Source organism: Lepus europaeus, chromosome 6 (assembly GCF_033115175.1).
Source record: "Lepus europaeus isolate LE1 chromosome 6, mLepTim1.pri, whole genome shotgun sequence".
NCBI lineage: Eukaryota > Metazoa > Chordata > Mammalia > Lagomorpha > Leporidae > Lepus > Lepus europaeus.
The window spans coordinates 58,190,399-58,262,487 of NC_084832.1; positions in this window are offsets into that span (position 1 = coordinate 58,190,399).

A 72,089-nucleotide genomic window follows, 5' to 3' on the forward strand; every position below is an offset into this window, starting at 1 on the left:
CAGAGAGAGATCTCCCAGCCTCTGGTTCACTTCCTAAATGGCCACAATAGCTGAGGTTGGGCCAAGCCGAAGCCAGGAGCCAGGAGCTTCTTCCAAGTCTCCCTCGTGAGTGCAGGGGCCCAAGGACTTAACCCATCTTCCATTGCTTTCCCAGGTGCATTAGCAGGGAACTGGACTGTAAGTGAAGCAGTGGGGACTTGAACTGGTGTCCATATGGAATGCAGGCACTGCAGACAGCGGTCCAAACCACTACACCACAGCATCATCCCCACTTTAAATCTGCAGAAGAAAATATTACTGAATGATTTGTAAAATTTATGAAATTCATAGAATTGCAAAATTTTATGATCATTTGAAGCAAACAAGAGCACTTAACCATATTTTTATATTATTTTTTACTTCCTGTAAACTCCAGGTTTACAGGCTACACAAGAAGCAAGGAAGTCCTGAGGGATGTAGGAGTCTTCAGAGATGTGTAACTCAGTCTGATAAAAGCACAATTTTCATTTCTGTCCAAGGAACAATTGCGAAGTCAACAGAAGAAATGTGAATTGTCAAAGTTAATCAGATGTTCATTGATTTCATCTTTTTAAGGCTACAACTTGTTCATTTTATATTCTAATGATGTGTCTTCCTTTCTAATAAAATAATTGGTGCTAGCAATTTACTTATAAAAATAGGTCTTTATTAAAAAATAAAAAATTGTTACTGGTTATTCCCTCCCCACGCCCTACCCCCAATTTAGATTGTGCTTAGGAGAGAAAAGGAAAAGAGTATCTCTCCAGTTTACAGAATAAAATGCTCTCTGATACTAGGGAAAAAAATGAAGATAGAAATGTACAGTATTAGGGGTAGCAAAGATTAGTTTGTAAGTGAGTCACGAAAATCCTGGCTTATATTTCTAGTTCCAGCACTAACCTATCTATAAAAATCCTACTCTCCCTGTCTCAATCAAAAGGGGTTATTTCCTTCCATAGTGGCATAGGCTTAAGTCCTGGAAGCACCAAGAAAATATTTCAAACAGGAACCATGGCAACCTTGAGCAATGACAAGATTAACACGTCTTGAACAAAACTGGAACTCCTCCTTTCAGCTTTTAGCTTCTAGGGGAAATATTTACATCTTGGAGCTGGATCCCATGAATGCAAATAATGTCCAGTTATTTATGGGTGTAGCCCATTGCATTTGCATCATAATTTCAACCAAAATAGCTTGGTGGATAGGAAAACAAACAATTGCACAAGCAATAGTGGGGAGGCAGTTTGCAAAAGCATGGTGTATGTCAGAAAGGGTAAGAACTGCCTGGCCCAGGCTTAGAGTTTGTCTAGGAGAGGCATGCGACATGAAGTTAGAGCAGTGAGAGCCTTCAATGTCCGCCTGATAATCGCAAAAACACTGGTCAGTTTATCTGCCATTGAGTGTGGGTCGGCAGAATGCTAGACTTTGGATGGACTGTTTTATGTATTCATCTTAACCAGGGCCGCTAATCAGTTGGTAGACATTGTTGCCATGAAAATTTTTATTCCCTCTTCACAGGGTTCAGAAAATGTAGATAACTTACTCGAGTTTCATAGGTGGCCAGTGGCAAATCTGGTATTGAAACTCGGGTCTCTGTGACCCCTTAAGCTAAGCTCTTTGACTGCCAGGAGTTTGGATTTAATCCTACAAGTTTGTTGTTGTTGTTTAATCAAAATGATTAGCGAACAGTCCTACAAATGTTACTATGATAGACAGTAGTCTTCACCTGCCCCTGGCTCTTCCATTGTTTCTCTCTTGTTGGGGTAGGCTTTGGTATTGTGTCCATCAGTCTTGGCAGTTTCATTGGAAAGTGTGAATGCCAAATTTATGGTGAATATCTATATCTATAATCTATGTCAAATAATCTAATCTATAATCAAATGCCTTTAAGTAAAGATTGCCCTCAAGGATATGGGTGAACTTCATCCTAAAGAGGAAAAACCATCGTGCTGCAAGACTTCACCAAAGACATTCTGCCTCAGTTTCCAGCCTGGCAGCCTGCCCTCTGGACTTTGTACTCAGGATTACAACGGCAGCTCTTGCCAGAGTTTCCAGCTTCTTGGTCTGCCCTACAGGTTTTGGACTTTGCAGCCAGCCCCTGCAATCACATAAGCCAAGTCCTTAAAATCAAAGTCCCTTAACATAAATACACATGTGTCTTTTTAGCTCTATTCTTCTGGATAACCCGGCTGATATATGCAACCTCAGCTGTCTTGGGCTGGCCCGATTTCTTTCAAGAGGCTCATCTGGTGTCTGGACTAAAACGGCAGCCTGGCTACCAGTGGGAATAAGAAGGCTGCAGGAGCTTTTCTCAGTCTCCTGATTTCTTCATGGTAATCTCTCGGATCTGTTCTCTGCAGAGGATAGAAGGCTTTTTTTTTTTTTTTTTTTTTAAGAAGCATGACCTTCCTATAGAAGAGGAAACAATCACCTGAATCTTTGAGTCCTTTAATTTCCAATATTAAGCTTAAAAGTTCTCTAACATATGTTCCAAATATCTTGAAAAATTGGTTTCCTAGCACAGACTGACTCCGACTTACCATGGTTCCACTCAGGGCTCTTCTGACTTTACGATGTTGTACCGGTGACATGGATTCCAAAGTCTGCACTCTGATCTCTTCCCAGGCGAGTATAGGATGTGTGGTCCAACTCTCTGTCCCGGTACAGAGCCAGCAGCAGCCACCACAGTGCCTCATCAGCCCTGCAGTTACGAGGGGCAACCACCTAGGCTCCACAGTGCACTGCACTGCTGAGCTAGCTAGAATGGCAGGGCAGGTGGAGTAAATGCCTTTCAACATGGAACTCGTTCAACTTACGAAGGACTTATTGGGTTATAACCACACACTAAGCCAAGAAGCATCTCTGTCATTGTCAGTGGTTACCAACAACCGAACCAAAGTAGCCAAAATAACTTATGTGCCCGATCCTGTGGCTCCTTTACCAACGGCAGGGCGCTGGTCCCTGATTGGTTGGTCCTAAGCCTGGATGACCCTTGGTCTATGGATGGCGTAAGACCTACCAATCTCATAGCCGGTTCCATAGTAACAGGCTTGTTTTCTCCCATCTCTAGAACTCCAGGGTTGGTCACTGCAGCCTCACCCTGAGGCCAGCAAGGACCAAGTGCTTCCTCTCTCTGATTCATCTGCTTAGCATCCCTAGTGTGCTGCCAGGGTTTCTCTCATGGCTTCCAGAGGTTCCAGCAGTTCTGAGTATCACCTGCACACATGAAGATGTCCAGCAAAGAGGCAAAGCATATCCTCTTGTGCAGCTTTTTTTTTTTTAATTCAAATTTATTTCTTTGAGAGCTAGAGAAAGACAGAGCTCCTATTTATTCATTTAATACCTAAATGCCCACAACAGCTGAGATTGGTTGGAGCTAAATATGGGAGCCAAGAACTCAACAAGAGTTTCCAAGGGGTGGTGGAAACCAATGACTTTAGGCCATTACCTCTATCTCCCAGGGTATGCATTAGCAGGAAGTTAGTCAGGGACCAGAGCTGGGAATCAAACCTAGGAATGTAGGATGCAGGTGTCCAAACAGCATCTTAGCCACTAGACCAAATGCCCACCCCCATCTTTTTTAAAAAAAAAAAAGGTTATTTGAGAGGCAGAGTTACAGAGGGAAGGAGAGAGAAAGCAAGAGAGTGGGGGGGTGCTTCTATCTGCTGGTATACTCCCCAAATGGCTGCAATGATTGGGGCTGGGTTATGCCAAAGCTGGGAGCCAGAAGCTTCATCAGGGTCTCCCATGTGGGTGCAGGGACCCAAGCCCTTGGGTCATCCTCTGCTGCCTTCCCAGGCACTTTAGCAGAGCACTGGACCAGAATTGTGGTGCAGTGGGTTAAGCCATCACCTGCAGTGCCAGCATCCCATATGAGTACTGTTTCAAGCCACCCTCATCTTTTTTTCTTTATTATTATTATTATTTTTTTAATTAATGAGGAAAACTTTTCCCAAAAGTAGTCCCAGAAAACTTAGCTTAAAATAAAGACTGGGTCAAGCTGTCAACACATAAGTCACTCACTGGCAAGCAGGGGTCTGCTGTCATTGCCTTGGACGATGCCCATCTTCCCTGGGCACACACACAGCAAACACCAGGAGGGCGGGGCTGAGACTGGCTGCTGAGTATGCAATGAACAGTGTCTGCCACAAAGAGCAAGACCGGTCACTCTTTTCTAGCTCTGCAGAACTCGGACCTTGGACCTATGAGGCTCTGACATGAGAGAGCAGCTCTCTGTAAGTGTGATAAGCACAGGAGCTGAGCAGGTCCACTTACCTCACACCTTTCATCTGACATCCTTTGAGGAAGGAATCTTTGATTTTTAAGTACTCACTTTCCAACTTTTGGGGGGTGAAGTAGAGGAAATTAGGAGCTATTTGAGAATGAAGTTGTATTGTCATCACCACCACCTCTACCTGCATTGTCATCGTGATTGAGGTCATTACCATTAGGTGGCCTTTATGGGATGCCCACCTGGAGTGACACTGTGTTCCATGATGGGCAGACTCATCTGGATCAAAGTGACCTAAAGCCAGCTGGGCTCTGGGCCTCAACCTTTGCAGTGCAGGGACACACCTGACAGAGGACATTTTCATAGAAGGCCTATTCCCATGGGTATCCAAGATGCTCTAGGAACCCCGGGCACACTTACAGGGCAGGTTGTGAGTTATGTTTGTTACCACCCCACAAATTATCACTCCTTTCCTTTCTCTCGCACAGATAAGGACACATCAATGGCTTATGACACCAGAGTTGAAAGCTATGGCTTTAAAGATTTACAATCCATACGAATTCATTATGCACAGAAAACTGCTGGCGACATGCAGAGAATGATTTTTTAAAAGGGAATAGGCCAATTAAGCTGTTATATTATTTATCTGTCACATGCAAGTGCCAGTGGGGAGAAAGAATGAGTAAACACTGAGTACCTCTTGGAATAAGAAAAATGTCACTTCCTCTCAAATAATTCCAAGCATGCCTGTTTGTAAATATGTACAAGTATATGGGCTGGCAGTATTGGGCATCAGTGACTAAGTCACTCCAAAAAACATGTTAGACGATGTGTTTATATTAAAACCAACAAAAAAGCAAGCAAGCTTAATTTTCCTATCATCAATGTTCCTTACACTCCTTTCTTCTGATTCAACTCTTATTCAATTCACCAGGGAAAGGGAGAAATCCACCTTCTTGAAGAAAATATCTGTTAGATCATCGTCCTTAGCTTATTAAAAATTTCAGGTTTATCCATTTTTAAATTGTTTGCATAAGTATAGAATAACATTTCTAGGTTTGAGGCAATGCCCTCTGTACTGTATATAATTAATAAATCTTTAATAAAATTCTAAACAATAAGATTAAGACCCAGTTCTCATTTGTAGGCAGTGTGTTTTGATCCGCTAACTCTGTTAGACATGATGACAGGTTACAAGAGTTGTTCCTACTGTGGCTTCCTCTGCAGCTACACACTCTGTACCACAAACAGAATGGGGAATGTCACTGCCCAAAAAAATGGAGTCCAAACATGAAAATATGCCTTAGGGACCATTTTCACATTCATTTCTCTAATGAGCACAATACAGAGTTATCTTTTCTTTAAACATTTCTCTCTCTCTTTTTTTTTTTTTTGTTTTTGTTTTTTTTTGTTTTTTTTTTGACAGGCAGAGTGGACAGTGAGAGAGAGAGAGACAGAGAGAAAGGTCTTCCTTTTTGCCGTTGGTTCACCCTCCAATGGCCGCCGCGGCCAGCACGCTGCAGCCAGCGCACCCCGCTAATCCGAAGCCAGGAGCCAGGTGCTTCTCCTGGTCTCCCACACGGGTGCAGGGCCCACGCACTTGGGCCATCCTCCACTGCCTTCCCGGGCCATAGCAGAGAGCTGGCCTGGAAGAGAGGCAACCGGGACAGAATCTGGTGCCCCGACCGGGACTAGAACCTGGTGTGCCGGCGCTACAAGGCAGAGGATTAGCCTATTGAGCCGCGGCGCCGGCCTAAACATTTTTCTAATAAGTATTTAAAATACCTCAAAATCAGATTACAACTTTGTATAAAGCTATTCACTTTTCAGAAAGTCTCTTTGTGTCCCAGGATTTAAAAATAAGCAAAGCCAGCCGTGACTTTTTATCTAGTCCTGGTTAGGTGGTTGTAATTCTTGTATCATCCCTAGAAGCTCTCTCCCCTGTACCTTGCCTCATTCCAAGTACTACCACCTGGGGTAACAAATTCATAAATAAAATGCCTAAGTAAAATGAATTTTATTGTTTAAATTGTTTTGTTCTGTGTTGCGGTCAAAGAAGAGACTTTGCTTCAGGCAGGGGCAGAAACCCTTCATTTGTGTTTAAAGAGTGGAAAATGGAAATTTTTTTTAACTTGTATTTTTTGGATAGGCAGAGAGACAGAGATGCCCCATCCACTGGTTCACTCTTCAAATGCCTGCAGCAGCTCAGGCTGGGCCTAGCGAAAGCCGGGAGCCAGGAACTCAGTCAGGGTCTCCTGCGTGGGTGGCCGGATCCCAGTCCTTGCGCAGTCACCTGCAGCTTCCGGGGTATGCATTACCAGGAAGTTAGAATGCAGGAAAGAGCTGGGACTGGAACCAGCAGTGCAGGATGGGAGGCAGGTATCCCATGGGGCAGCATAACTGCTGTGCCAAGCACCCACCACAAGAATGAGAATTCCTTTCGTCCTTTCAATGAGCAGACCACTCCTCCTCGTGGCTGCCTTGGCTGCTGCGTGACTTCTCAGGGTGCACCTGCTCTTCAATGCCTGGAAGGGAGTCACTGGCCCCAAGGAGGATGGTGCCACTTTTTGGTAATGTCTCTGAACTGCGAAATATTTGCCTATCCTGGGACACCCACAACAGTAACAACAGCACAGCAGTCTAGTAACAACAACAACACAGCTGACACCTACATAAGCTCTGAGTGTTTTACCGCGAAGGAATCTAAGATGCAAACCAGTAGCATAAGAATTATTTTAAGCTGAAGACTTAGGAAGAAGCAGCAGCCACAAGAAAGGAACCTTATCTAAACTTCGTATTTGCTGATTTCAGCGGGACCTTCTAAAATATATAGATGTCGTAAATCTCCTCGCCAGAAAGGAGACTCACCATTAGCAGAGGGATGAGTAACTGTTTAAACAAACCATCTGAAACTGTCATGCCTTCCTTTTTTTTTTTCCATAGAAGTCACCCTCCCCCCCCCCTTTTTTTTTAAAGATTTATTTATTTATTTGAAAAGCAGAGCTACGGAGAGGTAGAGGCAGAGAGAGTGAGAGGTCTTTTATCCACTGGTTCACTCCCCAGGTGGCTGCAACGGCCGGAGCTGCACCCAATCCAAAGCTGGGAGCCAAGAGACTCCTCCAGGTCTCCCATGCTGGCACAGGGCCCCAAGGACTTGGACCATCTTATACTGCTTTCCCAGGCCACAGCAGAGAGCTGGATTGGAAGTGGAGCAGCCAGGACTCCAACCGGCGCCCATATGGGATGCTGGCACTGCAGGCAGCGGCCTCACCTGCCGTGCCACAGCGCCGGCCCCAGAAGCCTTTTCTTCCACCCTCCTCTCTCCTGTGTGGTGGGTATATAAACTCGATTGCTGGTTGTTCAGGGAGCCGTTTCATCTAAAGACTCCTGTGCACATAAATAAACTTTTTCTTTCTCCCATCAATCTGTCTATGGCCAGTTAAATTTGCACACTCCTGACTACTGAACTCAAATTAGAAGAGGAAACTTCGGTCGCTGGTGTTGTGACACAGCTGGTGAAGCCACTGTCTATGATGCCGACATCCCATATGGGCATGGGTTCCTGCTCCGCTTTCAATCCAGGTCCCTGCTAATGCACCTTGGAAAACAGTGGAGGATGGCCCACGTGCTTAGGACTCTGCATCCACGTGGGAGACCCAGATGGAGTTTCAGGCTCCTGGCTTTGACCTAGCCCAGTCCCAGCCAATAAAGCCATTTGGGGAGTGAACCATTGGATGGAAGACCTCTCTCTCTCTCTCTCTCTCTGTTTGTCTCTCTCTCTCTCTGTAACTCTGCCTGTCAAATAAATAAACCTTTTCAAAAAGAAGAAGAAAAAGAAGTAGCAGCAACAGCTACTTCTAAACTTAACTTGCCCAAGGCCACATGGTAGCTAAATGGCAGAAATTTTGGGTGGAATTTGGTGCAGTGGTTGAGCCACAGCTCAGGACTCCCACATCCCATATCAGAATGCCTGGGTGCTACAGCTTTCTGCCAGTACATACTTCGAGATGCAGCAGATGATGGTTCAAGTACTTGGTTGCCTGCCGCACACATGGGAGACCTGGATTGCATTCTGGATCGTGGCTCCAGCCTGGCCCAGTCCTGGCTATTGTAGGCATTTGAGGAGTGAACCAGAGAAGCAAACCAGAGCACTCTCCATCTCTCTGTCTTTCGAATAAATGAAGTATTTGAATCACCAGAGAAAGAAAAAGAATAAAAGTTCTTTTTTTAAAAAAAAAAGAATGGCAGAAATGGAGTTTGAACATTTATTCTCTGAAAAAGGAAAAACCCAGCTGATGGCTGAGTCTGGGATGCTGGTGTCCAGAACAGGTGTATGACTGATTCTATCTCTGCCCTTTGCTGGGATATTTGGAGATGTGAGGACGGAGCTGCAGCCCCAGTTGGAGGCAGTATCTTGGTTCAGGACAACTCAGGGAAAGGCGGTTCTAGAGGAAGTTCATCTGAAGTTATGAGCCGACTGGACATTGCATTGTGTTAGTACCTGTGGTGGGACGCCCAGGTGAGAAGGAAGAGGGAAGAAATGACAAGCATGCACTTGAGTGAGGTCATGCAACAGCTCAGAGGGCCGTTGATCCCTCCTGGGAGATCGTTCTCAACTTTGTTGTCATGACCCCCCAAGACAAGGGAGGATCTTAGGCACAAACCTCTCCTTTCTCTCCTCCCCGGGAAACTCACTGGAAAAGACCTGAGTGGCCGGCGCCGCGGCTCAACAGGCTAATCCTCCACCTGCGGCGCCGGCACACCGGGTTCTAGTCCCGGTCGGGGCGCCAGATTCTGTCCCGGTTGCCTCTCTTCCAGGCCAGCTCTCTGCTATGGCCCGGGAAGGCAGTGGAGGATGGCCCAAGTCCTTGGGCCCTGCACCCGTGTGGGAGACCAGGAGAAGCACCTGCCTCCTGGCTTCAGATCAGCGCAGTGTGCTGGCCACAGCGTGCCGGCCACAGCGGCCATTGGAGGGTGAACCAACGGTAAAGGGGCCGGCGCCGTGGCTTAACAGGCTAATCCTCCGCCTTGAGGCGCCGGCATACCAGGTTCTAGTCCCAGTTGGGGCGCCGGATTCTATCCCAGTGCCCCTCTTCCAGACCAGCTCTCTGCTATGGCCCGGGAAGGCAGTGGAGGATGGCCCAAGTCCTTGGGCTCTGCACCCGCATGGGAGACCAGGAGAAGCACCTGGCTCCTGCCTTCGGATCAGCGAGATACGCCGGCCGCAGCGGCCATTGGAGGGTGAACCAACGGCAAAAAGGAAGACCTTTCTCTCTGTCTCTCTCTCTCACTATCCACTCTGCCTGTCAAAGAAAAAAAAAAAAAAAAGAAAGGAAGGAAGACCTTTCTCTCTGTCTCTCTCTCTCTCACTGTCCACTCTGCCCATCCAAAAAAAAAAAAGAAAAGACCTGAGTGACAAAGACATTACTTTGAGGAGACCCATTATTCTGCTCCCATCTATTTACTAATGTTAAAGGTTTCTACTAAGAAATACTCTAGGGGCCGGAGTTGTGGCATAACAGGTTAAGCCACTGCCTGCAATGCCAGCATCCCACATGGGCGCTAGTTCAAGTCCCAGCTGCCCTACTTCTGATCCAGTTCCCTACTAGTGCACCTGGGAAAGCAGCAGAAGATGGCTAAAGTCCTTGAGCGCCTACACTCATGTGGGATATCTGTATGATATAACTCCTGGCTCCTGGCTTTGGCCTGGCCCAGCCCCAGCTGTTGCGGCCATTTGGAGAGTGGGCCAGTGGATGGAAGATCTCTATGTATCTCTCCCTCTTTCCCTATAACTCTGCCTTTCAAATAAATAAAATACATCTTTTTTAAAAAAAAAAACAAATGCTCTACAACTTTATTTTTAGTAATGTATGTGTGACATCTGCCTGGACTACACCTGTCATTTGATCCGCCAGGAGTGCGCCTCTCTGATGGTAGTTCATCTGGTTTCAGAGAGAGGAACCACAGAGGGTGGCAGTCTCTGCTTCCTCTCTCAGATGCCAGATCTGACCGCTCTGGGCATCTTTTCTGGGATCTGGTCTACCTTGACATGCAAAGACAAGCACCAGCTTGGAAAGGCACTACCCTGCATACAGCTCTTACCTCCTGTACTGGCCTTGAATACAGAGGAAAATGGTAGTCAACAAGAGAAGTTATCAGGCTACTGATACGGGCCTGAGAAACAAGGATCCGGTCTCCACAATGAGGAGGGAAGCTTGGGAAAGTCTTAATTTGAGCAATGGCTTTCATGGCCCTTGGGGCTGTCTCTGCAGAGGCAGTTAATCATCTGCTTGAACAATCCAATCGATATCCACAACCTTTTTCTTCAGTTGTTCTCCCCCTGCCGTCTCTCCTCGCCTCCGAAAGGGAGATAATGGGATCTTTTCCTTAGAAAGGAAAACACAAAATGGAAAGCAAGTTTATACATGAGGTGTTATTAAAAATGAAATTCTCCATGGAAGGATAGGCATATTTTTGTTGTTATTTGTAGTTATAGCATCTTCACATGTATCAGTTTATCTGATCTATCATAGTTCCCATCCATTGTCTCATAAAAAAATGGGACTACACTACTTTTCAGAGTAGAAAAGTGTTCGTTTCTGTACCCCGGATGGATTGTTGAGATGCGAGAGAGTAAGTGAACTGATTAAATGTCCACAAGTCAGTTCACTGAGCAAACTATCTAGTATCCCCTAGACCACATTATACTCACATCTCTGTTGACATGTTCTGAAATTCAACTCAAAAATACTCAGAACCTGGGTGATTTTCCAAGGAGCTTTGATAGCCTTGCAAACCGAACAGACTCCGTAGTGTGGTTGTTTCTCAGATCATCAAGAATTCATTGTACCTGCAGGAGAGGCCCTCTTGCTCTGCTGCCCTTCTCAAGTTTCTCTTTCGAGAGACAAGAAACAATCCCTCCCTGAAGAGTGGTGAGAATGAGTTTCCCTCTCAAGTTCAAAGGAGGTGGGACGTGTGAGGTGAGGTCAGGGAGCACCAGGGCAAAGTCGGTGGCTGAACCTGAAACCCATCCAACTGGTATGTGTCAGTGCTGACTGGGAGGGAAACAGAGCGAGAGAGAGAAAGATCTTAAACCTGCTGATCCACTCCCCAAAGGCCACCATAACTGGGTCTGGGCCAGGCAGGAGCCAGGAACTCCATCTGGGTCGCCCTTGTGGGCATCAGAGACTGAAGTCCCTGGGCCATGATCTGCTGTTTCCCAGGCACACTGGACTGGAAGCAGAAGCAGGATTCCATCCCAGGCACCCAGACATGGGATGTCGGTATCCAAAGTGGCGGCTTAACCCATGGCACCACAACACCAGCATCTGAAGGTTTTTATCTATTTGAAAGGCAAAAGTCAAAGAAACAGGTAGAGAGATAAAGAGAAAGAGAGAGAGAGAGAGAGAGAGAGAGATATCTTCCATCCACTGGTTACTCTCCAAACACCTGTAACAGCTGGGGCTAGGCCAGGCTGAAACCAGGAAGCATGCCACATGAGTGGCAGAGCCCCAAGAACTTAAGCTGTCACTCTCTGCCTCCCTGGGTGCACGTGAGCAGAAAGCTAGGATCAGAAGTTGAGCAGGAATCAAACCCAACACGCACACAGGGGAGGTGGATGTCCCAAACAGCATCCTGATCACTGTGCCCAAAGCCTGCATTCTTTTTAAAGATTTATGTATTTGAAAGTCAGAGTTACAGAGGTAGAGGCTGGGAGTGTGTGTGTGTGGGGGGTCTTCCATCCGCTGGTTCACTCCCCAAGTAGCTGCATCAGCTGGGGCTGGGCTAGGTCATAGCTAGGAACCTGAAACTCCATCTGGGTCTTCCATGTGGATACAGAGTCCTAAGCACTTGGGCCATCTTCTACTGCTTTCCCAGGTGCATTAGCAGAGAGCTGGATCAGAAGTGGAGCAGCCGGGACTCGAACCAGTGCCTTTTTGGGATGCTGTCACTGCAGATGGCAGCTTTTCCTGCTGCGCCACAGTGCCAGCCTCAGAGAATCACTTTAGATAATGAGTGGGTGCTAGTGCTATGTGCTGAGATAAGGAACATAAAGATTATGAAGCTTTAAGAGATGAGGCAGGATGCCAGCGCTGAGGCGCAGCGGGTTAACGCCCTGGCCTGAAGCACCGGCCTCCCATATGGGCACCAGTTGGAGACCTGGCTACTCCACTTCCAATCCAGCTCTCTGCTATGGCCTGGGAAAGCAGTGGAAGATGGCCCAAATCCTTGGGCCCCTGCACCCGCGTGGAAGACCCAGAAGAAGATCCTGGCTCCTGGCTTTGGATCAGCAGAGCTCCAGCCATTGTGATCAATTGGGGAGTGAACCAGTGGATGGAACTCTCTCTCTTTCTCTCTCTCTCTCTCTCTGCCTGCCTCCCTCCCTCCCTCCCTCCATCTCCCTCTCCCTCTCCCTCTCCCTCTTCCTCTTCTTCTCCTTCTCCCTCTCCCTCTTCCTCTTCCTCTCCTTTTCCCTCTCCCCTCTCCCTTTTCCTTTCCTTCTCCCTCTCCCTCTCTCCCTCTCCCTCTCCCCCTCTCCTCTCTGTGTAACTCTTTCAAATAAATAAATAAATCTTAAAAAAAAAAGAGAGATGAGGCAGGGAGAAGACAATTATGGTTGAACAGGCTGAAGTTGAGGTTCTTTGGACTTCGATGGACACAGGGAGCAAGCGGTTGGCATACGAGTGGAGCTGAAAGAGAGTTAGGACTGAGGATGTGGATTTGGGCTTTGGGGTTAAACGTGGAGGTGTGCTGCTCAGATTTCCCGTAGCAGCGAGTGGCGACTAGGGATGTAGCAGACAACTTTCTGCTCCTTCAGTATACCCTCAAAGCACTGCAGTGTGCACACGGCCCATGCTCTTCCCCTGTTGTCCCCACCCAATGCCTGGGCATGGGCACTGCTCTCGGTAAGTCCCTTGCACATCCCATTTCATTTTACTGTCTGCTTCTCCAAAAGCCTGACGTGACACAGGGAGTCATCGATACGTAGGGCGGCAATATCAAATGAATGGCAATAAATCAGATATCCCTGGGAAAAGAGAAAGTGAGAAAGGGAATAAAAAAAGATTGAAATGTTAAAATTAATTAAAAGGGTTGTTAAGAAGAAATTAACATTAGACAGTGATAAGAGGAGTTTTAGGGGCTGTGCGGGCAGATTACATAGCCTCCCGGAGCCTCATTTCCCTGTGGATAAGGGAAGGAAATAATAGTGCTCATTGCAAGTTTGCAGTGAGGATTTAAATGAGATAGTATTTGTGGGTTCCTAGAAAATGACCTGTGCATACTGGGGCCTCAGTAAAAGTTGCAGGTTAGCATCAGCTGTGGTAGATGAGGAGGCCCACGAGGAGCGAGGAGTGGTGGCGGAAGGAAGACGAGGATCCAAATAGTCGTTCCACGAGGACAAGGAAGCAGGAAGTTCAAGAGGGAAAATGATCTCAAAGAATAAGGTGGAATAGCATCCCCAAATCCTGGCAGTGAAGTTGGCTTTGACGAGCACTGTCTCAGAAGCATGAGGAAGATGCAAACCAGGGGACAGGGGACAGTGGCCTGAGAGTGATCATTCATTGGCTGGGAGATGGAGGAATGAGCCATCCTCCACTCCTTCCAGAAGCTGGGGGGGGGGGGGGGGGGAGAGAGAGAAAGTCAGATGGAGGACCTCATTATATACAGAAAAGGAAATAACCGAAGACAGGAAGACACATGGCATTTGGGCTGGTGAGAGAGCCTTAGGATGGGAGGGGCTCCGGAGCATGGAAAGAGGAGACACCCTGGCCAGCAGGAAGGAGAGGTGATGTTCTGAGACCAGCGAGGGAAAGGTGAGGACAGAGAGGTCAAAAGACAGAAATGTGAAGTGGTTCCCAACTGAGGAGCCTACTTTTCTCTCTAAAGAAGTTTCCAAGGTTGCATCTGTTTAAAATGAGGAGGGCAGAGGTGGGAAAGGCAACTCGAAGAAAGTGGGAAAAAAATACATCGTATTGATATGTGTATCTCAACTTCCCCCAACATGTTTACAGAGTACCTCCCCTGTGTGGATCCTCGGACATTCCATAGCTTCTGTCCTTAATGTCTTCCACTACCCCGGGAGACGGCTATCATTATCCCCATTTCACAGATGAGGACAGCTGAGGCTCAAAGATGGAGCCACCGGTCCGGGCTACACGAGGTCTGGAGGCGTGCTCAGTAAGTGTAGGTGAGTGAATAAGGCTCTTGTTAGTCAGTTATCTCCAACTCTGGGGTAATTTTTCCTGCAGTCTTCCTTCTGTTGAGAGTAGTCTTATGTAGTTAGGTCTTGGATCAGCCATAATTCCCCAGAGTTTCACAGTGATGCAAAATACACACAGTGGCTGGACAAGGAAGTGCCTGTGCTACTTTATTTACCCCAAACAGAAAAGCTACTTAAGTAAGATTATGAGTGCTTTGGTCGGACAAAAGCCCCTGAAGTTCCAGGGCTTCCCCGAGCATCAGAACTGATGTGTAGCCGGTTTTAGTTTTGTTGTTAATAATATCTGGATGAAAAAGCCTGCCAAAACATTTCACTGAAGGATTTAGGACACACTTTCCTGGTCCGATGTCCACGTGTGCCTGTTGGCATTCCCCAGATCGTCTGGCTGAATGAAGAATAACCCATCCTGTCTTCAAGAACACTGTGTGTTCTTGATACTTTGAAGGCAAAATCCAACTTGTGTTCTTCATGGAATGATAGCAGTCAAAAAGAGGCTAGTACAAGTAATAGCATTTAAGACCATGACTGATTAGGGTGCTAGATTCCAAGTTCCTTGTGGGCAGGGATAGCTTCTTATTGGAATATGCAATATTCACTTCAGAGGATGAGCACATTGTTGGGTGCGTGATGTGTGCCAAACACGTTCGTGCTGAACGAAGCTGCACAGCATCAACGTTGCAGATCCTGGGGAGGCCAGAAATCAGTAAACCAGTTCAGCCCCCCGTCATTTTTCTTCTAGAGCAGAGCACAGAGCTCTCATACAAGGATGCTGTGTGCACGAACGCCGGGATTCATTGCTGAAGTTCCAAAAGCGTTGTTAATCCCTGAGAAGAATCCACAGCCAGGGCTTCTGTCGCTGCAGTGGCAGGAGCGGGGGTAACTCATTTGCCTAGCATGCACCCTTCTTACCCCCCTGCAAGGCTGTGTTTTACAGCTCTTTGGAGCTGTGGTTCTAATTCTTATTCTATCCTTGATTTACTGCTTGACCTCAAAATGAGTCACTAAATCTCAGTTAATAGCTTCAGTTTCCCCTCCAGTGAGAGCCAAAGGGGCTTGGCTATCGGGTTAGCAAACACCAAGCCCTAAAAAGTGGCTGTATAACTAACTCAGTGTCATCCATCATTTCTGGAAGGTTAATGGGTGTGAACCGCCAATACAAAGCTCCACTCCAGCTCCCTCCGCTCCTCCCGAGTTAGCCCCTGGGGGTTGTTCCAGCGCTGGGTAGTGCATTTAGGGGAAAAGGACAAAGAAGCCGGAAGCAGTTACCCCAAAGTCAAGAGAGAAGACATCTTGGCAACAGAAAGCAGCTAGGAGAAACTATGACTCTCTGGCCAGAGTGGTTGTGATTTGGTTCCCAAGTTTCCCCCTTGGAAAGAATAAATTGGTTCCTGCTTTTAAAAGATGAATGAAAAAGGCCACTGTGCACATCAGCCTTCAATATTTAAAGGTAAGGCAGACACAGGTTTATGCAGTAAATCAATTATGGAGCGATTATTCACATTCCCCTAGCATTTACCTCTTGCTTTCTTTGCAGAGAGAGCATTGCCAGAGCTCTGACCTAAGATGTGGGTTAAACGTTAGAGATTTGCATACTGCCCTGCAGTAGAAATCTGATCGTAAGAGGAATGCTCGGCTTGTCTCAGTGAGTGATGGGTCAGGAAGTGTGAATGCACAATAGAGGCTGGCATTTCCTTCAGGCGTCCCCCCTGCTGCCCAAACCTGCGGTTCCTGGAGAGGAAACAGAGCACAGAGGGAAAGCCCAGGTCCCCGCGAGAAAGACCTGGAGGAGAGGGAGGCATTGGGTGGGCTGGTTAAGTCCCAGCTTCCGACACTCACATCCTGTGAAGTGCCTGGTTCACGTCCTGGCTCTACTTCCGATTCTAGTTTCCTGCTTGTGTGCACCCTGGGAGACAGCAGATGATTACTGTAGGACTTGTGTCTCTACCACCCTTGTGGGAGCCCTGGATTGAGTTCCAGGCTTTGGCCTGGCCCAGCCCCTGGTGTTGTGGGCATTTGGGAGGATTCTCTCTCTCTCTCAAATAGAATGAAAATAAATACATAAAAATTTTTAAAAAGAAAAGAAAGTTCACCTTTCTCTCTGTCTCTCTCACTGTCTAACTCCGCCTGTCAAAAAAAGAAAAGAAAGTTCTAGAAGGGCAGTGGGTAGATGACTCATCTCTGCTACAACAGAGCTTACAGCACATCACCCCAAGGGTGTGACCAATTGCGGGGGTTGTGGTCACAGTTCTTGTAGGCGCACAGGCCAATTGGAAACCTGGTAGACACTGCATTGCCTCATTCTCACGATTGAGGGCATCGGACCTGGAATTTGATGGTGGTGTTGTCTTCTACTCAGTTGCAAGCCCACAGGCTGGCTTCAGTAGGCAACTAAAGAGTGCCTTTGTGTCCCTACCCACCTTGCTGCTCAGCTCACAAACACTGTCGGTGCACTTACTGGGTCCGGTAATAACGGATGGACACTTCCCATATGAGAATCTCTAATGCTCCACTTGCAAAGGCTGGAAATCTTATGTACAAATTCCTAACTGACTGGTGAGCTAGGTTCTCCATACAACAGAATGCTCCAGGAAGCTTTGTGATAATGGCAGTTTATAAATTTGTTTTCTTGGGACAGTATTTACAAGCTCTGTTGATTCATGATAGAATTCAATAGTCAATATGATAAAACACTAAAATTGGAAGCAGTAATTTGTACATTCATAGAATAGAAATGCCTATTTCTCAATGTTTAGAGGGAAAATTGGAATCACTGAATAATCTGTTTGAAAACAACAATATACTATCTCACAGAATATTCCAGTCCAATCAGTAACAAATTATTTCAGTTGAACTGTACCCAGCCTTGAGGACGTCCTCAGTGGTCCCCTGCCACTACTAAAGATCCCGTAACAGGAAATAGATTGAGATTTTATTTTCACATTTTTATTTGTTTACTTCTGTTTGGTTGAAAGACAGAGACAGACAGATGCACAGAGAGATGTCTTCCATCTGCGAGTTCACTCTCCAAATGCCTTCAGTAACCACATAGGTGACAGGGACCCAAGTACTTGAACCATCACCTGCTGCCTCCCAGAGTGGTACACAGTAGGAGGAAGCTGGAGTTGGAAGCAGAGCTGGGAGTAGAGCCCAGGTACTCTGATATTGGGATGTGTGCATCCCAAACAGCTTTTTAACTGCTGCACCAAATGACTGTCCTGGATGGAGGTTTTTACCCCAAATATTTGTCAAGGTCTATTGCAAAGGAAGTCTTGGCTTCAGGTACAGGTGCAATAGACCTGGGTGACAGGGGCCCAAGTTACTGTTGGAGAGAATGAAGGTCAGATGCAATCTAGAGATTTCGCTTTCGGTTTCCTCCTCATACTGCAATTGTTTCAGGGAAGTAATGTGAGAATGACAATTGTATTTGGTCATACCAAAGTCATGGCATAAATGAACATGGTTTTTGAAGTAGATAGCTTCTTTTATGAATTATTATGATTAAATGCTTCTATGCTACTGATTTATTCATGTTTATAGTTAAGTTTTCCATGCTCTTTATAGTGAAGAACCATTCCTTTCGTCTGGCATGCACCTGTTTCCTTTCTTTGGGTGATAGCTTGCGGACTTTCTTTTGGAGAACTGTTCTCCCACCTTGAGAATAGAGGACTATGCATGTGGGTGACCACATTGCGACACAGCCAAGAGATCTAGTCCTCAGCTTCTCCCTGGTCCCAAGACTGCTTCAAGGAGAAGTCCGAAGTTCATTTAGGAAGCACAGCCTGAGACATTTGCTGGAAGTCCTGGTCAAGGAGCCCTCTCCCTCTCCCTATCCCTCTCCCTCTCCCTCTCCCTCTCCCTCTCCCTTTCTATAGGAACCTCTTAAGCAGAGCATAAGCTGCTTAGCATCTTGACAGCAGGAGGTGGTGAGCCCAACTTAGAAGAAAGCAGAGCCACCAGAGAGAGGGAGAGGACATCGTCTGTGTCCCTTAATAAATTCCCCTTTAAGCCTCATTGAATTTGGTTTCTGCTATTTGGGATTGAAAGTGGTCTGACTAAAGATCATAATTTGGGGGATGAATATGTTTTTCTTCCCCAATTGTTTATTTTTAAAGTTTTCAGATTCAAAGAAAATAAAAAGAATGGTAAAATTAACATCTGTGTACGCCTCAATTGCTAACAATGTGATATGTTAGTATTATTTCTTTTACCTCTATCTATCTATCTATCTATCTATCTATCTATCTCTATCCCTATCTCTGTCTCTACCTATCTTCATGTTTTGTTTTGCCTCTCTACAACTCCAGCAATATAAGAGAGTGTCCCAGCTGCTCCACTTCCTATCCAGCTCTCTGCTGTGGCCTGGGAAAGCAGTAGAAGATGACCCAAGTCCTTGGGCCTCTGCACCAACATGGGAGACCTGGAAGAAGCTACTCGCTTCTGGCTTTGGATTGGCACAGCTCTGGCCATTGTGGCCATCTGGGGAGTGAACCAGCAGATGGAAGACCTCTCTCTCTGTCTCTGCCTCTCTCTGTAACTCTCTCAAATGAAAATAAAATAAATCTTAAAAGAAAAAAAAGAAGAAATTCAGTTGGAGGCCGGATTTGGGGAAAGCCACGGATGCCTACAAACAAACATGGTGGTTTCACGCTGCACTAAGGCTTGCATGCTTTTCCACGACCCCCTTCCCTGTTTGGAGCAGTCCTTCCTCCCTTCGTACAGTGCTGGGGAAATGGGGTTGGTCACCCTCCCAGCAGCATTCAGAATCATCATGGCGTTTGCACAGGGACCTGGGGGACAGAAGTCCCTTCCTCACTGGGGTTTCTGAGCCTGGAGGATGTGGGTGTGGTCCTGCCTACCTGGTGGTAGGAGCCAGCATGCAGGAGGAAGCCGAGCTGAGACAAGCAGAATGGAATGCTGGAGGGACAGAGAGTTCCGATCATTGCCCTGCTAATGTGGAAACCAACAAGCTCCCTTTTTGTTTAAGCTAGCTGGAGATTGGTTTCTGACACTTCTCATCTGAAAGCAGCTTGGCTGATAGGGGAGGCTTGGATTTCATCCCATAGATCAAAGGTTCCCAAAGCGGTTCCCTTTGATCACTGGTCCTAGAGATGCTTCAAAAAAGGAGTTTCACGGTAAGACTAGTTTAGGAATACCTGAGTTTCCTTTGTCCGTGCGCTACGACGATGCTAATAGTCCTCTAAGTCCTCTAAGAAGTCCTCCCCTGAAGTTACTTGCTGCTGATGCTCCGTGCCTTTGGGCCGCAGCTGGGGCTGTCTGTCAAGTGTTGACAAAGGCCAAAGGGAAGGGCATAAAATGGGGGGGGGGGCACTTACTGCCGTGGCGCTGCCCTCCCCAGTCCTCGTGGGCCGGCGTGTCCCTCAACCCACAGACACGGGTGGTGCACTCTCCAGGTGCACTTCCCTTCCCACCCCCACCCCCCACCCCTCAGGCCTCGGTGGAGTCACCAGCTCCTGCTGGCACCAGCCCCAAGCCACTCTACTCTCCTTTGCGGTTTCCTCAAACCCAGCCTGGTCATTTGCTAAACCATTCTGAAATGACTTCGAGGTTGCCATCGGCTTCCCACCAGGACCTGACTGAAATTGTCCTGTTGATTCATCCATTGTTTCCTAAATGTGTTAAACCCGTAACCTCATTTTGAAACAGAGGCACACCGACCATCGTTCCACAGAACCCAGATTTGAGCATTCACTCTGGTAAACGCCCTCCTAGGCAGTGACTTTGGCACAGGATTCTGGAAAGGTGAAGGTAGCTGGCTGGCTTTTCCACTTTCACCCTGGAGCATTCCCCATAAGAACCTGGAACTTCTGCCTGCCTGGCGTACCTGGTGCCTTTCAGTTAAAGCTCAGGTTTTACTCCCTTCATGCACAGCACCTTATCCTCCTTCCCAGGTGCATTGGCAGGGAGCCGGGTTGGAAGTGGAGCAGGCAGGACTCCAATCCACTCTGATACGGGATGCCAGTGTCTCGCGCGGTGGCTTAGCCAGCTGTGCCACGACGCTGGTCCCTCTATGCACTTCTATCTTGGAACCTTAGCAGCCTTACGAACACTGTTGTGGGTTGAATTATGTCCTTCCCTGCAAAGAAAGTCTCTTATGTTGAAGTCCTGATTCCCAGTAGCTCAGAACATGACCTTATTTGGAAATAGGGTCATGTAAGATGAAATGAGTTCAGATGAGGTCATTCTGGAGTGGAGTAGGCCCCTAGCCCAATAGGACTAGCATTATCAAAGGGAAATGTGGACACAAACATAGGAGAGCACCAGCTGAAGATTGGAGTTAATGCTGCCACCAGCCGAGGCGCACCAAAGGCTGGCAGCAAACACACACAAGTTGGGCAGGAGGCACAGGATAGCTTCTCGCTCATGGCCTAGAAGGAACCGACCCCATCAGCATCTTGATCCCAGTTTTCGGACCTGGGACACAGTGAGTTGCTGTTGTTCAAGCTACTCAGCTCGTGGTGCTTCATTAGGGCAGCCGCAGCACACGGGGGTCAGCATCTCAAGGACGAGGACCGCCCGTGGGAAGCCCGGGGACGAGGATGCCCACGGCAGATCCATCACCTGTGTCTTCTGCAGACGTCTGGCAAGGGCGTGTGGTTCTCTGGGCCTCAGCGTTCTCTTCTGTACTGAGGAGACATCCCGGGTTCTTTGGAAAGTTGTCTGAAGGATTAGTGATCTTCAGACGCCAGGCACCGTGGTGCTCAACACACTTTCAATGTTCCATAAATGCTAGGCCTTGTAAGTCTAATCTTATCTTACAAAGGAGGCCCTGGGACGAAGGCATGCAAAATGCCTGTTTGAGGCTGCACAGCTAAGTAGCAAAAGCTTGCCAACAACAACAGCAAACAAACAAACAAATAAAAAAAACCCTCCTCCAACTAGATTTGCTTCAACACCTGTGTTTCCTATCTTGCTTCTCTGAAGAGAGCGATTAGTGCGGTGGCACTAATGGGATGACATTGTGGTGGGATTTTTGCTTTCTGCTTTGTGGCAGCTGAGGCCTTGAATTTGAGGAGTGGGGCTTTTGTGTTTTTTTCCATCTAGAGGTAACTGAGATACATCAGACCCTTTTGTGTGCCAAATTAAATTTATTTGCTTAAGAATCTTATGAATCACATAAATTATTTGAGTAAGAGATTGTATAAGAGCGTTCATTAATCACAAAATTTAGAGGAACAGGCTTACAGATCATCACAACATTATAGGCACGATCTCCGTACAACTGCAATTCTGAATCCCTCATCCTCTCAAATGCAGGGTCTTCAGTTTATGTCTATCTCCCAACAACCTGTCATTCTGGTGGCAACTTGCTTCCCTCTCATTTTGAACTGATTGTGATACCTCTGCAGAACAATTGGTTTCTAGACAGGCTCACAGGATAAAATGCATCCCATAATTACACTGTTTCTGGTAATGTAAGTACCAATGGATGATGTCTGTTAAGCTATGATTTCTTAAATCATTGATTATCAATTATCGCTTTTTATGCATCAGCTTGCTGCTCCTCCCACGTCCTGTCTCTGGACATGCTGGGAAATCAGTCATGAGTTGAACAGGTGTGGCCTACGAAAGGCTACTTCCACCGTATAAGGAGGTTGAGGATCCTGTTTCCAATGCCGCAGGGCTCTCTGGGAAGCTATCACTTTGATGGGCAGGACACCCAGCAAAAGCAGTGAAGAGAAACAGCAAGACAGGGGCCCTGCCTTCTGAGCCCTTGCCAGGTTTTTCTGTTCCCTTCCGTCATGCCACGATGACTTGCATCAGAGAAATTTCTTTTTTTTCAAAGCTGCAAAGGATATTGAAATATCTCCTCTCCCAAGAAACTTGGAAGCTCTTATTTCTGGGATGAATCTGTCAGGAAATTAAAATGGAATCAACACTTGACAGGTTAACTTTATGTTTTACTTTTGTGAACCTAATCTCCCCTCTCCCAGCAACCTCCCAAAAATCAGATCTTTTGACTGTTTTGAAGTTGAAAGGATGGGGACAGGAATCTTTTTTTTTTTTAAAGCAATGAAGAACAACTCCCTGGGCTCCCAATCAGCTTTGCTATCATCATCTCCTCCAAGGAGGGCAGGAAACTCCCGGGGGCCCAGGGTGGAGGAGGGTCATGCTGCGTGCTCTCTTTCATCAGCAGGCAATTTCTAAAGCACCTGCCTGCTTTTCCAGGCTTCAAGAGGCTTCCCGGCCTCCAGTCCTTTCTTGTCTTCCATAATCCCATGATTAAGACCAATGTTCACAAGGGCACAGACTATCCTGTGCCTTGACTCCTGAATGCTTTCTGTTTTCTGTCTCAGAATGGCAGTTGAGGGGCTGATCCTCTGCACTCCTGAATGCTAGGGGCTGGCGCAGGGCCCTACAGGGTCGTTGGCTGCACAAAACCTTCATCCTTTTCAGCGGAAGTTCTAGGCGCTACTTCCATCAGTTAGCAATAGGCACAGTTTAGGGGATTCCCAAACCCCTCAAAATCATATTTGAGTCTGTGCCTATGTGCCTAGGTGCGTTTGTGGAGAAGAGGTTCCATAGCTTTCAAAGGTCACTCCATCGGGAAAAAAATGAATGACCACTGCTTCATAAAAGGGTTTCTTAGCTTAAAAAAATACAGGGGTAGTGCTGTGGCGTAGTGGGCTAATCCTCCACCTGCAGTGCTGTCATCCCACATGGGCACCAGTTGGAGTCCTGGCTGCTCCACTTCTGGTCTAGCTCTCTGCTATGGCCTGGGAAAGCAGCAGAAGATGGCCCAAGTGCTTGGGACCCTACACCCACATGGGAGCCTGGAAGAAGCTCCTGGCTCCTGGTTTCAGATCGGCGCAGCTCTGGCTGTTGCGGCCATTTGGGAAGTGAACCCATGGATAGAAGCCCTCTCTCTGTGTGTCTCCTTCTCTCTGTCTGTAACTCTGTCTCTCAAATAAATAAATAAATTTAAAATAAGAAGAAGAAAGAGAAGAAGTGTGACCCAATAGATGGGAGAGCTCTCTTTCTCTTTCTTCTCTCTCTCAGAAAAAAGAAAAAAAGATTGAATAGGGTGAATTTTATAAGAATATTTTAGTCAACAATTACTCTCAGGTGTCTGAATACTAAAGAATAAATACAGAAAACACGATATTCCTTTAAGATATTTAAAGATATTGAATCCTTATTTCTTAACATGCCAAATATAAAATATATATCAAAATATCAATATCAAAAAGTTTGTGGAAAAGTGGCATCGAAAGCTGAGTTTATCTTGGTACCAACATAAATTTGAAATCTGTGCAGTTTTTTCATAATACACATTTCGCGCAAACTTATAGTTGACTCACAACCACAAATATTTATTGAATGCTGGCTATTCTGGAGATGCAAAACTTGGTGTACTTTGACCTCAGCGAACTTCCTTTCTTTGCTGGAGTAGAATATACAAGCAATTAAGGCACTAATCCAGCTGCCATCTATAATAAGAAGTGAAATATGGAGAGACTGGAGAATTGAGGAGGCTGGTTCATTTTAGAAATAACAAGGATAAGGGATCGATGCTGTAGTCTAGCTGAAACTGAGGCACATCAGCTTAAGGCTTACATGGAGTTTGGGGCACATTCCTACCTGCCTTGTGCATTTGTCCAAGCAGCACACCGCCTGCCACACAAGAGTTCAACCGTGAATGGCAAGGAAAGAAGTGGGTCATTTTGCTTCTAATATTGTCATGAACACATTCTCTACCATAGTTCTAGGTGCTTCCTTGAGGGCTCTAGAGGGAATAGCAAGGCCAAGGGGAAAAACAGGTTTGAGAAGAGGTGAAGGAGGTGAGATAGATGGGGGAGGGAGGTATGCCAACCGATCAGTCACCAAGCAAAAAGATGGTGACAAGTTGGCATGGGGATCCTGAAAAACAAAGTCCCGAGTCCCATCAGGAAGCTCCCCTGTAGTCTAGATCCTTTCCACTCCAGCTGGGGTCCAGGACCAGCAGCACCTGAGCACCTGGAAGCCCATGGGACATGCAGCTTCCTGGGCTTCCCCCTGATTCAGAATCTGCCCTCTAGCAACATCCTCCAGAGATTCACGTGAACACTAAATTTGAAAGGCAAGCAAACAGTTGCTTACTTTTTTTTTTCTTTTTTACTCTTAAATTGCATTCAATGTCAGACAACAGAAATGGAACACTAAGACAGATGCGGTTTGCATGGGTGCAGGGCTGGGAGTGTGTAGGAAAGACCACCAGAGAGAAAGCAAGAAAGCTCACAGGGAGAGCTTGCCCTGAGTATGTCCATTAAGCAACTATTTTCCTCAGAGCTTTAATGAATCGTTTTGCGTTAGTATACTGCAATGGCCTGTGTTTGCAAGCAGATGTTGACAGCTGTGGCAGCAGGAGTAGATGCTTCTACCCCAGGGGCGGGAATGTTAAATGTGCCCGAGAGCGGGGCCAGCACTGTGGTGCAGTGGGTTAAAGCCCCGGCCTTCAGTGCCAGCATCCCATATGGATGCCGGTTCAAGTCCTGGCTTCTCCTCTTCTGATCCAGATCTCTGCTATGGCCCAGGAAAGCACTAGAAGATGGCCCTAGTCCTCGGGCCCCTGCACTTGTGTGGGAGACCCGGAAGAAGCTCCTGGCTCCTGGCTTTGAATCAGCTCAGCTCTAGCCATTGTGGTCATTTGAGGAGTGAACCACCAGATGGAGGACCTCTCTCTCTCTCTCTGGCTCTACCTCTCTCTGTAACTCTGTCTTTCAAATAAATAAAAATAAATCTTAAAAAAAAAAAAATGTAGCCGGCGCCGCGGCTCACTAAGCTAATCGTCCACCTGCAGAGCCCATACCCCGGGTTCTAGTCCCAATTGGGGCACCGGATTCTGTCCTGGTTGCTCCTTTTCCAGTCTAGCTCTCTGCTGTGGCCCGGGAAGGCAGTGGAGGATGGCCCAAGTGCTTGGGCCCTGCACCTGCAAGGGAGACCAGGAGGAAGCACCTGGTTCCTGGCTTTGGATCGGCACAGTGCGCTGGCCTTAGCGGCCATTTGCAGGGTGAACCAATGGAAGGAAGACCTTTCTGTCTCTCTCTCTCTCTCACTGTCTAACTCTGCCTGTCAAAAAAAAAAAAAAAAAAAGGTGCTCAAGAGCATATTTTCACATGTGAGATGTGAAGTCTTGTTTTCTGACAGCTCAGGTCTAAAAAAAAAAGGAATAAATACAAAACTGGAGTCTGAAACAAACCTAAGTACTTTAAAAAGTCCATAAAGAGGCAGACATTGTGATGCAGTGGGTTAAGCCCCACCTGCAATGCCAGTGTCTCATATGAGAGCATCAGTGCCTGGACCATTGCCATCATCTGGGGAATGAACCAGTAGATGGAAGATTCCTTTTCTCCCCCGTCATTTTGTCTTTTAAATAAATAAATAAATGTATCTTTTTAAAAAAGTCTACAGAAAGTGGACTTAAAAGATAAATTTATTTTGGTCCAGTAATTTCAGAATTCATGCGTATAAGGGGTCTTCAAAAAGTTCATGGAAAATGGATATTGTGGAAAAAAAAATGCAAGGATTTCAATTTTTTTTTTTTTTGGTACCAAAATAAGCTTGTCTTTTAATTCCATTGTCTGTGGGCTGATTGAAGTCACCTCATAAGCAAACATTACATGTTAGCTGCCATCACCCGGGCTGTGTTTTACGTAAGGAGTTCACGCACTTTCAGATTCTGGAGAGGGAGGGGAGACAGGAGTTCCTGGATGTCCATGGGTGTCCATTGGTAAACCAGCACAGCCCAAAGCTTCTAAATCCCAATTAGGCTGCTCCAACCAACTGAGATGCCACAAATGCAACCTAGTGGCTTTTCCCATGGGAAGTCAGACAAGTGGAAAATATTTCAAGCCATTTGGACATGCTTGCATAACCCTTTTGTGCAAATGCCTGCGCTAACAATTTGCAATTAAAGTGAAAGTGAGTAAAAATAGAATGACCTCTCATATCCACAATGGCGGTGTTTTGTAGACTGTGCTGTATGAATGTGCTTTACCTCTGACCCACACAGAATGACGAAGAAACCAGAAGTCATCAGCTTTCCCCAGGCCTCGCAACAGAGAGGCCAGACCAGGAAGCAGGCTGCTGGCGTAACCTTAATGATGCCCTTCAGCTAAGAGAGACGATGTGGCTTCGTAAGACATAAAGCCAATCAATATCACACGAGCCTGGAAAAACACACCCTCAGTCCGAATGATAGTTGGGAATTCATATTCTCTGGAACAAACGTGGTTTTCTTGCTAGCCTGATGCCGGCAGCGCTCACACTTCCAAGTCACTCCACAATTTAGCATTCATTGCTTGATATCTGGGACTGGGAATTCATTTTTTTTTTCTTTTAAAGATTTATTTATTTATTTGAAAGGCAGAGTTACAGAGAGAGACACACACACACACAAATGGCCACAATGGCCGGAGTTGAGCTGATCCGGAGCCAGGAGCTTCTTTCAGGTCTCCCACGTGGGTGCAGGGGCCCAAGGACTTGGGCCATCTTCTGCTGCTTTCCCAGGCCATAGCAGAGAGCAGGATCGGAAGTGGCACAGCTGGGACTCAAACCTACACCCATAGGGGATGCCGGTGCCGCAGGCAGAGGCTTAACCTACTATGCCACAGCGCCAGCCCCTGGGAATTAATTTTTATCAACCTATTGAAAGCTTCGTTAGAACAGTCACTCTGAAAGATGGGCCAAAAAAAAATCATATATTATATAACAAAATGTGTGTATTTCTGCACTTATTGCTGTGAGTTATCTGTGCTATTTCCTTCCCTTAGCTTGGATAAATAAGAGTTCAGTGTTAACGGGGGAAAAGTTTGGAGTCGCGCTCTGCTAATGTCATTATGCCATGATTCTTTCAAACATTTCTGAGATGCCATCAGATAGTTATAGGCTTCCTTGGCAATTTTATAAATTCTATGATTAATGTGTAACGTGTTTATGTCATTTGATGACTAAAAATACCCACCAGAAGAACTGTTCTGGGATTGAATCACCTACATATGCTAAACAATTCAAGCTGAACTGGGTTCTTTGGCAGAGGCGAGAGCCTGCGAGTGAAAATGATCGGTTAATGAACTGAAATTGCAAATGGAACAGGGGCCCCATGCCACACCAGCTGGGTCCAGAGGTGAGCATGGAAGGACAGTTTGGAGCCCGCTATGAAGGGCCTACAGTTGCAGGCAAAGGACATTGATCAAAGACACTTAGGCCAGGTGACAAGGCGAGGAAAAGACATCCTTGGACGCACTGTCAGGTAGCCAGAAGAGAGACCCGTGTGCCTGGATGAAACATTTGTGAGAGTTTGAACTAAGTGTCATGAAAAGAAGTGGAACCAATGATGCATCAAGCTGGATGGAATGCGGGTTGGGCCAGCAGGTACACTTGAGGTTGGGGATAACTGAATTTTCTGCTTTGAATGTAGGTGGGTGGGTGTGGCTGCATTCACTGGGTTGGAAAACTTGGAAGGTGGAGGGACACTGTTGGATGTGTACACGTGTGAAAAGCAGTTAGAAACGTGGGCCTAGACTAGTGATATGATGATTTGGAAATTATGGAACCTGTAGATAATGGCTCAAGTTTTTTGAAGTTCTTGAGATTGCTCAGGCAAGAAAGTAGTATAAACAGAAAGAGAAGCTATCAGGGTAGTGGGCGCCAGAGAAAGCAGAACAAGAAAGGAATTTGAGGAAAATCAGTTATGGGGCTGGTGCTGTGGTGTTGTGGGTAAAGCCACTGCCTCCAGCGCCAGCATTCCATATAGGCGCTGGTTGAAGTCCCGGCTGCTCTACTTTGATTCAGCTCTCTGCTAAGGCACCTGGGAAAGCAATGGAAATTTTTGGGCCCCTGCACCCACGTGGGAGAGATCCAGAAGAAGCTCCTGGCTCCTGGCTTTAGATCAGCCCAGCCCTGGCCGTTGTGGCCATTTGTGGAGTGAACCAGCAGATGAAAAATTTCCCACCCCTCACTCCCGTCTCTTCCTTTCTTTGTGTAGCTCAGAGTTTCAAATCAATTAATAAATCTTTTAAAAAGTCATGAAAATAGGCGATCTTAAGAGGCAGTCAGCTGAATGATGTGCTGTGGAGAGATCAAATTCAGGTGGAAGAGCCTGGAGGCAGTGAGTTAAGCCACTGCACAAACACTGGCATCCCGTATGAGTGCTGGTTCGAGTTCTGGCTGCTCCACTTCCAATCCAGCTCCCTGCTAAAGCACCTTGGGAAGGCAGTGGAAGATGGCCCAAGTGCTTGGGCCCCTACACCCATGTGGGAGACTGACCCAGATGGAGCTCCAGGGTCCTGGCTTTGTCCTGGCCCAGCCCTGACTTAGTCCTGGCCATTGTGACCATTTGGAGAGTGAACCCCCAGATGGAAGATCACTCTCTCTATATATAACTCTGCCTTTCAAATAAATAAATAAAATCTTTATAAATAAATTAATAAAATAGCTTTTTTGGGAAAAAAATAGACTGAACTCCTTGCAGAATGGACTTTGACCTTGAAGAGATCCAGTTAGCTTCTAAGGAACGAGTCAACCAGCCACAGTCTCTAACCAATGCTTGAAACATTCATGTGTCTCGGAAGTAAGGATGAGGTGGTCCAGTGAGACAAAATAGAAGCTCTGGAGATAGACACAGTTGATTGGTTTAAGTCATCCAGGAACGGAGGGGTGCAGGGCGGAGTAGTAGCTGGCTGTTTACACACATGTGCGCAGGCCAGCCATACTGAGAGTCAAGGGCGTGGCCTCAGATCTATGGGCAGTTGACTGGTGAGCAGAGGGGACAGGGGCCTGGCTGGTGTGTGCACCAGGTCGGGCCTCTGCAGCAGGGTGAAGTTAGATGTACCCAGAGCTTTTTTTTTTTTTTTTTTGGACAGGCAGAGTGGACAGTGAGAGAAAGACAGACAGAGAGAAAGGTCTTCCTTTGCCATTGGTTCACCCTCCAATGGCTGCCGCACCGTGCTGATCCAAAGCCAGGAGCCAGGCACCTCCCCCTGGTCTCCCATGCGGGTGCAGGGCCCAAGCACTTGGGCCATCCTTCACTGCACTCCTGGGCCACAGCAGAGAGCTGGCCTGGAAGAGGGGCAACTGGGACAGAATCCGGCGCCCCGACCAGGACTAGAACCCCGTGTGCCGGCACTGCAAGGCGGAGGATTAGCCTAGTGAGCCGCGGCGCCAGCCTGTACACAGAGCTTTTATTCCTTAAGTGCGTTTTCCTGTGGCTTCACATTATCTCGTTTGAGCTGCGGGTCTACTTTACCAAGTATACTTTACAAATGAGGAAAGTGCGATTTGAAAAGCCCGGTAGCTGCCCAAATCCAGCAGAGTGACACAGACACGTTGGGCGGCCCAGCGGACCTTGTGAGGTGGGAAAGCAGTCACTGGGACATCTCTGCTTCTCTCATGGCTTAGGAGGAGCGGAGGGAGGCTGGCCGTGCATTAAGGGAGAGAACATGTGAGGAAACACCTCGTCAAGTGTCATGCAAATCAGTGACATCTGAATTATTTGATTCATTTCACAGTGGAGGAAACAGCTTCAGAGCAGTGCAGGCATTTTCCAAGGGCACTGAGGCAGCACCTGGACTTGAACTCCGCTCTTCCATCACCAGCCCCCTGCTCCTGCTGCACCACCCTCTGCAGAGTGCAACAGTAAGTGAATGAGATTGGAAATGGAAATGGTAAGGTGGGGGGAAAATATAAGCCATCTCCCTTTTCATTCTTGTTCTGAGTCACAGAAAAACAAACTCTTATCTATGTTCTAGCTACATGTGGCAATATTTGAATTGATCCCAACAGCCTGGAGAACACATGGTCCAAGATGTCAGGGTGACATTAAAGAGGTCAAAGGAAATGGGGGATGGGGGAGGAAGAGAGGGGGAGCCTTGGATCCAGAGTTGGCGTCATCACAGGACCTGCAAGTATTCAAATTTAACCATGTCAAGAAAACACTAACCCAGAAACGCTTGGTAGGACCAGATCAGTTTAGCCTGGAAAAGAGAACGCTCAAAGAAGATGTGAGCGCTGTCTAGAGCTGTTGGTAGGCTATCACGTGGAAGAGGGGCTGGACAGGACCAGATCAGTTTAGCCTGGAAAAGAGAACGCTCAAAGAAGATGTGAGCGCCGTCTAGAGCTGTTGGTAGGCTATCACGTGCAAGAGGGGCTGGACATGACCTAAAATAGGAGCACATTAGGGAGGAAGAATAAGTTGGGTGCAGGAGAGTAAAGACTAATAGGATTCAGAGGCAGAATGAGATACCCTTTGAGTAGTGAGTTCTTGGTCACTGAAGGATTTCAAGTGCAACCCAGTTATTAATTTTGTCAGGATTGTTGTCATATATCAAAGGGGTGATTTGCCTGGAACTGGTTTGTCCAATTTGTGAATAAAAGACTTCCAGGGATTTTATAAGAGGTCTGGGAATTCACGTGCACAAGTAGTGTTACTTTCAACAGAACAAAAAATGTCTGACGAGTGCATATGCCGTTCTTTTCCAAATTCTTTAGATGCTACTATGATTAATAAAGCACACATTAATTATGAATGTCACCAGCTTTAGTAAAACCCTTTTGCCATTTTGCATTTTTTTAAAGTACAGATATTAAAGATACAAGTACCCTCAGGTCAGGCCTCTTGAAGTCTTTTTTTTCCTTTTAAGGTTAAAAGGGATTCTTATGATCAAAAAGGTTAGGAGGAGCCTTTGAAAGTCCTTTCTAATGCAAAGATTGTCATTCCATGACCTCTAGGAACTTTGAGAGCTGCACTTGGTTTTGGGCATAAAAATCCACCCAGGCCTCCGTTGCTGGTGCTCATCCAGAGCGTAGAATTGTAGCAGACGTGCACGCACGCACACACACACACACACACGGAAACACTCTGGAATGCCACTCGTAGAGCAGAGTAAGCAGCTGTAGCTCACCAACGTAGGGTGTTTGGAGACCCATCATTTCCTTGCTCCTAAGCTGACACATCCTTATTTTGTTGCTCCCAATAGCAAAGGTATATCTTTGTCATTGTATGTGTTTAAGCAGTCATCCAATCTTTGTCATTTCCGAAAATCTTGATATCACCCTTTCCAAGTTTCTCTCCATCATTAACTATCTAGGTCATCTTCTTTGCAATTCCGTTGCTGATGAACTCCTTTGTGTTTAGAAAGAAGCACTTGTGTTTTCACTACCATCACTGTCACAAGCACTTATCACACGGGGGCATTTTGTCTGAGTAAATCAGCGAGGTTGAGTTCCCTGAAGTCCGTTTGTTTGTTGGGTAAGATGGAATCTGATTTTTAACTCACAATTTTTCTCCCTTTCTATTGCAATTATAGTCTTTACTCTCCAGAAGTATTTAAGCAAAGAAACCTTTGGGGCAACCTCCAAAGGAAACTGAAGCTCAGTTTCAATCTCTCTCTCCACACCTTCTCACTTCCTCCTTCAGCTATGTTTCCACGTGGTTTGTCTTCCGTAGCTCAGGGGCTAGTAGCTTGGTCCCCAGTGTAACAATACTGAGGTGGCCGATCTTTAAGAGATGGGGCCTAAAGGGCAATGATTAGATCATTGGAAGCAAGGAGTGCTCATCCTGTGGAGGGGAGTAAGGTCTCTAGCAACTGGATTAGTTCTCAGTGGAGTGGGTTGTTATAATATAAGGCCACCCCATGTACTTGCTGCCATCTGCACATGACCTGTTTTTAAAACTTTCTACTTCTGGGGCCAGTGCCATGGCTCACTAGGCTAATCCTCCACCTGTGGCAACAGCATCCTCTGTGGGCGCCAGGTTCTAGTCCCGGTTGCTCCTCTTCCAGTCCAGCTCTCTGCTGTGGCCCGGGAGGGCAGTGGAGGTGCTTGGGCCCCTGCGCCTGCATGGGAGACAAGGAAGAAGTACCTGGCTCCTGGCTTCGGATCAGCACAGCGCCGACCGTAGCAAGTCATTTGGGGGGTGAACCAACAGAAGGAAGACCTTTCTCTCTGTCTCTTTCTCTCTCACTGTCTGTAATTCTACCTGTCAAATAAGTAAATAAAAATCTGAAAACAAACAAACAAACAAACAAACAAAAAAAACCTTTCTACTTCTCTGTCATGTTTATGATGCAACCAGAGGGCCCTGGCCAACATGCTGGCTCCGTGCTGTTTGGACCCTCCTGCCATCAGAATTGTGAGTGAAATAAACCCCTTTACTTTGTAATTTACTCAGCCCCAGGCATTTTGTTATGGAAGCACAAAATGGACTAAGACATGGTCAATGTCATTCTGCTGCAATTCAGCCACAATCCCTATCCCCAGACACTTGCAGTACCTCAGGCTATTCTGAAGTGGATTCCTGCATGGTAATCTTCTTGTTCATACCATGTGGGTGGGACCAAGTCTTACAAAGACTGGGAAAGGCAAACTGGGCCCCTTCTGCACACTAGGATTTAAGGGGCTTAGATAAGACTCTTTGCTTAAAACTCTCTTTTGTCCAGCACCCTGGGATCTGAATTCTTTCCAGTCAGAATCATATCTCTGAATTCCTTTTCCTATCTTTTAAAAAAATCTAGATATTTCTGGACGAATAACTCATTAAAGCAAGTACCCAAAAATGCTGCTTTGTCTTTAAATATGCATTCATATACTTTCTTTCTCTATGGAAATTAGTGCTTTGTGTCATTGCATTCCAGTGCTTCTTCAGTAACTATGTCCTAGACACATGAAAAAAAGGCATAAAAATGGTTAAATATTTTCTATCCTGTTTGAAGCTGATGTCTAGGAGGTAGTAGGGACCAGGCCAGGAATGGCAACCTAGAACTGTGGAGTCCCTTGCAACATTACCTAAAGCACCAGTAGGCTAAGTAATGTGTTAACACTTGGGCCTAACATCATAACAGCAACCATCCAACTTCTTAGTTCTGAAAGAAAAGTTAAGAACTACAACACACCTGAAAAATCTGGAAAAGAGAATGCTCTCCATCCACAGAAATGCATAGGGACCAAAGGAATCCTTCCTTAGAAACAGTCTCTAAGAACCATGGTGTTTATAAAAAGAATTTGAAATTAATGATAGTTAAAGCCAAGAATCCATGGCAAGCTCAAAATAAATATATCAAATATGCAAAGTTTAATGCTAAGGACAATTGTATCATGTCAAAGCTTGAAAATGAAGAGGAAGTTGAGGAGTGGAGTCCTGAACAAACGTTGGCATCTTTGCAACATTCTGAGCTCGATAATGCCAGGGTCCCAACCAGGGCAAGCTGCCTTGAGATCCACAGTAAGTGGGCCACTGGGGATCGTGGGCTGTCGTGATAAGCCCAGGGAAGTGTAGGGGGCCAGGAGAGGGGAACTCTGTCATCCTGCATTGCATTGGATTTCTGGAAGCTCTTTTTGTAAAATCTCTGAGTCTGCTCGGAATAAAGGGAAAGGAAAATTCTCTGGTAAATTCAGCATTCTCAGTGGAGAATTTAGGTGGATGAAACCCTGAGGATAAATGCTTTCAATGCCTTTATTGACCACTCCATGACCTTTCCACCTTATGACAATGTCACATGCTCTTAGGAGGTGCTTTGACTAAGAGAATTCTTTTAGGTTCCATTTGTCGTAGCCCAAAATCTCTAGACACCCTGCTGCTCCCTTCAGGAATTTCATCCATCTCTCATATATTTTAAAACCACAATTTCTGCCGAGAGTGGTAGCCTACCAAAAAAGATAAATAAATATTCTGCTTTTTCAGTTAAAGAGAAGTTTGAAACACAAATATAATTGAGTAGCTAATCCATCATCTGTGCCAGAACTTCTTCTCTCTTGCCCTGATTACTAGGGGTTGAGGGAGTGGTCATGTGACAAGTTTTTGGCCCATGGTCTGCCATCAGGAGTCACTGGGGGCTTCTGGGAAACGTTTGGCTTTCCTGTGTGAACCAACACATGAGGCTGATGCTGTTCTTATCCTCCTTCTTCCTGCCTTAAATGCAAACCTGACACTTCAAACAGAGGCAGCCATCTTGTGACAATGAGGAAACCATGAGGAGAATTGCCAAGTGGCTGTGGCATCACTGCAGGCACTGATACCAGGCCACCCGCCTCTCGACCTACATAAAGAAAATTACCCATCATCTGCTAAAAAGCAGTGAGTTGTAGTCTCTACCACTCACAGCCAACGGAAATAAGCTTTTATTCACATGCAGGGAGAGCTTGGGCATGAGTTTCTTCCAACAATATGTAGCATTTAATTAAAAGCCAAAGTATTGCCGAGCCATGAACATCAGCTTGAGAACAGGCAGATATAATGACACCTGAAAGTTTCCAATAGTCACCGGGCTCCAGCCACAAAGGAAAATAAGATCACTCAGTTCACTTCTAAATTATTTGATTTATTGATTTACTACCAAGTATACTTATAATTAATTCAGGGTTTCTAGAGTTTGATATATTGATCCTTTGGCTGTTAATCTTATTAAAACTTCATACCAACTAGCAGCATGAAAAATTCCTGGACTATAAATATCCTTTGGGTCTGGTGAAACTTTGTTTTCTTTCAGATTGAAATAAAAATCTAGTAATCTGCTTAATCTATTTAATAAGTTCCCTGCTCCATTTCATGAAAGCCAAAATGATTTATTCCCAAGAAAAACACATGGTTAAGACAATTTTCCAACAACTTAGGGCAAAAATTGGAAAATTTGTCTCCTCCCAAGTGAATTCTAAAAGAGAATTCAGCAGGCCTTAGATTCATGCTTCTCAAAGCGTGAGCCATGAGCCAGGGATACAGGACTAGTCACCTGGGAGCTTTTAGAAGAGAAGTCTTGGGTCCCCTCCAGACCTACTGAGTCAGAAACTGCATCAGAGCAATCGCTATGGGGATTTGTGTAAACCGAGGGAAACAATGCCCTGGAGTTCCTCAGTCTTTCCTTGCTCAGCACCATCTGGCACAGGTGGACAGTGACCCCCTTTGCGTCCAGGGAAGGAGCACCTGCCAGTGGCTTGGCCCATCTAGAGACAATGACAGGTGGTGACAAATGGTGAGGAAGAAAAGAAGGATGGACCCCCGGCCCTGGACTTGGAGAAGGCCTGTCCAGCCTCACCCCGCGTTGCTGCTGTCTGTCTCCCAGGGGAACTGTGTGCTGGGAGGCTGTATTTCTCAAGCTGTAGGCTGTATACCTTTTCTTAGGGATGTGGAATCTTCCTCTTTTTTTTTTTTTTTGTAGTAGTCTATCTTAATTTCAATGATAATCTTTAAAAAAAGAATTACTATGATTAGAATCATGTAGAATTCTGAGTACATGCACCCGATACTTGTCCTTCCAATGAGGATGCTATATGGACAAAAATTCTGCAGGAGTTTGAAAAGAGGAAAGTGCTGAGGGAGTTGATTCACTAATCCCATGGTCAAAGTTTTACATTCAAAAGCATCCGCTCCGCTGCAATTGGTATGTATTCCTCTTGTGAGCAGATCCCACCGTTGTATGGACCAACCTGCCGCAATTCAAATCAGAGTTACCGTAGGATGAAACAGTTTTCTATTCCTTTCTCACACAGCAATTGAAAATCTTTTAATCCACTTAATGCATATTCCAATTTTACTGTGCTGTTGGTTTTTTCAAGACTAAGACATTTTTACTGAGCTACTTTTAAATGTTGGCATTCATGGGCTTCACACTGATAGTTTTGCTTATGTATGAAGTAAGGTTTTATTGAATTAGAAAACTAAGTCTTAAAATGTTAATAATGCCATGAAACAGTGTTCTGGGATGAATAAATAGGTATTAGTATGAGGAAGTCATGTTAATACCATTGAAGTCATAAAAAGATAACCAAAAAATATACAAACTCAGACAGGAGGCAGCGCTGGGAGTTTGCAGCAAAATAACCTTCTCTTTGATGTTAAAATTGTTGATTTGAGGGGCTGGCACTGTGGCATAGTAGGTTAAGCCTCTGTGCCTATGGTGCCTGCATCCCGTATGGGCACCAGTTTGTATCCTGGCTGCTTCATTTCTGATCCAGCTCTCTGCTGTGGCCTGGGAAAGCAGTAGAGGATGGCCCAAGTCCTTGAGCCCCTGCACCCACATGGGAGACCCCGAGGAAACTCCTGGCTCCTGGTTTCGGATTGGCACAGCTCTGGCCTATGCAGCCATTTGGGGGGTGAGCCAGCATACAGAAGACCTCTCTATTTCTCCTTCTCTCTGTCTGAAACTCTGCCTCTCAAGTAAATAAATAAATCTTTTAAAAAAATTGTTGATTTGAATATTTTAGTTTTGCAGTTTCCCTTGTGTTTAATTTTAAATTTGTCTTGTCTTATGGTTGTATAATATCTGTAAACATAAGGAGTTTATATATTGCTCCGTAACTACATATTAAAGTACCATTACAATAAAAGTAACCCAATAATGAAGGCTTCTGGTAATTACTTTTATTTATCAGCGAAATGTCCATTATTTCCTTTTGAGAAACATTGCTGTAAGAAGGCTGTTCATCTGCTTTGTCCCACTCCAGGAACTGGAATCTAGACTGAAGAATCATGTGTGTCTTACCCAATTCACAACGTCTACCTGCAGCATTCCTCGAAAGAGTTCTTTAATAGGTTGTTTTATGAAGAACAAAATGCACTGGCTAAAATAGCTGAACTCACACTGTGAAAGAAGGACTATTATTTCACTTGCATTCTGTCTTCTTCCAAAAAGGATTTAGGTAGTTTTAAAACGTAAATAAATCATTGCAAGATAAAAGCAAAATTGGAGAAGTTGAGCAAAAGAAAATAAGAACATGAGAGTCACAGGGATCCTGAAGGGAGCGCCCAAGTGCACCCCCTGGGGTCTTCGTATGATGTGTGCAATGGCGTCTTCCAATATGGTGCTCTTACACTTGACCTAAACCGAAAGGCCAAGAAGCAATCAATACAGCACTCTTGATAGAATAGATGTGACCCTTGCCCATCTCGCCATCCGCATTTCCCCAGGAACTTTGTTGGTATTCAATCAAGGACCGAATAACTGAATGAATGAAAAAGGTGGCTCACAACGGCCAGAGTGGGGGATAATAAATCACAACATAAGACAGAAACAGGGGCCGGCATCGTGGCATAGCAGGCACCCATGTGGGAGGCCAAGAGGAAGCTTCCAGCTCCAGGCTTCGGCTTGGCTCAGCCCTGGCTATTGTGGCCATCTGGGGAGTGAACCCTCGGATGGAAGAGCTCTTGCTCTCTCTTTCTCTCTCCCTCTCTCTGTGTAACTCTGACATTCAAATAAATAAATAAATCTTAAAAATAAAAGTAAGAAATAAATCAACTGTTCAAAAGATGTATAACTATATCTGAAATTGAAAGGGAAAGTTTTTCTAATAAATGACTGACTATAGATATTTATTTTCCTATGCAGTTGACTTAGTTATAAACATATTTCAAACAGGCCCGCGCCACGGCTCACTAGGCTAATCCTCCGCCTTGCGGCGCCAGCATATCGGTTCTAGTCCCGGTCGGGGCACCGATCCTGTCCCGGTTGCCCCTCTTCCAGGCCAGCTCTCTGCTGTGGTCAGGGAGTGCAGTGGAGGATGGCCCAAGTCCTTGGGCCCTGCACCCCGTGGGAGACCAGGAGAAGCACCTGGCTCCTGCCATCGGATCAGCGCGGTGCGCTGGCCGCAGCGTGCTACCGCGGCGGCCATTGGAGGGTGAACCAACGGCAAAAGGAAGACCTTTCTCTCTGTCTCTCTCACTGTCCACTCTGCCTGTCAAAAATTAAAAAAAAAAAATATTTCAAACAACAAATAAAAATAACTGGAAATAAAATCATCAAAATTTATATCATTTTTTTCTTGTTAAAAAATTTAGTTGACACATAATTGTATATGTTTAGCATGCTATTTCAGTACATGCACACAATGTATAATGATCAGTATATCACTTTTAAGTTTAGAGCAATAACCAAATTTAAATAATTCTCCAAGTTTAAATGTCTGTTTAAATATATATACATATGTATGTATAGTGAAATAAGAACAAATAATTATATTACATCCAGATGCTGGAATCTGGGAAATTCTGTCATTAAACAAAAAAAGATTCCAGGCAATTTCTTCCTAATTTGGGCAGGGCATCCATTATTGTCAAATGTGAGCCTACTGGCATGAATTTAGCTGCTGAGCCATGGATGGGTTGCAGATTATATAATTTAAAACCATGTGATAAAGATGGGCTCTTCCCTGAGCACCTTACCATTTAGCCTCCCCCCTACAGCCGTTAGCCTCACACAACTTTCCTCAAGATACAAATTCTGCACAGGATGGGAATTCACACAGCATCTACCCACTTACAAGTTGGCTTGACTGGCCTGGGTGGCCGAGTGCTCAGAGGCACTGTTGCAGAACAGTTTCAGTAGAGCACTTGCACACGCCTCTTCACCACTGCCTGACATGCTTCTAGAACAGTTAACACAGCAGTGGGCATTTCTGGGCTCAGGGATGGTCATGAGATAAAAGTCGGTGCACTCACGGTTCTTCCTTGAAATTAGTAAATAACTACTTGAGTTGGTATTTTGGAAAGCTGAGGGCTAGGATTATGGAAACTTATCTCTAATGGTTAACTTTATGTGCCAACTTCTCTGGGCCATGTTGTGCAGCTCCGTGGACCAACATTGTTTTGAATATGTCTACGAGGGTGATTTTGGATGAGATTAAACACTTGGGTAGATAGACTTGAGTACAACAGACTGCCCTCCACAATGTGTAGGACACTCATCCAATGGCTTGAAACCCTGAATAGAAAAAAAGATCGGCCTCCTCCAAGCAAGAGAGAATTCTCCAGTTTGATGACCTCCGGGCTTGAACTGCAGCAATTAGCATTTTCCGGGATCTCCAGCCTGCATCCTGCAGGGTTCGAATTTAACAGGCTCCATTATCACATGAGTCAATTCTTTAGAGTATATCTATCTATCTGTCTATCATCTACATGCCTCTCCATCTGCACACACACACATACACACACATGTGCACACACATACTATTGGGTCTTTTTCTCTGGAGAACCCTGAGAAATATACCATAATTGTCGTCTCATTTTAAACACTTTATTCATTTATTTATTTTCATTTTACTTCTTTAGATGGTGGAGAGAGAGAGAGAGAGAGAGAGAGAGAGAGAGAGACTAGATGATACCTGAATCCATGGGTCCAGCTCCCCACCTAAACTTTCAGTTTTACAAAAGTCAATAAATTGCCTTTTTGCTGAATCTAGGTGGAGTTGAGTTTCTTCTATATGAAAACAGAGTCCTGATCAATAAAATTTCAATTTCTTCATCCTCTCTTCTTCAAATTCAACACAAATGATATGTGTACTTATTATATTCATTTAGGGTAACTATCACTGAAATTTCCACCTGAGCCCTTGTCATATGTTCTGTCTATATTTGACGTATAACAGTAATTTCTTACCTTGGAATTGCATTTTAAACATTCAAAAGGCTGTCATACATATATTTTGTTGTTTGACCTTGAAAATTATTTTTAATGGGCTTTGTTTGGCCTGGATGAAATGATGCCACTCCGATTCTCCACTGGTTAAAGGTGTTGATGAATAGGCATAACATCAGTTGCATCTACCTGATAAAGTTCATTGTGTTTGTCCTTGTAGCGCCCCCAGCGTAGAAGGTTAGTGTTCCAAAGCATTTGGTTCAGGATCCCATTTACGTTTTGCGTTATAGGACTAACACTAATCCTCTCCTTATGGCTTCAGCTCCTGTGTTCTGTTAGAGATTTCAGTGCTTTCCCCCCATTGTCGGCTTCTTTTCCCCATCGTTGTGCTCCCCGTCCTGCTTTTCAGAGGGACAGATTTCCCTGGAGAGTGTTTCAAGACACCAGTGCATAGCCTTGACATTCATCAAATTCGAAGCAGAGCATGCATTCAGAGAGGTTACTTCGTTCCCATAGGAGTAAAAGAACAAAAATTTCCAAATTGCTTCTGATCACTTATTACAGGTGAACCTTCAACAACAGCAAAACAGAGCAATCTGAATGATCCCACTTTCATATGGAGAAGAAAAAGACAAATACATCGTATGTTTGCATTCAAAAGGAAGAGAATCAAGCTTTGAAAAGATTCTTCATTACTATCCAATTTAAAATTTCCTGTTTCTATATTCACATTATAATGTGATTACTTCTGACTTCCCTAACATTTGCTGCAAAAGAAGGCAAACTTGCCAAAGCACAACAGGTGAATGGTTATAGGAAAGCAAAAATACAGTCTCACCAGCTGCCCTGTATTGAAAATTGTTAAAATAATTCCAATGGTGAGTTTTAAGTGTTTGTTTTGCCACCTTCTAAAATAACATTCTATGACACAATTTGTTGGGAAGGTTGTGATAATATATTAAATACCAGCATGTCAAGATTGATCTTGGATTTTAAGTCTGAATTCCTCTGGCATATTTTGGTTCCAATCTGAAATCTGTGCTGTTTTGACCCACTTTTCCCGAGTTGGCGTGGAGGCATTTGGATGCTGCACATCTGTGTGGAGAATCCAGCAGGAGCACTGCTGTTTTGGTGATGGCTTCCCCATAGCACAGAGTGGCCATGTCGTTACAAATGACTGCAACCAGTGTTACAGGAAGACTTCGTTCACATATACCCATATTTTCTAGTCTCCTCAGCTACTCATTCTTACCTCCCTTGTCAACTTTCTCATTTATCTCTTCGTTGGATAGAGCCCTCTCTCAGAATGGATGCAGTTTGTGATCATGTCTACCTAACAATTTAATGTTCTTTAACCCTAGATGGGGTTCTCATTACATTTAGGATTAAAAATATGTCAGACACAAGCAGTCTCTATAGTGGTGGCTTCCTCGTTTCATTGCCAGGTGATTGGTATCATGGCTTTTTGTGAAAAAATTTTAAAGATGTATTTATGTATTTGAAAGGCAGAGTTAGAGAGCGAGAGTGAGAGCGAGAGCGAGAGCGAGAGAGAGAGAAGGAGAGACAGAGCTTCTATCCATTGGTTCACTCCCCAAATAGTCACAATGGCCAGGGTTGGTCCAGGTCAAAACCAGGAGCCTGGAACTCCAGTTGGGTTTCCCACATGGGTGGCAGGGGCCCAAGTGCATAGGCCATCTTTTGCTGCTTTCCCAGATGCATTATCAGGGAGCTGGATAGGGGGTGGAGCAGCTGCAACGTGAACTGGTACTTGTATGGGATGCCAGCATTGTGGTAGCTTAAGCCATTGTTTCACACCGGTTCCCTTTTTGTAAATTTTGACAGCTATCCCTAAGATGTCATGACACACATATTGGCATGAATTTTTTAATCCTAACCCAAAGGAGAAAACAATTGTGTATAGAGAGTGAGAATTGTGACACTAGATGGAAGAACTGGAACTTGGCCAGGGATTTAGACAACATCTGAGTTCCATATAGAGTCAGACATTTTGCAAACAGCCCACTAAAGTATAAATAAAACACCATAAAAGTTTTATTAACCCTAAAGAGGGCTTGTGACTATTGGAATAGTGGTGAAAATGATGATTCCATGGGAGTCACATTTAAGAATTCTGCCATCTCAGCAGTGGGACTTTTCCAAAGCATTGTGGGTGGCCCAAATGACTACTCATTCAAGACCAAATATTACTCTGCATTGCCCCCACAGAGCAGAGAGGAGACATGCAAAGTTTAATTAAAAAGAGCTCCTCAAGAACTAGGAGATCAACCTGCTGTTTAATTGAGTTGTAGGCATTTGGGAGACTGGCATATTTAAGGATCTGTATTATGTCTCAGGCACCTTTGTCTGATTGTGGACTTGGTCCATCAAGTCCAAAGCCAGCCACTTAGTGGATGACGTTTTCCTCCCTAAGGAGACCACTTGGTGCTCCACAGCTCCGCTTACTATTCCCTCCCTGGGCTTTGAGCAGTTACGTTGCCATGGCATTCCCCGCCCCCATTCTCTTCCATGAGCTTTCCAGACCTTGGCACATTTGGAAATGGCACCAAAATCCAGCCTTATTAAGGTCACAGGAGTCAACCCAGGTGGAGCCTGGGTCTGTTGGGAGGAACAGGGAGAAAGATAATGGTGGCCTTTGAAATTCCTCGCTTTTCCTCCCTTGCGCTCATGGCGTGGAGACAGGTGGAATCCCTCTGGAATTAGCAGAGCCCTGAAAGTTCTTTCTGCCTCTGTGACCTAGACTGCAGTATACTGATACGCTGCCCTTGACCTTGGGGAGTTCTGGTTGTCCCTAGGTCAGTGGATGACAGCGAGGCTCTCACAGACAGTTTCTGCAGTCTCTCTTGATCTCCTCTGGAATGGGAGGCACTCTATGCGCTTGAAACCTCACACTTTTTTACTAGCTTCTTCTCTGTGACCTAGTCCCAAATCCCTTCCACTTAAATAACCTATCCTGGCAGAATTGATCTGCCTGCTGTTAAAGAATGCAGCTAGCTGAAGTAGTAAATCCCATGGGTCTACTCCGATATTTATGTGCCATCAGTATTGAAATAAACCCTTCGGAATAAGGAAAAACAACATCCTCAGAGCAGCCAAGTGAAGTTCAAATATGTGACCTGGAAGAGAAAATTTATTTACCCAGTTAATACCCACTAACATTTTTTAAAAAGATTTATTTATTTATTTGAGAGACAGAGCTACAAGGAGAGGGAGAGACAGAGATAAAGATCTGCCCATCCACTGGTTCACCCCCCAGATGGCCACAACAGCCTGAGCTGTGCTGATCTGAAGCCAGGAGCCAGGAGCTCCCTCTGGGCCTCCCACAGGAGGTGCAGGGCCCCAACCACTTGGGCCATCTTCTACTGCTTTCCCAGATCATTGGCAGGGAGCTGGATTGAAAGCGGAGCAGGGGCTGGCGCTGTGCCCATAGCAGGTAAAACCATTGCCTGCAGTGCTGGCATCCCATATGGGCTCCAGTTCTAGTCTCAGCTGCTCCACTTCCCATCCAGCTCTCTGCTGTGGCCTGGGAAAGCAGTACAAGATGGCCCAAGTGCTTGGGCCCCTGCACCCACATGGGAGGACCAGCGGAAGCTCCTGGCTTTGGATCAGCACAGCTCTGGTCATTGCGGTCAATTGGGGAGTGAACCAGCGGATGGAAGACCTCTCTCTCTCTCTGACTCTCCTTTTCTCTCTATGTAACTCTGACTTTCAAATAAATAAATAAAATATTTTTAAAAAATTAGAAAGAAAGTGGAGCAGTCAGGACATGAACCCGCTGCCCTATTGGATGCCAGCACTGAAGGCAGAGGCCTAACATACTATGCTACAGCACTGGCCCCACCCACTAACATTTTGCCAAGTTTCAGTCCCTCATCTAAATTGTGGTGTTACTGGCAAGATATGGAATCCAACTGTGTCCTTCAACAGATGAATGGCTAAGGAAATTGTGGTGTTCACACAATGGAATGAGTTTAGTACCACTGGAAAAGACCAGGATGTGGTACTAGACATACAACAGGGAAGGGACAGGCACAGGAGCCACACAAAGAATTTCTGACCGTGGAGAGAGTAGGAAACCAAGTCAGAGCCTCCACTTCCGACTCTGAAGGAACAGACTGTGCCCACGATGCAGGCAGGCTCTGTGCCTATTGGTGACAAGCTGGGGACGGGCAGTCGCCTGCATCGCTAAAGCACAGCCATGAAGGAATGGGAGACAGAAACCATACTACCTATGAAAAAGATGTGCATCGGAGACCTTGGAGAAGCCAGACTAGGAAGGTCCATTTGGAGCCAGACACAGTAAGGACAGAAGTGCCTAAGTAAGACATGGAGCACCTGAAGGCTAGTTCTCCTCCCACATGTTGGTCCAGAATGTGTGAGAATCATTTAATAGGACCCGGACTGATGATCTCAAGATCCAAAGAACCATTCTAAACAGAACTAGGTGAAGCCCCATCCCGTGTTTTAACACCTTGACAATGTAAAGTAACTTGTGGTCCATTTTCTCTCATGAATATGTGTGATTTTTCACAATCTTCCTGTGAAATAGGTCAGCACTATGGATCTCGATTTATAGACAGAAAAACAGATAGTCAAGTAGCTTTCCCAAGAGTATAAGACGCTGAAAAGACAACCATGGTTGACAATGTTCAAATATCAAGTCCTCAAATGTCCATGGCAAAACCATAGTTTTTTTTTTTTTTAAATTTTTATTTATTTATTTATTTATTTGACAGGCAGAGTGGATAGTGAGAGAGAGAGAGACAGAGAGAAAGGTCTTCCTTTTGCCGTTGGTTCACTCTCTAATGGCTGCTGCGGCCGGCACATCGTGCTGATCCGAAGCCAGGAGCCAGGTGCTTCTCCTGGTCTCCCATGTGGGTGCAGGGCCCAAACACTTGGGCCATCCTCCACTGCACTCCTGGGCCATAGCAGAGAGCTGGCCTGGAAGAGGGGCAACCGGGACAGAATCCGGTGCCCCAGCTGGGACTAGAACCCGGAGTGCCGGCGCCGCAAGGCGGAGGATTAGCCTGTTAAGCCACGGCACCGGCCAAAAACCATAGTTTTAAGCAGAATTCAGGAAGTTCTGATGTGTGAGGGTATTTCAGAAATGTTTGGAAAATGAAATTAAAAGATAAGTTTATATTGGTGCAAAATGTTTTTGAAAGTCTAGTTTTTTCATAACATGCATTTTCATAAACTTTCTGAAGATATCTGATACCCTGTTCTAGTATTACTTGTGTTATAAAACTGGGCTTTTCAAGCATTTTGTAGCATCTGAGCTAAAGCATGTTTCTTCATTCAAAGTTTTTCTTTCTCGCTGTTTCTCTAAGTGTGCATGCTAGCCTTCTGTCTCCCTGGCTGCTACTTTTTGGTTCCTCCCACTCTTCCAACGGCTAACTGTTGGTGGTTCAGAGCAGCAGCTCTGTTCCATCCCCAAGTCTTCTGGTCCTGTCTCGACTGTATGTACCGCTAACCTACCCGAGACTCTCACATCGTGTTCTCTGGCCTTACTGTCTTTGCAACTCCAGACTCATAGCCCGTGTTCTCCCTAGGAGCTCTACGTAGACAGCCAGTAGGCATTTCCCATTTATTCTCTCTAGAAGAGAACCCTGGGTGGCTCCACCACTTCTCTCCCCACTCCCAAGCCGACTTCTCACCCATCTTTCTCTTCTCATAGATGCCACTGCTCTTCACCCACTTGCTACAAACCTAAAAGTCTTGCTTGAGTGTTCTTTTTCCTCACACACCCACATTCAGTCTGTCAGCAAATCTGGCAGTTCTACCCTCAAAATACATCATCGTGACCTCTCTCACCGCCTCCACCTCTGCCATCCCAGCCCAAGTTCCCATCGTCTTCCAATCAGGCTGACCTTCCGATGGTCTGCAGGATACCACCCATAGCCTCCCGCAGTCTTTTCCCTGGACCACAGCCAGAGTCATCCAATACGAAATTGTGCTATTTCCCTACTCACAACCTCCAATAACTCCCCATCTGCCATGGCATAAAACCTAACTCTCCTGTGGATTATCCAAGCCCACAAGACCTGCCTTCCGCCAACCCTGCCAAGCTCAACCACTGAATTGCTCCTGTACTTTCTTCTAACAAATGAGGGTCTTTATTTTTTTTTCTGGACTGTGGACCCCTTCCCATGGTCTGGGGGAAGCCATGGATTCCCTCTAAGAAAACTTTTCAATGCCTAAAACAAAATACAAAGGGTACAGTGACGCTAAGATACGGTTGTCAGAATATTTAAAACATGTTGTGCTTGCAGTCATCCATGTGCTTCTTCAGCAACATTTAAAATGCAGGATCTTCTACGACAATTTTGAAGTCGTGATGAGCGATGATGACATTTCAGAGCCGCAACAACTCTAAGCTGACAGAATAGTATCTGGGATTTTTAGCGGTGTCAGAGCCACAGATGCTGCTAATATCTCTGCAGCTTGTTTGCCCGCAGTCATTTCTGGAAGAACTGCTAAATTTCAGTTAGCAGTGAGTGAAAACAGACATGTAATATTTTTTTTCCCCTCCAGTCCAAGACCTCTTGAGTTTACCTGTGACCACCAACTTCTGTTTTTTGTTTTTTCTTTTTAAACAGGCAGAGTTAGACAGTGAGAGAGAGAGAGAGACAGAGAGAAAGGTCTTCCTCCCGTTGGTTCACCCCCAAAATGGCCACTACGGCCAGCGCACTGTGTCGATCCGAAGCCAGGAGCCAGGTGCTTCCTCCTGGTCTCCCATGTGGGTGCAGGGCCCAAGGACCTGGGCCATCCTCCACTGCACTCCCAGGCCACAGCAGAGAGCTGGACTGGAAGAGGGGCAACCGGAACAGAATCCGGCACCCCAATGGGGACTAGAACGGGGTGGGCCGGCACCGCAAGCAGAGCATTAGCCTAGTGAGCCGCGGCGCCGGTCACCAACTTCTATTTAACACACCAAGCTCATTTCTTTCTTTTTTTTTTTTTTAAAGATTCATTTTATTTATTTGAAAGACAGAGTTGCAGACAGAGGTAGAGACACACAGAGAGGTCTTCACCAGCTGGTTCACTCTCCGGATGGCCAGTATGGCTGGAGCTGAGGCGATCAGAAGCCAGGAGCCAGGGGGCTTCTTCCAGGTTTTCCATGTGGGTGCAGAGAACTAAGGACTTAGGCCTCCTCTGCTGTTTTTCCCAGGCCATCAGCAGCGATGCTGGGTTGAAAGTGGAGCAGCTGGGACTCGAACCAGCACCTATATGGCATGCAGGTACTACAGGCCGTGGCTTTAACCTGCTGTGCCACAGAGCTCATTTCTGCACTGGGCCTTTGTGCTTGTCATTCCTTCACCAGGAATGCCATTCGGCTGCATCTTTCTACAGCTCTCTCTCTCTCTCTCTCTCACGTAGCTCAAGCTTCTGGTCAGAGGTTGCTTTCTCAGAGGGTCTAAAGCAGCACCCCAATTCACCTGTCTGGCACCATCTCCCCACCTGACCACTCGAGTCATGTTGTTTGTGTGTTTACCTGAAGGTAAATTCCCCTGTCTGCCTTCATCCCCAAGGTCCCTGGGCCTCATCCAAGAGAGCACTTAGCAGATATCCGTGGGATGAGCACATGGCTATGAAAGGATGAACATGACCTAGACCTTCAGATACATGGAAGGATCTCTGCCACGAAAAAGTGTTTGGGACCAAATTTCAGTCAAAAGGAACACAGATCCAGAGTTTTTTATTTTTTATTTTTTTGACAGGCAGAGTGGATAGTGAGAAAGAGAGAGACAGAGAGAAAGGTCTTCCTTTTTGCCGTTGGTTCACCCTCCAATGGCCGCTGCGGCCGGCGCATTGTGCTGATCCGAAGCCAGGAGCCAGGTGCTTCTCCCGGTCTCCCATGCGGGTGCAGGGCCCAAGGACTTGGGCCATCCTCCACTGCACTCCCGGGCCATAGCAGAGAGCTGGCCTGGAAGAGGGGCAACTGGGATAGAATCTGGTGCCTGAACTGGGACTAGAACCCGGAGTGCCGGCACCGCAAGGCAGAGGATTAGCCTGTTAAGCCACTGCGCCAGCCAGATCCAGAGGTTTTTTAACATTTTTCCAAAGTAGGATTTCTAACAGGGAAATTGTTCCGTGTTTTATGGTTCATGCAACACCTTGGGCACGCACTTGCATCCCTACCAGAGGGCTAAATGTGGCAGCCCCAGGACATCGGTAACCTTTATCACCAAGAGAAATTGCCTGGTTTGACTACCTCGCATTTAAGTAACAGATTACTTCCCAAAATAGCTGTTTTCTTTTCAAACCTCCTTCCACCATTTTGAAGTCGGCTGACCCTGAAAAGGGACTTTCATCAACTTAGCATTGCTTCCCTCAAATGCAAATACTGTCAGAGAGCAGGCATGATGGCTTATCAGCATGTGGAAGTCAATGAACTCTTCATTCAGGATATGGCTTAATATTGGACATGCTGTGTTTGATACACTGTGAGACTTCCTGGTGACATGGCACTAGTTGCTATACGCGTAGGTCTCAGGAAATTAGGCTAGGCAGAGAGCTGCAGAGACAAATGGGTGTCATTGTTGCACACACAGTGATAGAGCGATGGCAGTGGGTGGGGTTCCCAGGTGGAAAATGTAGAATCAGAGAAGGAGCCAGGGCCCGCACTGTGGTGTAGCAGGTTAAGTCTGTGATGCGGGCATCCCAAGTGGGCACCAGTTCGAGCGAGACCTGGCTGTTCCACTGCTGATCCAGCTCTCTGCTATGGCCTGGGAAAGCAGCAAAGATGGCCCAAGTACTTGGACCCTTCCACCCATGTGGGAGATCCGGAAGAAGCTCCAGGCTCCTGACTTCGACTTGGCTCAGCCCTGGCTGTTTCAGCCATTTGTTGGTGGGGGTGGAGGTGAACCAGTGGATGGAAGATCTCTCTGCAAGCACTGCGGCTCACTAGGCTAATCCTCCACCTTGTGGCGCCGGCACACCGGGTTCTAGTCCCGATCGGGGCACCGGATTCTGTCCCGGTTGCTCCTCTTCCAGTCCAGCTCTCTGCTGTGGCCTGGGAAGGCAGTGGAGGATGGCCAAGTCCTTGGGCCCTGCACCCGCATGGGAGACCAGGAGAAGTACCTGGCTCCTGGCTTCGAATCAGTGCAGTGCGCCGGCCGCAGCGGCCATTGTGGGGTGAACCAATGAAAAAAGGAAGACCTTTGTCTCTCTCTCTCACTGTCCATATACTTGTTCAAGTACATATGACTCACTAGCTGCCTGAGACTTGAGGTTACTTCAAAAAGTTCATGGAAAATGGAATGGAAAGATAAGTGTACTTTGGTGCAAAATTTTTTTCAGATCCATACCTCCAAGGGATCTTCAAAAAACTTCATGGAAAATGTATATTTTGAAAAAGCTCTGCATGGATTTCAAAAACCTTCTTGCCCCAAAAGGAACTTATTCTTTCATTCCATTTTTTTCCACGAACTTTTTTGAAGTTTCCATGCGTGCAATTCTTGACCAGCTCTTGAGATAAGAGGGAAAGGCAGCACAAGTGTTATGAGTGTTTCTCAAAAACTCGACGCAACATAAAACTCACAACATCTGAAAGAATGCTGATCATTTCTCATTCTCAAATGATCTTACAAAAGCAAACACCTAAATGGAAGGGTTGGCAAAATGTAGAACTTGATAAAGGAAGCCAGAGAAAAAATACTAGGGCAAACCTCAAGTGAATACAGGAATAACTCTGAGAGCTAAAAAGGAAAGTTTAAAAAAGTATTAAATGCCAGCCAGTGGATGTGTCCCTGCTGTACCAAGAAACTGTTGATGTTCCTGGAGCATCTGTGTGAAGTAACTGAAACAAAATGTTTTTTTTTTTTTTTTTTTCCCTAAGCAACCGCATTTTAAACCGAAAACAGCGAAGCAGAAATAATGCAATCCTGAAACAAACTGACATACATATTCTATGAACTTAGTAAACACAGAACGGGAATAACCACTTAATTGCATTTAGGCAAGTGCTTCGACTGGCAATCATTTTGATCATATTGATCATATTTCTAAATGGCAGTGAGGATAGATCTAAGGAGCGGAACGCTTGTTCTTGATGAAAATGAACTCTTGGGAAACTTTTTTTCAAACTTTTCTTTTAAAGCAAAACACTTTCATTTCACTTCATTGGCTCTGCTGGAATCTGGTTGTCAGGCAACACGGAGCCCTACTCACTGAGCTGCCTCTTGTCCTGCACCCCCACCACCTTTCCCCACACTCGCTCTAGGTGACCCCCGAAGAACCTCCATGGAAACCCAGGGGTCCATGGAGCATGGTTGGGAAATTACTCAATTACATGCAACACATAAGATTGTTAATTCATTCCTAACACTTGCTTAGTGGCTTGATCCAAAATAAATGGATCTACTATTAACTAGAAGTGCTTTAGGCATCAGAAGCAAGTCAGCTTGGGTCTGTTTCCAGTTTCTTCATCTCAGCCATAGCTGCCATATTGACACATATCCTAGGCTCAATCTGCGCCCTGGTCATGGTCCAGTGGAGGGAGTGGGAGGAGGAAGAGAAGGGATCCTTTTCTACTCTATTTCCAGAGAAGCAAAGGAGGTGAGCAGTTCCAGGAATTCCATGAAACTTGACCTAAAGACCCATCCCATGACCCCAGTCAACAAGTGTCACCAATGCAGCCGAAGATCATTTCCTGCACAAATAAAAATAAGACATCCTAAAATTACTGCTTATAGATGAAAGAAGTTTGATAGCTGTTATCCCCTTCTTAAAAGTTTGCATGATATTACCAATATCATAGGTGAAGCCCTAAACACCTTTTCCATCAATAGTGATAAAAAGGGGTGGGCGCTGTGGCGTAGCGGGTGCACCTGCGGTGCCGGCATCCCATATGGGCACCGGTTCTAGTCCTGGCTGCTCCTCTTCAGATCTAGCTCTCTGCTATTGCCTGGGAAAGCAATAGAATATGGCCCAGGTCCTTGGGCCCCTGCACCCATGTGGGAGACCTGGAAGAAGCTCCTGGCTTCGGATCAGCGCAGCTCCAGCCGTTCCAGCCAATCGAGGAATGAATCAGCAAATGGAGGACCTCTCTCTCTCTGCCTCTCTCTCTGTGTAACTCTGACTTTCAAATAAATAAAAAAATCTTAAAAAAAAAAAAGTAACAAAAGCAGTTGTTCATCAATCATGGTAGAGGAAAGACTGAATTATCTTTGATTGCTATAAAAATTTATAGTCCCTAATCATGTTAATATAAAGAAGCAATTAATATGTCTGTAGCCATAAAACAAAGGTAGTAAAAAGGGCATTTACAGAAGTGTGGCAGGTGGTTAAATAAAGAAAATCTTTCTGGGTTTTGTAGTGTTTTTTGCTATTAGCCAGCCTTTTAATTGATCGTTTTAATTTTTATTCACTTATTTGAAAGGCAGATTGGTGGGGGACAGAGGAGGAAGTGATCTTCCATCTGTGGGTTTACTCCCCAAATCCTGCAACAGCCAGGACTGGGCCAAGCCAATGCCAGAAGCTGGAAATTCAATCCAAGTCTCCCATGTAGGTGGCAAGAACCCAACTACTTGAGCCATCTGTCACCTGCTGCCTGTCAGAGCATGCATTAGCAGGAAGCTGCAATTAGGAGCATAGTGGGGACTTGAACCCACACACCCCAACATGTAAGGTGGGCAAGGCAGGCATTCCTAACATTTGTTCTTGGCCAGCGTTTTACATTTTCAAATTCATTAGGATTTCTTTTATCATGCCAAACAAATATTCGTTTCCATACCCACCTTTGTATTAGGTATTTTGTGGTCTTGTTATTAAAGATAATGGCAAAAACTGTACAGGCTTCAGGCCCTGCAAAGCCTGGATCTGCACGTGTCTGCCACAGAAGTGCAGCAGGGCAGGCAACGTCTGGCCCAAAGCACTGTCTTGCTAGGCTTGTGGTCACACTAGTGAAATGTGCAGGACTGTGGACGGGCCTACTCTAGATGGGGAAATCAAGGGACAGGAAGCAAGTCTTATTGTAGACCACATTCATAACAAAGGTCCAGTTGCACCCTTTCCCTCAGGCCAACCAGACCCTTCCGTGTCCAGTTATCACTATGGACTTAGAAGCAGAAAATTGCTAGTGTATTGGGAATCCCAGAGTGCATCTAACGTGGGGTTTGGCCCTGGGTGTAAGGTGTAAACCAGGGGACAGAAGTTGACATGGAGAACAAAGAAGCCTTCCGGCGAGCGAAGCCGTACCCTTCGTGAACAGTTTGATCCTCTCACCAGTTCTTGTCATCAGACACAATGCATTGTGGCGCAACAGGTGAGGCTGCGGCTTGGGATACAGGAGTGCCCCTTCAAGTCTGCTTCTGACTCAACTTCCTGTTAGAGTGCCTGGGAAGCAAGTAGCAGATTTTGAGTATTGGAGTCCTTGTCACCCCCATGGGAGACTCTGATGGAGATCCTCCCTCCGGGCTTCAGCCTGGCCCGGCCCCAGCTGTTGTAGCAATATGGGGAGTGAACAAGCAGTTGAAAGATCTCTCCCTCTCTCTCTGCCATTCTGCCTTTCAAATAAATAAATACTGATGTCTTTTTTTTTTTTTTCTTAAAATAATGCTTGGTCTAACAGAGCATTCTTTATTAGCTTTTGCTTTTGTTTCATGGGCAACACATCCACACTTTATCACACACATGACATTGTTAGTGCTTTAAAGGAAAGGTCTGGCCAGCGCCATGGCTCAATAGGCTAATCCTCCGCCTTGCAGCGCCGGCACACCGGGTTCTAATCCCGGTCGGGGCGCCGGATTCTGTCCCAGTTGCCCCTCTTCCTGTCCAGCTCTCTGCTGTGGCCCGGGAGTGCAGTGGAGGATGACCCAAGTGCTTGGGCCCTGCACCCCATGGGAGACCAGGAGAAGCACCTGGCTCCTGCCTTCGGATCAGTGCGATGCGCCGGCCGCAGCGGCCATTGGAGGGTGAACCAATGACAAAGGAAGACCTTTCTCTCTGTCTCTCTGTCTCTCTCACTGTCCACTCTGCCTGTCAAAATTTAATTAATTAATTAATTAATTAATAAAGGAAAGCTCTGAGCCCTGAGGCTCTGCGAAAGCAGCTTCCCCAAGGGCTTGTACAGGGGAAGGCGAGCAAGATCCAAGAGATGTGCATCACGCAAAACACAGAGGGCAACTTCATCATCACCTTGAGGGCTCTATTGCTTTCCAGTGCGGTGTCATGGGTGATGGAAAAAGAGAGAGGCTTGGTGGACACAACATCAGGGGAATGGTGGGTGCCTGGCTGGAGCGCATTTCTCCGGAGCACATGGAGATGTCCTTTAGAGACACGTTGCAGAGGACTGAAGAGCTCCTGGCTGAGCTGGTGTGGGTGTGAACTAATGAAATTTGGTGTGGGTACGAGCTAATGACATTTGCTTTGCTACTCTGAATGCAGCCAGCTTCAGGCTGAGCTTGGGGAAACTAGGGTAACAATGGTAATGACAGGCAGGGAGCCTGGGTGCTCAGGGAAAACCAAGTCAAGGGGACCTGGATGTCATCTGGCTCTAAATCTCTTCTTCCTCAAGTGTGGGACTCCAAGGCAAGTGTCAGACAGACAGTCGTCAAGATATCTGCTAGCTGTCAAATCTATGACTCCTAATGAAAGTCTTTGTGTATCTTTGAGGGTAACATCAAGCAATTATAAGAGATTCTTTCAGGGCTAGTGCTGTGGCTTAGCGGGTAAGGTCGCTGCCTACAGTGCCGGCATCCCATATGGGCGCTGGTTCGGGTCCCAGCTGCTCCACTTCCCATCCAACTCTCTGCTATGGCCTGGGAAAGCAGTGGAAGATGGCCCAAGTCCTTGGGCCCCTGCACCCACATCAGAGACCTAGAATAAGCTCCTGGTTCCTCTCTCTCTCTCTCTCTCTTTCTCTCTCTCCACCTCTTCTTCTCTCTCTGTAACTCTGACTTTCAAATAAATAAATAAATTTTTAATATCTCTCACAAGCCCCCACACATGGGCACACACTGGATATCTGTCAATGTAATAAGGATCCAGTTCTTCTTCATCTGAACTTAGGGCTTAAGAAACATCTGGAAAGCTGGGGAAGCAACTTAAAAACATCTGGAAAGCTGGGGAAGCAAGTTAAAGATGAGATATGGGCCAACATTGTGTCGCCACAAGTTAAGCTGCTTTTTCTGATGCCACCATCTCATATAGGAGTGCAAGTTCAAGTCCTGGCTGCTCCTTTCTACTCCAGCTCCCTGTTCATGTGCCTGGGAAAGCAGTAAAAGGTGACTCAAGTCCTTGTGTCCCTGACACCCACGTGGGAGACTCAGATGGAGTTCCTGGCTCCTAATTTCAACCTGGCCCAGACCTGGCTGCTGTGGCTGTTTGAGGAATGAACCAGCAGATAGATCTCTTTCTCTCTGTCTCTTCCTCTCTCTTCATCACACTGCCTTTCAAATAAATAAATACATAGTTACATAGAGGTGTCTAATGATGATCCTTATTTGACTCTGTGAATGCAATAGAGGAAACCAGTATGCACACAGGTGGCTGGTTTCTGAAAACAAAGACAATCCTGATTTATGGCTTATAAGTTAAGGTGAAAGAGGTAGGTATCTTATATGACCACACTTAATTATGGACTTTTAGATGCTAATGAACAGAGTGTGGTTGTTTTTTGCACCATACAGTGAAGTACCTCTTAATGGTTTTTTTTTTCCCCATGGTTACTCATTGAGATACTGGTTCTTCCTGTGAATAAACTGGGAAATAGCATCAAGGAGTCACCTATTCTGAAATGTGTGATAGGGAGGCCCAAAGAAAAGAATCCAGTCTCAGACCTGACTACCAGAAGCTTCAAATTAATGTTCTTCTTACTAAATCAGAAAGATCATATTCAAATAGACTCAGCCATGCAAATAACTGGCACCCATGAGGCCTAGAGAAAGCGAGGTAGAATCGAGCTGAGATCTGGAAAGCACCTATCAATCTCCAGATGAACGAAGGGCAGCCCAAAGCAAGCACACTACTACACTGGTGCTGCATTTCTCAGGCGCACGATGCTTCTGGGGTCACGGAGGAGGAGCTGGAATCCAGAGAGCACAGGATGTGGCAGTGGGGGAGGTGGCTGTAGGGTGCTGAGCCCATAGAGAAGTGTTGGTGGCACCCCTAGGACTGTGCTGTGAGTCACTTGTCCAACTACACAAGGTGGCCCTGCTCTGTCCCCCTTGTCGTCACTCAAAATTATTTAGCTCCAAGCCCTATGACTTGCAGTCCCAGGAAAAGGAAGGGTGGAGGTGCTGGAGCAGCCCTCTGCCCTGCCCACTGCCTTTTCCTCTCCTAGGAATGCATTTTATTTTTAAAAGTGGCTTCCAAAATGGAGTTGATGGCTTTCCCAGACGCCCTGCAATCAGACAAAACTGCAAACACTGGGAAAGCTCCAATGGATTCTCATGCATGTTGGAAAGGTTAGAAATGACAACAGGAAATTAGGGAATTGCGAGGCGAATTGAAAATCCTTAGCTAACTCAGGAAGATGACAGACTGGAATTCTCCCGTCTGTTACGTTTCTGTCAAGCAGCTGTTGCCAAGGAGAATATGGACCACAATGTAGCACAGCCTCTTTCAAGATGGTGCCTCCCCATCTCCCCACAGAAAGCAGGGGTCTCTGGCTGAGAGGCTGGGAGAAGCAGACCAACCGAGCACTCGTAGAAGGCAGGGAAGCCGGATGCTAGGGAGAAAAGCCGACAGCAGCTACGCTTTTCCTCAAGCACATCCAGACTCATTGACTTGCAGCAAAGGTACCCAGAGATATCACAGAAAGCGACTCCAAGATGCCACAGCCCAGCCTACATCCACGCAGGGGAAACCTCATGAAGTTGGTAGGGATGCAAAGAAATGCATATGCTTTGAATTACTCAACCACCTTCTGCCCACATGTTCTTCCTGCAGATGCCGCAGAGTTTAATCACACACTGGGCCCCCACTCTGCCCCTCTGTAGACGTTATCCTCAGTTTACCACCCATGGTCCCCTCTGTGCAAGCAGGAATTGACACAGAAGAGTCCAACGAGTCAGTGTTTAGACCAGTGGAGCTCAACCCTGGCCATCCACTGGAATCATCTGGGGAGGGAGATTGGTAAAAAGTGCCCACACCTGGCTCCTACTCCAGACCGAATAATTCAGCATCAGAGGCTGGCACAGCAGCGTTTGCTTAAAAGCTGGTGCAGGCCAAAGCATCCTAGAATCCGAGAGTTCAATCAGTGACTCCCAAACTCTGCTCACATCCCCAACTCTTCTCCTTGCATTTCTACTCTTTGGGAGTCACAAATTCTGGTTGTATATTTTGGGGGAGTTTTTAAAAAGCTCGATGCCCACACTGCTTCCTGTATCAATTAAATCAGAATTTGTAGGGGGTGGGAAGCTGGCATCAGTAGTCTTAAAAATTTTCTCAGCTGCTTCCAAAGTTTGGATAGCTAGGAATTACTGAGTTAAATGATAACAACCTAACCCAAATAGTAGGCTTTGGGGGAAGGAATATCTGAAAGACAGAGTATCTTCTAAGCCAGGGACAAGAAATCTACAAAGCTTGGCTGGAGCCTTGGTGATGGTATTAACAAACCTAAAGATAGAACATGTCAACCAAAGCAGGATATGAGGGTTAGAGAGGGAGGACTTGCCAAGGGGGCAGTGCATGGGTGACCTCGTGGAACATCCAGTCCTATCTGTTTGGCAAGTCCAGCCCTAAAGAAGAAATGGAAGGCATGAGCTTAAGAAAATCTGACACCCTTTGACATTAAACCATGCCTCTGATATCTCCCGCTCAGGCTGGGTACTCAAGCTACATTCTCATTCTCATTTGTCTTCCTCTGGAGATTCCTGCTGGGAGAGAAAGTGTTAGTCAAGGTGACACAAATGTCCAGTCTGCTTAGAAGTTCTTATTTCTTGATGCAAATTAATAAATTGTCATTTGAGTTTCTGTTGCAATCCCCTGAGAGCGTGAGTGATGTGAATCTGTCCCAGAGAAACTGACTCTCTCTAACACACCGATACAGTCCAGTTTCCCAAACTGCAAAGCAACTTCACCAAAGTGGCACCAGCTCAACATTTCTGGAGCTCAACACAGAGCCTTTTTCAAGAAAGTTCTCTCTCAGGTTGAGAACTCCTGGAAGGCAGTGGTCAAAGCTTTATTCTTCTGTGTGTCACCAATACCCAGCTTAGTGCTAGGACAGGATAGACAAGGGTGACAGGCTGCATATCAACACCTATTCAGTGGCGTCGCCTTTCTGAACAACACCAGCCCAGCTGCCTGGAGATCCCTATGGCTGCAGGTGCCTATCTTGCAGGTATATGGCCTAAGAGAATCAAGGGGTCCTGGCAAAGGCATTGAGGGGCACTGGGAAAGCTCAGGGTCATGACCTTAGCAATCGGTACAGAAGTATTTTGATATTTTAAAAGCAACTGTATACAACCATACCTGTATACAGTGGTTGAATTTCAGCCATGTTTGTCGGTAACACAAATGTGTTCATTGCTACAGGCTGAGTATCATCTGTCCTTCTGAACTCATGTAGGAATTTAATCCTCAAAAATCTTATGTTAACAGGACTAAGAGAATGGAAACAATCCAAGTGTGTGTTTACAAGTGAGATCACTGGAACCTGTTCAAATTAGATTGAGGGGCTGGTACTGTGGCGTAGTGGTTAAAGCCCCAGCCTGCAGCACCGACATCCCATGTGGGTGCCAGTTCAAGTCCCGGCTGCTCCTCTTCCCATCCAGCTCTCTGCTGTGGCCTGGGAAAGCAGTAGAAGATGGCCCAAGTGCTTGGGCCCCTGCACTGGCATGGGAGACCTGGAGGAAGCTCCTGGCTCCTGGCTTCAGGTCGGCTCAGCTCTGGTTGTTGCGGTCATTTGGGGAGTGAATCAACAGAATGGAAGACCTCTCTGTCTGGCTCTACCTCTCTCTATAACTCTGTCTTTCAAATAAATAAAATAAATCTTTTTTTAAAAAAATATTAGATTGAGTCATCAGGGCGGAGCCCCATGATTGAATCCTGGTGGCTTTGTGCAGAGAGAAGAGACCATGCAGGCCTAGACAGACGTGCACACTCCCTATCTCCCGCCGTGTGATGCTCTGTGCCGAGCCAAGATTCTGCCAACAGAATGTTTCTCACTGGGTGAGGCCCCTGGACTTTACGCCTCCAGGACCATGAGCCTGAATCAATTTCTTCTTTTTATAAAATTAGCCACCTCGGTAGGTCGTGGGAGTAATGAAAACTAATCCGTTGGTTAAATGAATGCTTCCAGCTAGGGCATCCTTCCTGTGGCTGGTGCCACTCCCCTACGTGAAACCCGCTCCCCCCAAAACAGACAGACACCAAAGACTTCTGCCCCCAGAGCTCCTTAGTGGGCTGCCATGACAGAGTGAGTCTAAGCATGGTCTCCGCAGCTGGTAGCTGGGGCTGAGGGTTAAGAGGCAAAGAGACAGCCTCCGCACAGGTCTGGGAATACAAAGCACAGGCCTGCATTAGCCTTCCCATAGCAGAAAGTTACCGCAGCCATGCAAGTCTTTGGTGCTGTGAAACTCCTTTGACAAAAATCCCTGCTCTCCCCTGGGTCGAATATTTGTGGCAAGGCAGCCTTCGCAAATGAGAACAAAACTTCCATGCCCCTTTAAAATGGGAGGGGCTGCTGGGATTCCCCCAACACAGCAGCTGTCTAAGAACTGGCTCCTTAGCATTCCACACACTCTCTCTCTCTCCTACACTTGATACTCTGTGACAAGTCATTGTTGAGGGACATCACTGGGCAAGGACACACAAGAGCACTTGTTTACCATGTCATTCCTGCTGTGTCATTCCCATAGGGACCTGTCCCCTACCCTCCTGGGGGCACTTTGAAGGGCCTTGTGCAGCTAATGAAATAGGTCTAAAGAGATCTCTGTGGTTACTCACAGAATGCCGTCTTTGGGAAAGATGAATGAATATGTGTGGGCGCATGCTGTCCACAGCCTGGGCGTATGATTCCTCTCCCTCGTGGCTGACTTCCGCCCCCTTCCTCGAGACCCACCCTCCTCAATTTTAGTTAACGTGGTTGCTGAGCTCTTGAGAAATCTAGAGATGAGCTTAGACAAAATTAGTGTTCTTCCAGGAATAGTTGCCCACTCTCTAATACATAAACTACTTCCTAGCTTCTAGCTGCATGTGGTTAGAAGGAGAAGTCATGACACCTGCTCCTGATGAAGCTGCCTACCCAGGAGGAGCAGTCCCTATCATGTTATATTACCAAAATGTATCAGAATGGGCCACAACAGTGAAACATTTGTTTCCAAGTTACTATTTTGGTGTCATCTTCCGGGCATCTCAGAAGGCTCCGGGCTGAGACAGAAACAGAGTGTTATTATCCAAAAGGAAAAATCAATTCTATCTGCGGAGCCCAGGGTGAAAACAGCACGTGAACTCTGGGCTGTCAGAGGATGCTGGTGCCAGCTGCTTCAATGGGCAGAAGTGAGAATGTTAATAAACACCCTAATGAAAGGAGGTGGTTGGATCGTAATTAACATATGCCATTAGTATCCGTCCCTGTGGCCAGACACGGCAGACAGCCTGAAACCCTACATACAAATGAGTGTCTGCTAGGATCGTGCCGGGAAGAAAGGGGGCCAGCGTCACTGTGAGCGGCTGGTGCTGTCAGCGGCTCTAAATCACAGGGCCACTTAGAAACAAAACCAGGGAAAGCTTTTGTGTTCCGGAACAATCATGTGGCTTAACATTTTTAAAATTGAAACGCCATTGTTTTTCACTCTCCTTAACTTTTCCTTCACCTCAAGACCTGTCGTTTCCAGTAGTGTTTTGTTTTATTTTTATTTTTAAAGGACAAGGCTGACTTAGCGCTTTCTTTTATCTATTGGATTTTATTAGAGCAGCAGAGAGATAGAGATAGACACCATCCACTGGGTCACTCCAGTCCTCCCATGTGGGTGGCACCGGAATGCCATCATCCCCTGAGCCATCAGCATTGCCTCCCCTGGCTGCATTAGCAGGGAGTTGGAGTCAGGAGCAACAGCAGGGGCTGTGGCTCGAACCCCAGGCAGTCTGACATGGAACATGAGCAGTGTGACCAGTGTTTTAACCACTCGGCCAAATGCCCACCCGAAGCTTTTTTTTTTTTTCCCCCAGAAAACCAGTGACTGAAGGACTGCACCTTGGGACTTTTTGTTTTTAAACCACACTTTGTTAATCTCTCCAGGAAGTGCGTTTCATGGGTACCCTGCTAGTTGTGTTACTCAGGATTCATATCATCCCTTTCTGGTCCACCTACAATGGCTTATAAATCATAGCAGCTACTCCCAAAGGCTGCCCTCCCAACACAGTGGAAAGTCAGAACTGGAACACAGAGCTTGAAGTAACTTCTTGACAATAGGGACTCCATTTTATTTGTTTGTTTATTTATTTATTTATTTATTTTTCTCCAGAAACCTTTTATTTAAGGAATACAAGCTTCATACATTTCCTAATTTACAACTTTAGGAACGTGATGATTCTTCCCACTGTGCCCGCCCTCCCACCCCTCTCCCTCCTCCCTCTCCTATTCCCAGTCTTATTTTTTTACCAAGATCTATTTTCAATCAACTTCATGCACATATGGTTAACTCTATGTTAAGTAAAGAGTTCAACAAATAATATGAAAAAAACAAAAAAGAGAGAGAAAAACCTGTTCTGCAGCAGTCATGACAAGGGCTGTCCAGAGTCATTGCTTCTCAAAGTAAGGGACTCCATTTTAGCGCACCCAAGACTCCATCTTGAGAAAGCACCTCCACCATGAGAATCCGGTCTGAAACTATGATCTAAAACTTAGACAACAACAGTCCACTGCCTCCCACGTGGCAGAACATGGAAATGCCCTAGCATGATCGCTCAAGCTTGAAACAGACAGACTGCACCTGGATTAATGTTAAGATTGTAACTTGTCTATTGTCAAGATTGTAATTGATACTAGTTTCCCATAGGCCTTAGGTCAGCTTGACTCTAGCAACCATGTATCCACCCCCCCCCCCCACCTTGTGTTTTTTGCCTTTATAAACACTGTTGCTTTGAGCTTGGTGGATGAGAGTTCTTTAGGGCAGGAGCCCGCTCTCCCACTGCCCGCAATAAAGGACTGTCAAATTTTATCCATGTGTGGTGCTCCTCTGGTTGCACTCGCTCAGGCACATTTTGAAGGCCCCGGCGGGATACAGAGACCACCCCCGGGAAGACGGGGCTCTGATCCTTCTAGGTTGGTGCTCTGGCCATAGGGGAGGCACCTCTGATGATGTTCCAGGGCCCTGAGTCCCGATTCATTGACCTGGGAGGCTCAGCTCGACCTCTTCACTGACCAGTCAGCCCTAAGTCCCCTGGTAAGTCGACATTTCTTTGGGGTACTGGAGTTCTGATGAGACACCAATACAGTCTCCCTTTCCGTGTGAGTGCGGTGCATTAGGACGAGAGACTGGTCTGGTTAAAGAAAGTCCTTTTCTGGATACAATTGCTTTCTGTCATTGTGCTATTTGTCATTACTGTCATTCTTGTCTCTGTCTCCTACCTGAAACATTAGGACAGGAGACTTGAGACTCTGGTCTGGTTAAAAAAAGGCTTATTAACCTCTCCTGGTTGTACTTGTTTCTGTTCCTGTTTCGTGGCCACTTTCTGGCACCCATAATCCCGGGAGGTAAATTATTTTCCTTGTCCTGCCTGCCTGTCCCCTTTATTCCCTTGTCTCCGGAGTCTCTCTGTCTCTGTCCCTTCCATTGCACATGGGCTCTGTTCTGTCTAAGCTGACACTTTTTCAGTCCATGTTCCAGATTTTTTCTCTTTTAAATCTAGAAAGAGCACTGCCTTAAAACTTGCCTTGTAACTTACCAAACTTGTTTTGTGACTTGGGTTTTACAGATCTGTATGAAAAACAGTAATGGATAGTCAGCTCCTGTTACAGCCCCCTAAGGTGGATTTTGCAATCTCTGGTTTATGTCACTGATTTCCAACTAGAGTTTTACAAAAGGAGTAGAATTCCATGTAAATGTAACTTTGACCTTAATTCAGATAAAAGTATGGTAAAATACCAGCATCTTAAGTCACCTAGGTATATTGCTAAATGCAAATTGGGTAAAGGTAAATGAGTTAATGTGTCTAAATGTTAACTTTGCTACTCTTAACACCCTATATTATATGGAAAAAAAACTATTTGGGTTTGTTAGCAAAAATATTTTCATAAACAGTCCACATATGAAAAATAATTTAACACTGTTTTGAAGTAACTAAGATTAAAATGTGATGTGCTATCATATTCAGAAAATGTCTTAATTTAGAGATTTTAAAAGATCATTTTAATATAAATCAAGAAATCAGCAGAAAAATGGGGTCACAAGTATAAAAATGTATTCTTGGCCAGGAAAGTTAAAAAGGAAAGAGATTTAAAATGACAAAAAGTGGGGCCAGCCCTGTAGCATGGTAGGTGGGGCCACTGCCTGTGGTGCCAGCATCCCATATGGGTACTGGTTCAAGTCCCAGCTGCTCCTCTTCCAATCCAGCTCTCTGCTGTGGCCTGGGAGTGTGGTGGAGGATGGCCCAAGTCCTTGATTCCCTGCACCCACATGGAGGATCTGGAAAAAGCTCCAGGCTCCAGGGTCCAGGGTCCAGGATTCGGATTGGCTGTTGCAGCCATTTGGGGATTGAACCAGCGATGGAAGACTCTCTCTCTCTCTCTCTGCCTCTGCCTTTCAAATAGATAAATAAATCTTTAAAAAAATATATAAAAGGGTAGAAAGGATTAAGTATGGTGTGAGAAAGTCACAGAAGGTTGTAGTTTTTGTTTAATTGGTGACTCTGTCAATTTCCTAGCCAGCTCCAATAAGCTTTCTTCTCTTTCCTAGTTCTGACTGTTAAAATTGCTCCAAGTTATGGGACAATTCCATGTGCTAACTTATATTTAAGGTTTCTATTTCTTATTTTAGTGACAGACCAAAGAGAGACATTGATTCTATATCCTGTTGAGGTAATCTTTAGATTCTCTGTATCTCTTTAAGTTCTGATTGTTCAAAAACACCTGAGCTATTATTAGAGTTATGGGTTTGTTAAATATACACTCATTCTAAAACATTTGAGTGATCACTTTGTAACAATAGTAAAATCTGTTCTATATTAATGCTAGTGGTACAAATATCCAAAAGTTACACAAGTCTAATAACTTCGTTGTGTTATCAGTCATGATGGTTATCTTAATAAACAAAGGCCCAAACAACTAAAAGGGATAAATGTTTTATAAAATCTTACAGGTGCTTTCTAAAATACTGTGTAGATTAAGCAAGTGCCTCTTCTTGTTGGTTAATGAGTTTTACAATTTTAACCATGGCTACCTGAAGTCTTTTGTCATTCATGGTTTAGTATTTTCTTTTAAACATTAAAAACTAAATTTACTACTCATGAAAATTAAATGTGTTTAAATGTATCCTCTTTTAGATTCTTTTTACTGACTTTCATTGTATTCAGTACTTTGTGAAGGCTCTGCAAATTGATAAACCCAAAGTTTAACAGGTTCCAACTGAGAAAAAATATCCTTAATTCAGGTTACTAAGAGCAGAAAGTAATTCTAATCAATTGGTAATTTAACAAGAACAACAAAAAGTTAAAGATCTTAAAAAGCTGTTAGGAAGACTACTTTATTGTTCTATCCTGTAATGTATGTTATGTGTTTTATGTGTATACATATTGTGTGTCTACATGGAAATACTTATTAAGAGCTCTGTTCTAATTGGCTTATAGATAAAAGATTCCTCATAAATTTAAACTGCTAAGTTAGCCCAAAATGCATTTTTGGTTTACATAACCTAAATAAATCTCTTTATCAGATATTTTAAACTTTTTGGTAAAAAAATGTTTTTTAAAATCATTGACATGTTTGTGCTTGGGTTTGCTGGTCAAACAAGTTACACTTAGGTTAGATATTCCAAAAAATATTTCCAACTGCATATACTCTTTTTTTAAAAAGATTTATTTATTTGAAAGAGAGTTACAGAGAGAGGTAGAAACAGAGAGAGATCTTCTGTCTGCTGGTTCGCTCTCCAGATGGCCACAACGGCTAGAGCTGCGCCAATCCAAAGCCAGGAGCCAGGATCCTCCTCCAGGTCTCCCACGTGGGTGCAGGGGCCCAAGGACTTGGGCCATCCTCCACTGCTTTCCCAGGCCACAGCAGAGAGATGGATTGGAAGAGGAGCAGCCGGGACTAGAACCGGCGGGCATATGGGATGCCAGCACTTCAGACCAGGGCTTTAACCTGCTGCACCACAGCACCGGCCCTTGCATATACACTTAAAATTTTTAAAAGATATTAGACTTCTGGGTAAATGCTTACATAAAGTTGTTATTTGACAGTTAAAAATTTCTTGCTGAGTTTTCATTTGATATTAAGTTACTGACAATAAAACAACCTAAAAAGCCTGTATTCTCTTCAAGATAAAAAACTGGTTCTATTCTAAGTGCTCCATCAGGATGTGCTGTTTGATCTTCAGACCTTATAAAAGGGATGGCTAACATTTTTCTGTAATAGTGCTTGGCCACTTATAAAAAAACAAACAACATAGCCCAAATAAAAGCTTACAGTATGATATGATTTTACAGCTAGATTTATTTTGCCACAGGCACAGTATACAGGCAAAAATTCCCTTTCCAAACTAAACTAAGGGGGAGACACAAAGTATTACTAATTACTTCAAAATTTATAGACAGTTTAGATAAGGTGGTCTTCATGTTCAATGTTACCTAGAAGAATATAACTCTGTTCATGGGCATCGTCTTATCTCACAGGAAGAAAAATGTCAGAACACGCCTATGACAACAGATTTCTAGCTCAGGCCACCAAAGATTAGCTATGGGATTGAGCACCCCCTTGGCTGACCTCCTAAGGGCCTCCTCTGTGGTCTACTTTAACAAAGACTGGGAAAAAGTGGAGCGAGTTGGACAACAGCAGCAATGTAAGGATGGGTGACAGGCCAATTGATAACAGCTTTACACAGTGACCTGCCATCAAGGAGACCCCGCACGGCCAGTCCACCCTAGATGGCATTGGTTTCCAATGAGGAAAGCCAAGACTTCAGACAGACAGCAGTCATGGCAGAGCCAGCCTCTGAAGAGCCCCGGCAGCTCTGCCAGCCCAGAGCTGGGTCACCAGAAACAGAACTGCCCTGGAGTCGAAGGACTCTTAGGTCAGAGCCAATGACCTTGCTGGCTCTAAGCTGCAAAGCCCTTCACTCTGCCCAGCTTCCATAGTAACCACCGCCACTGGGGGACAGCCTGGGGTCAGTAACATTGCAGGCGGAGCTACTGAGTTGCTTTTAGAAATCCTGCCTATTCCATACTGACCTCCCTTTCAGGCCAGCTCTGCTCCCAGGCCAGATTCATTTTTTTCCAGACTTAAAGCAATAAAATTGTAGATGGCCATACACATAAAACCTTAGACGGAAGCAGTGTCTACAAGCTGACACTACAGCCCCCTCAAGAGGCCACCTCCTGTTGGAACCCTGTTATGACTGCCACTCCCCACTCCACACACTAAGTAGGGACACCTTTGTAGAGCACCCAAGACTCCATCTTGAGAAAGCAACACCCACCCTGAGAGTCCGGTCTGAAATTATGATCTAAAACTTAGACAACAACAGTCCACTGCCTCCCACGTGGCAGAACATGGAAACACCCTAGCATGGTTGTTCAAGCTTGAAACAGATAGACTGCACCTGAATTAATGTTAAGATTGTAATTTGTCTGTTGTCAACGTTGTAACTGATACTAGTTTCCCATAGGCCTTAGGTCAGCTTGACCCTAGTAACCACCTATTCCCCCGATCTTAGCAACCATGTATTCTCCCTCCTCTCCTGGTGGTTTTTGTCTTTATGAACACTGTTGCTTTGAGCTTATGGTTGAGAGTTCTTTAGGGCAGGAGCCCGTTCTCCACCATCAGCAGTAAAGGACTGACAAGTTTTATCAGTGTGTGGTGCTCCTCTGTTGGCACTGGGTCAGGTACGACAAGCTCAGTTGACTCCACTGGTTGCTTTTTTGCCTATGGGAAATAGGCTCAGAAAGTAGAACCATTGCCAGAGATGGCTGCTGGGAGGTTCTTGTCTTCTGGTAGTGACAATTCTAATGTGAGGCAGAGTAGCCGTAAGCATGCTAGCCAAGTTTAATGAAAATACACGTCACAGACCAGGCGAGCATCTCAGGAAAGGACTGAGAGCCCAGCCTGTATTCAGACTGGAGTTTTTATGGATATGGGTATGGGCCCTCCTTTTCTCCCTCCCCCCCCCCACCCAATACTTCTCATGTTGCTGATGGAGGGCTTCCTAGGATGGAATTCCCAAAATTTCACCACCACGGGTCATTCATTGGATCTAATTCCCTGTTGGTGCAGCGTGGGCAAGAGTCCTGTAAGCTGCCCCTGGGAGAAGGTTGGGACCCGCCTAACATCATCCAATCAGGACAAGACTTCTGGTGTGCAATGCTGTTCTGCTTCCAAGGCTTGCTTCTACATTTCTTCCCTCATTCAATATTACACCAATTCCTGTTTTCTTCAAAAATTGTCCATTTTCTTCAGCCTCCTCTCACACACGTAGGCTCATCTCTACCTTGCTACCTAACAGAACCAATGCACCCTAAGTCACAGGTCTGGTCTACAGACCATTGGTCAAACCTTTTCTCCCTCATAGCCACACTGTCTCACTATTTGCTTCTTTCTCATGTCGACCACAACCACGAGTTATCAATACCTGCTGAGAGAGGAAAAGAAACATTATAAAGAGATCACACCACATTTCTTCATGTGGGTTGATTTGTTGGGGGTACATACATCGGGGAGGAAATTCAACACTTTTTTTTAAAGATGTATTTATTTATTTGAAAGGCAGAGTAACAGAGAGAGAGAGAGAAAAAAAAAAACAGAGAGAGCAAGAGAGAGAGAAGGTCTTCCATCCTCTGGTTCACTCTCCAAATAGCCACAATGCCGGCACTGAGCTGATCCAAACCCAGGAGCCAAGATCTTCTTCCAGGTCTCCCACATGGACCTGGGGCCCAAGAACTTGGGCCGTCTTCTATTTTCCCAGGCCATAGCAGAGAGCTGAATTGGAAGTGGAGCAGCCAAGATTTGAACTGTCGCCCCTATGGGGTGTTGGCTTTACCTGCTACATCAGAGCTCTGGTCCCTAACTCAGCACTTCTGAGATACTGGAAGTAGTACAGGCTGGTGCCATTTGGCTGTGAGAAGTCACGAGGAGTAAAAAGGAGAAAATCCAGCAGGAACTAAGGATCAGTAGAAAAATATAGGACTTAGCAATCAGAGAGATTACAGTAAAATATGAGTTGACAAGGAAGATGGATACCACAAATAAGCATGTAGAAGCCTCAGGAAGAATCTAATGTGCAATTTAACAAATAATTTTCATATTATAATTTGAATGGCTGAACTTGGACATCTGTGGATAATTTAAGTTGGCCGAAGTTTCTCCTTGTGCTATCTTTGAAAAATAACTTACTAAACTAATTAAAGTATAAACAAAAGTATAGCCAAATCAGCTTACTCTGCTTATGATAAAATATCTCTCATGCATTGTTCAGGCTTTTTTTTTTAAATGCAATGTGTTGCCTTTAAATGAGTACCATTGACTAACTAAAACAGACCCAGAAAGCATCTATTTGCATTTCTTCACTAATGGTTAGTTCACCTCCCAACCATAACTGAAAAATCAAGGGCTTGATTTGGCAATAGATCCGTGCTGCTTTTGTTTAAGAATATTCTGTGTACGAGTGATGAGTGCTTTCTTCCCCATTTGCTGCCCCTGGGACATTTTTAGCCATCAAGGAGTCTTTCCCAGAATACAAGCCAACTCAGAGTGGTCAGAGTTTCTGGGGCCTCTGGGAAAAGACCCGCCCTCAACGCCCATGCCAGGCAGCTCAAGCTCTTGTCTCATCAGCTGGTGACATCATATTTGTTTGAAGAACTTGCACTGTGTGTTCCTTTTTGGCATTGGATGCAGTACTTGCCCAGGGGCCCCCCTGTTTGAACAGGGCCAAGTGAGTATCTTTGCGTAGCACCTGCTGTTTGCTGTGCTTGCCACTAGGACAGATTCTGCACCAGCTTAAAGCATCAAGATGTAGTTTGTTTTTGTTTTGAAAGAAGGACGAGGTAGCACAGTGAAAGGGTTTAAGTGTTCATTCATGCTGCAAGTGAGTGGGCTTCACAGTGGGCCCAAGGAGCACTGGGTAGAGGCTGTATGTCCATTCAGAAGTTCACAGACCAAAATACAAACGCTAATGCTATTTCCTTTCATTTGAAAGGCAGAATTACAGCAAGAGAGGGAAAGACAGACGAAGAGTTAGAAAGGAACGAGATCTTCCATCCACTGGTTCACTCTCCAAATGACTACAATGGTCAGAGCTGGGCCAGGCCATAGCCAGGATCCTAGAACTCCATCTGAGTTTCCCAAGTGGGTGGCAGGGGCCCAAGTACTTAGGCCCAACTTCTGTTGCTTTCCCAGGCGCATTAGCAGGGAGCTGATTAGAAGTGGAGCAGCTGGGACTTGAATTGGCTCTCTTATGGAATGCTAGCATTGATGCCGCAGCTCAAACTTGAGTGTTTTTAAAGACCCTGGCTGTCATCTGGGTTGTATAGAATGAGGACATCGAAGCACAGTGAAGTAAACAGCTCTGTCCCAGATTGTATGGAAAGTTTAGGGCAAAGTTGGCTCTGTGTCTTGTACCAACGTTGCACACACATACACAAAGCTCAACGAAATCTTGCTGTGAACAGAAACTATTTGAGAGTCAAAGATAAATTGGGACAAGTTTACCTATAAAACAGATTGTCAAAAAGCAGACTAACTTTTGGGGGCCGGTGCTGTGGCGCAGTGGGTTAATGCCCTGGCCTGAAGCAACGGCATCCCATATGGGCGCTGGTTCGAGACCCGGCTGCTCCACTTCTGATCCAGCTCTCTGCTATGGCTTGAGAAAGCAGAACAAGATGACCCAAATCTTTGGGCCCCTGCACCCACGAGGGAGACCTGGAAGAAGCTCCTGGCTCCTGGCTTTGATCGGCTCAGCTCTGGCTGTTGCGGCCAGCTGGGGAGTGAACCATCGGATGGAGGACCTCTCTCTCTCTCTCTCTGCCTCTCCTCTCTCTGTGTAACTCTGACTTTCAAATAAATAAATAAACAAAATTAAATTTAAAAAGCAGACTAACTTTCTTCTAAAATTTTTATGGACATTTATTCATAATTGGTCCCAATAGTAGTCCCTTGTGGAGCCCAAATGTGAGTCCAACACACTTTAACCCTGCCAGAGAGACCCGGGTTAGACCCAGCCTCCACTGCCATGGTGGTCTCTCAGGTCCACTTCTGAAAAAGTTTCCAGCAGGAAATCATTTGTCATTGATTTATCAGCAATGGCGACCAGGCAAGTAGCCACACAGGGTTCCTTCCTAGGATTCTGTTAAGGGGGCCAATGCGACAGTGTGGCTATCATGGGGAAATGGTTTGACCAATGGGCCATAGACCAGGCCTGTGACTTAGGGAGCATTGGTCTGATTCCTGTTATTGCAACTGAATGCCTCGAATTGGATCCCTCCCTCCCTTCCTTCCTTCCTTCCTTCCTTCCTTCCTTCCTTCCTTCCTGAGTCAGAAAACCAAAGAAAGACAGAGAGAGAGAGAGAGAGAGAGAGAGAGAGAGAGAAAGAGAAGAGAGAGAGAGAGAGAGATGGCGAGCTTCATCCACACATTCATTTCCCCAAATGCTTGCATTGGCTGGGGTCAAAGCTTGGACAGGCAACTCAGTCCAGGCCTCTCACATGGACTGCAGGAACTCTAATTTCTTGAGCCATTGCTGCTGCCTCCAAGGCTCTCCATTGGCAGGAAACTAGATTCATGAGCCAGAACCGGGGATCAAATCCAGGTACTCTCCTATGGAAAGCAATGCTTTACTTGCTAGGCTAAACACATGCACTCACATTCGGCAATCTCTATTATTCTCCCCTACCTCGCTGCTTTAAGCACAGTTATGTAACACAGCACCATATCTTACTCCTATTATAAACTATGAAACTTCAATTCTGTGCTAGTTAAATAACTGTTGTACCCAAATGAGGAAATGTGGGTTTTAAAATGTCACACAATTTTTAAAAAAATTACAGGATTAATATCACCACTTGTTATCTGTGATCTTGCCAGTGTTCTCTTCTGTCTCATTTATCAACATAACTGCTAGGTTTTACCTATATTTTCATTTTACAAATTGACATCAGCGGCAGGTGTTTGGCATAGTGCATTAGGCCACCATTTAGGATGCCTGCATCCATATTAGAGTGCCTGGCTTTGAGTCCCAGTTCTTCCTATCAGCTTCCTGCTAGTGTGCATCCTGAGAGTGCTGGCTCGAGTACTTGAGTGTGCACTCATGTGGGAAAGCTGGGTTGAGCTCCAGGCTCCTAGCTTTTGCCTGGCCTAGCTCTGGTTGTTATGGGCTCTGAACTAGTATATGGGAAATCTATGTCTCTTGTCCTCTCCCCACCCCCTTTCAAATGAATTAAAAAAATTAAAAACTGACATGAAAGAAATGATAAACAAGTTCCTGGGATTTGTGTCAGCAAACATCTCAGAGAGAATGCTGGTGGAAAGAAGCATTTCGGTGTCCACCATCTACCTCCCCAGTGGATTCTTCACTAAATGCTAAACCATGTGTTCACCACATCGCCACAAAATCACCCACTTCGTGCCGCGTGTTAGGCAATGGTCCACTTGGGTTTAAGAGTGTGCTGTGTCTCATGGTTTGGGAAGATAATTGTTATGGAATCATTAAGAATTGTAAGAAATTTAAGGCAAAAAATCAGGAGATTTGTTGTGATAATGTAGGGAATGAACGAAATGCTAGCCCAAGACGTCTGAGAAGATTTGTCTGTTCACGTCAGGATTGTGTTACAAACACCAGCCCTTAAAAAATGACATCAATCATGTGTAGCCTTCCTAACACACAATACCAAAGCAAAAAGAATGTGCAATAAAAATGGAAACTTGGCATAATATGGAGTGTTTGGTCACGGAAGATATAAAAGCTTTAAAAAAGAAAGATGATATTTTTGACCTGTTATATTACCAAGTTGTGCTGTGGAACACTGGAACTTACTACTTCTTTCTCATAGTGTTTTGGTACACATTATCAAATCTCCCTCCATCCCTCCTACCCCATGTTTCCCAACCTCTAGTAGTCACCATTCTATGTTCAAATTATCCAAGTTTTTACATCTCCATATATATGATAGGAACACGTGATATTTGTATTTCTATGCCGGGATGTCACCTGACATAATGATCTCCAGTTCAATCTATTATGGTGCAAATGTCAGGATTTCATTCTTCTTGATGGCTGAATAATACTCCATTGTATGTATGGTGCTGCCATGAATATGGGAGTGGAGATATCTCTTTCATATGCCAATTTCATTCTCTTCAGATAAATGCCCAGAAGTGGGAGTGCTGACTCATAAGGTAGACCCATTTGAAACCTTCTGAGGAATCTAAACTCTTCGCCATAATGCCTATACTAATTTGCATTACCACCAAGAGTGTATAAGGGTTCCCTTTTCTTCATATCACTGCCAGCATTTATTGTTTGTCTTTTTCATAGTCAGCACTCTAACTAGAGTGAGATTATACCACACTATTATTTTGATTTGCATTTCCCTGATGGCTAGTGACATTGAGTATTTCTTCATATTTGTTGACCATCTGTATTGCTTCCTGTGAGAAATGTCTGTTCAGATCCTTTGCCCATTTATTAACTGGATTCTTTGAGCTTTTGTTGTATTTTTAAATTTAGAAAAGCTAATCCTTTGTCAAACAAATAGTTTGCAAATATTTCCTCCTATTCGATTGGCTGTGTCTTTGCTCTGTTGATTGTTTCCTTTACTGTGCAGAAGCTTCCTAGTTTGATATAATTCCATTTGTCTAGTCTTCTTTTTGTTGTCTGTGCTTTTAGAGTCTTCTCCAAAACATTGTTGCTCATGCCAATGTCTTTTTCTAAAAATTATTTATTTATTTATTTATTTGAAAGGCAGAGTTATAGAGAGGCAGAAGCAGAGATAGAGAGAGAGAAATCTTCCATCCACTGGTTCATTCCCCAGATGGCCACAATGGTCAGGGCTAAACCATGCCAAAGCCAGGATCCAGGAGTTTCTTCCAGGTCTCCCACATGGGTGCAGGGGCCCAAGTTCTTGGGCCATTGTCTACCACTTTCTGAGGCCATAGCAGAGAACTGGATGCAAA